The sequence below is a fragment of the Muntiacus reevesi genome, chromosome 1 (genome assembly GCF_963930625.1).
Source record: "Muntiacus reevesi chromosome 1, mMunRee1.1, whole genome shotgun sequence".
In the NCBI taxonomy this organism is placed as follows: domain Eukaryota; kingdom Metazoa; phylum Chordata; class Mammalia; order Artiodactyla; family Cervidae; genus Muntiacus; species Muntiacus reevesi.
The window spans coordinates 273,698,294-273,770,121 of record NC_089249.1 but is presented as its reverse complement, the minus strand read 5'-3'; the positions used below and the strand labels follow the sequence as shown (position 1 = coordinate 273,770,121).

Below are 71,828 nucleotides of genomic sequence, written 5' to 3'. Positions count from 1 at the left end.
TTAATGTAGGTTAAAAGGCAGCTTATGAAAAATGAATTCTGAATTTTGTGCAATTTATTCTGGTAGCCATTTGGGGGTGGGGGAAGAGCCAAAAAAGAAAAACATTCAATAACAAAGGACACATCAACCGCTGCTGAGACTAATCATGAAGAAGAGACAATATTTTCCTGCCCTTTGGCATACGTTGTAAATTCCAGGAAGACATGGTTTCTGGATTATAAGCTTTTACGCAGCCTATAACACTTAACAGTTTCATATAGATAATTTCAATAGATTAACGTCTGCTTGAATTGATGAAGAGCTGAAAGGACATGACACTCATAGATAAGCATTTCGATCTATTATCACTGAAGAGTGTCTGGATTTATTATCTTGCCCTGGATATTAAGCACGTGTTTCTGTGCTACATGGGGGTGTGGGATGTGTGGCGAGTCTGTTAGAGCCACACTAGTACAGTACTAGAGCGACGTTCTTTCCCCAAATGTGGCATTTCCTTCTTTCCCTTAGGAAAGCGCAGACAGGAATGACCTTGCTTGCCAGATAGATGTGATGATTTACTGCATTTGAAAGTTTTAATGCTTGGTTACAGCAATTTGAAACGAAACATTGCTCAAAACAATGACTTTTCTCTCTGTGGCAGATGATCCTTTCCATAACTCTAATCCCACGTTATCTTCTGCAGTGTGGTCGTGATGTCCCTCATCCAGAGACAGTTTATTTCTCTATGTTCCTAAGTCTGGGTAGGTCCTGTGACTGCTTTGACTTATGAAATACGGTGGAAGTAACGCTGTGCTCATAGTTCCTGGTGCAGCCCTTAGTTGTTCTTGATTTATCGTAGCTGCTTTTGCATCATGTTCCCGCTCTCTGTGTTCCCTCTTAGAGCCGCCATCAGTTCAGTTCAGCTCAGTTCAGTTGCTCATTTGCGTCCAACTCTTTGTGATCTCATGGACTGCAGCATGCCAGGCCTCCCTGTCCATCACCAACTCCCAGAGTTTACTCAAACTCATGTCCATTGCGTGGGTGATGCCATCCAGCCATCTCATCCTCTGTCATCCCCTTCTCCTCCTTCCTTCAATCTTTCCCAGCATCAGGGTCTTCTTGAGTGAGTCAGCTCTTTCATGTCCATTGCGTGGGTGATGCCATCCAGCCATCTCATCCTCTGTCATCCCCTTCTCCTCCTTCCTTCAATCTTTCCCAGCATCAGGGTCTTCTTGAGTGAGTCAGCTCTTCGCATCAGGTGGCCAAAGTATTGGAGTTTCAGCTTCAGCAACAGTCCTTCCAATGAGCACTCAGGCTGTGCATGAAAAGCCCAAGTCAAAGCCACGTGCAGGTGTTTTAGTCCCTGGCCCAGCCCACCTCCCACCTCCCACCGCTGACTGTCAGCCAGTTGAGCAGGGCATCTTGGATGTCCAGCCCAACTGAGTTTTTTGATCACTGCCCTCTTATCCTTTTTCCTAATTTGTCTTATCAAAGAGCACTTTTTCTCAGGATAGTTTGTTTTTTTTTTTAAATGTAGCAGAGTACCATCGCTTTCTTAATGGCTCACTGGTAAAAAAAAAAAAACAAAAAACACCCGCCTGCCGTGCAGGAGACACAGGTGTGATCCCCGGGTTGGGCAGATTTCCCCGGAGAAGGAAACGACAACCCACTCCATTATTCTTGCCTGGGAAATCCCATGGACAGAGGAGCCTGGCAGGGCTACAGTCCATGGGATTGCAAAGAGTCAAAGGGTTGGAAATGACTGAGCCACTTCACTTTCACTTTCAAGCAGAGGACACAATTAAGCCATGCCTAGATTCCTGGTCCACAGAAAATGTGAGAAAATAAACATTGGGTTATGCAGGTTTTCTGCTAACAATCTTATTCACATGTAATACAACTCACCCATTTAAAGTGTGCAGTTCAACCATTTTTATTCTTTTCAGAGCAGTGTGAAACTATCACCACAATCGATTTTGTAATATTTTCACTACTCCCAAAAGAAAGCCCATATTTTTTAGCCATGACCCACCATTCTTTTATTTCCCCAGCCGCGGGCTACCATTAACCTACTTTCTGTCTCGATACATTTGTCTCTAGTAGGCATTTCATATAAATGGAATCATACAAAAAAAAAAAAAAACAGTTCAGCACTGAGGGTTGACCATAGATTCTTTTTTGCTAAACTGTAAGTTCCTCTAGGTAAAGAAATATGACTATTTGGACTTGAATCTCTAGCATTCAACAGTATTTAAAATTTTTTTTAATCGGAGGATAATTGCTTTACAATTGCTGAGCTGGCTTCTGCCAAACAACACCGTGGATCAGCTAAGTGTACGCATGTCCCCTCCTTTGAGCCTCCCTCTCGTTTCCGACCCCGTCCCGCGGCTCTAGGCTGTCACAGAGCACCGGGCGGGGCTCCCCGTGTATACGGCGCCTTCCCAGGAGCTGTCTGCTTTACACGTGGTGGTGTATATGCTTCAGTTCTACTCTCTCAACTCGTCCCACCCTCTCCCTCCCCTCTGTGTCCAGAAGTCTGTTCTTCATGCCTGTGTCTCTATTCCTGCCATGCAAATAGGTTCATCAGTACCGTTTCTCTAGATTCTACATATATGTTATTATACGATATTTCTTTCTCTTTTTATTCAGTTCAGTTCAGTGGCTCCGTCGTGTCCAGCTCTTTGTGACTCCGTGGCCTGCAGCACGCCAGGCTTCCCTGTCTGTGGGACTTAATTTCACTCTGTATAACAGGCTCTGGGTTCATCCACCTCTCTGGAACTGACTCAGATTGGTTCTTTTTTATGGTGACTAATATTCCATTATACATATATGCCACAACTTCTTTATCCATTTATCTGTTGATGGACATCTGCGTTGCTTCCATGGCCTAGCTATTAGGTTGGTACAAAAGTAATTGTGATTTTGGACCATGAATTTTAAATCATTTTAACTAGGCTCAAACACATCTTTATTAATCAAAATAGCAACCGTTACGATCAACACATTTTTGCCAAAGAGAAATAAGTTTGTTTATTCCTGAAGCATAAAAATCTGTGCTTCAGGATTTGATGAACTCTTAGAAAGCATTTTCTGCCTCCTGCTGGTGTGGAAGTGTTTCCCTGAAGAAAGTTTTCAAGGTGCTTGAAGAAGTGGTACCAGGTTGGCATGAGGTCAGGTAAATATGGTGGATGAGGACTACAAAGAAAGCTGAGCACCGAAGAATGATGCTTTTGAACTGTGGTGTTGGAGAAGACTCTTGAGAGTCCCTTGGACTGCAAGGAGATCCAATCAGTTCATCCTAAAGGAGATCAGTCCTGGGTGTTCATTGGAAGGACTGGTGTTGAAGCTGAAACTCCAATACATTGGCCACCTGATGCAAAGAACTGATTCATTTGAAAAGATGCTCATGCTGGGAAAGATTGAAGGTGGGAGGAGAAGGGGACGACAGAGGATGAGCTGGTTGGATGGCATCCCCGAGTCAGTTGATGGACATGAGTTTGAGCAAGCTCCGAGAATTGGTGGACAGGGAGGCCTGGCGTGCTGCAGTCTATGCGGTCGCAAAGAGTCGGACACGACTGAGTGACTGAACTGAACTGAATTGAGGTAAAACTTCATAGCCCAATTTCTTCATCTTTTGAAGCATTGGTTGTGCGATGCGTGGTCATGCATCACCATGGAGAAGAATCGGGCCCATTCTGTTGACCAGTACCAGCTGCAGGCATTGCAGTCTTCAGTGCTACTCACTGATTTGCTGAACATGCTTCTCAGATTTAATGGGGTTCAGAAAGCTGTAGTGGATCAGACTGGTAGCAGACCACCAAACAGTAACAATGACCTTTCTTTGGTGTAAGTTTGGCTTTGGGAAGTGCATTGGAGCTTCTTCTTGGCCCAACCATTGAGTTGATGTCATATATGATGACATCACTGGTTGTCATATAAAATCCACTTTTTGTTGCACATCACAATCCAATCAAGAAATGGTTCCTTGTTGCAGTAGAATAAGAGAAGACACTTCAAAAGGACCACTTTGGTTATTTTTTTCTTTTTTGGTCAGCTCATGAGGTACTCACTAACTGAGCTTTTTTCACCTTTCCAATTTGCTTCAAATGCAGAATGACCATAAAATGGATGACATTGAATTCTTTGGCAACTTTCTCATGTAGTTTTAAGAGGGTCAGCTTCAGTGATGGCTCTCAATTGGTTGTTGTCAACTTCTGCTGGCTGGCAGTTATGCTCCTCATTTTCAGGGCTCTTGTCTCTTTCACAAAACTTCTTGAATTGTAGCAGAGTACCATGAATCCCCACTTCTTCAATCACTGCTACATTACATTTGCTAGCAGCTCCTGGGCCAGATGTGTGGATGATGTTGCGAGTTGTCTCTGCAACTTTACAACTCATTCTGAACTCGAATAAAAAAATCACTCGAATTTGCTTTTTGTCTAACATAATTTCTATAGTTTAAAATATAATAGCAAGTCATAATTCATTAGCAAAAAACATAAAGCAAGAAGTGTACATTAAAATGATGTATAAAATAACCACATTTCTTTTTCTTTTTCACATTTCTTTAAGAATGCATTCCAACATCAAACGGCAAATTTCAACAATGCAAAACCACGATTATTTTTGCACCAACCTAATACTTCAACAGCATTTTGCATTTAGTAGATACTCAGTATACATTTGTTACATGAATAGCTCTCCCTTTTCATACTGCATTCAGTCCAATTTGCCTACTCATTAAGATTCCTCTTCAATGACAGTGAGTTATTTTATAAATTGAATTCATAATCCTATCCTAGGACTGCCAAGGAATGTGGTTCTGATGAGATGACAAGTTTTGGCACTTTTTCGTCAGTTGATTAGTAATGTTGAAACTTATATAAGGTTTTATCAATGTTATACACATGCATATGTGTTTATATAGGTATTTACACATAAAACAGGTATTTACACATAAACAGCATTCTTTAATTTTTGACCCCACTGATTCAAATAAGGATGATACACTTCATTTTTGTAATAATTAAGTAAAATGTTTGATAAATAAGATTATAGATGTACTATTTACCTTCTTATGACAATATTATCAAATATTTTAGGTGCCTTATCATTAGCAAACAAATTAAAATAGTAATTTGTAGTAGTTTGTTATTTAGTTGTTCAGTTGTGTCAGATTCTGCGACCCCCTGGACTGTAGCCCACTAGGTTCCTCTGTCCATGGAATTCTCCAGGCAAGAATACCGGAGCAGGTAGCCATCCCCTTCTCCAGGGGATCTTCCTGACCCAGGGATCGAACCCAGGTCTCCTGCATTGCAGGAAGACAAATCATTTGTAGTATTTACTATTCATAAATGACAGTGTTAGTCACTCAGGCGTGTCTGACTCTTTGCAACTCCATGGACTATAGCCCACCAGGTTCCTCTGTCCATAGAATTCTCTAGGCAAGAATACTGGAGTGCATCGCCATCCCCTTCTCCAGGGGATCTTCCGGACCCAGGATGGAACCGTCGTCTCCTGTGTTGCAGCTGGATTCTTTACCGTCTGAGCCACCTTCACTATTCATAAGAGAACGTTTGTTTAACAGACTATTTAACCCGATGTTGTTAGCAGCTCCCTTCAAGCAGGTACTATAACTGAAGGTAAACCATACAGTTTACATACAGAGGGCTTCTCAGTTGGCGCTAGTGGTAAAGAACCCGCCTGCCAATGCAGGGGATGTAAGAGATGCAGGTTCGATCCCTGGGTCGGGAAGAACCCCTGGAAGACGGAATGGCAACCCACTCCAGTATTCTTGCCTGGAGAATCCCATGGACAGAGAAGCCTGGCGGGGTACAGCCCACAGGGTCATGACTGAAGTGACTTGGCGCACACGCACAAACCACACAGTAACAGTGTGAGATCACTGGGCTCGCCTCACTGGCAGCATGGGTTTTCTGGCCCCAGGGAGCCTGGCTGCTAATAAGCTCCACCTCTCATGGCTTGGTGACCACAGTCTAACAGCTCATAGGGTCTGCAAGGTGCCTGCCTTGTGTGGGGTCGTAACAAATGATAACAGCTATTAGACCTCTGAGGGAGGCAGGATTAGTCCAGTTCTGGAATCAGCTCCTCCCCTTTCACACGGGCTCCATCTCAATATTCTTAACAGATGTGTCAGGAAGCGGTTACCACTGGCTCGAGGTCTTGCTGATTGTAATAGCCTTGTCTCACAGCTTGTTCTCACCTCGCCCAGTCTTTGTCTCTTCTAATTCCAGGCCTAGCTCTTATCTTGTGGGATCACTAAGTTGAATTTCAGCTTGTCTTCCCTCCCTCCCTCCCTTCCTTCCACAGGTATTCTATTAATACGTGCTGGGCACCATGGTCTTCTCTAGGGACGAAAGAGTAAATAGGAAAAAACAAAACCTCTGTCCTTGTGGAGTTTACATCCTAGCAGGGGAAGCACGACATACACATAAACATGGAACGCAGTACACTGTAAGATAGTGAAGAAACAAACCATGCAGGGTCTGGGAGTCGAGAATGAGGGGGGGACCATTGTAGACGGGCCAGTCACGTGCCAGAATAAAGCGGGCCACACCGCTAGAGCTCCCCAGGGCCAAAACTGCAGAAGGCTGGGTTGCCGTGAAAGGGGTGTCCGTGGCCATCCTGTTATGCTTGCTTACCTGGCCTAAGCCGGGCCAAAGAGATCCCCCGGGAACATGAACTCTATGCAGGCGGGTAACTCAGCTGTCTCACCAGGAGTTCCTGTGAAGTACAGGATCCAGCCTGCAGAGTGAGAGGGGAGAAAGTGCATTTAGAGACAGAAGCAGAGATGAGACCCCAACAGCTTTGCAGACTCTGTTTTCACCCTCTATGGGCCAGGTGCCGTTCCTGCCCCAGATTCATGTTATGCAAGTTCAGTCGCTCAGTCATGTCCGACTCTTTGTGACCTGATGGACTGCAGCATGCCAGGCCTCCCTGTCTATCACCAACTCCCGCAGCTTTCTCAAACTCATGTCCATCGAGTTGGTGATGCCATCCAACCATCTCATCCTCTGTTTACCCCTTCTCCTCCTGCCCCCAATCCCTCCCAGCATCAGGGTCTTTTCAAATGAGTCAGCTCTTCGCATCAGGTGGCCAAAGTATTGGAGTTTCAGCTTCAGCATCAGTCTTTCCAATGAATATTCAGAACTAATCTCCTTTAAGATGGACTGGTTGGATCTCCTTGCAGTCCAAGGGACTCTCATGAGTCTTTTCCAACACCACAGTTCAACAGCATCAATTCTTTGGCGCTCGACTTGCTTTACGGTGCATAAGATGCACTATAAATTAAAGCAAGGCCCTCCTTTCCGCTTTTGTGCTTGGTGGTTTGAATTCAGTTTTGTTGATGAAATCACTCTTGATTCCATCTTAGTCCCTCTGATGCCCAAGGGATATATAGCAAAATGTATAAGCAAATACATAACAGAAGGATGTGAAGGTTAATTCTATATGCCCGTTTGATTGGGCTAAGGCATGCCCAGACATAATTTCTAGGTGTGTCTGTGAGCGTGTATCTGGAAGAGATTAGCGTTTGATTCAGGAGATTGTGTCAAGGGATCCTCTTTAGCAGTGTGGGCAGGCAACTGGGGGCCTGAAAGGAACAAAATGGTGGAGGTAGGCGGATTCTCTCTTCTTGAGCTGGGACGCCCAGCTTCTCCGGCCCTTGAACGCTGGAGCTCTTGGTTCTCAGGCCTCCAGACTTTGGGACTTCTCTGGGACTTACGCCAGAGGTCCCTGTCAAGCCTTTGGACTCAGGCTGAATTACAGTCAGGCTTTCCTGGTTCTCCAGCTTGTGCATAGCAGATGGTGAGCGTTCTCAGCCTCCACAGCCACATAAGCCAGTTCCTGTAACAAAGCTCTTCACGTGTCTGTTCTACTGGCTCTGCTTCTCTGGAGAACTCTAACTGCGCAGGGATATCCGATTCCTCCATGCCACTGCTTTTCTTCAAAAATCCCTCAAGCAGTTGGGTCTCTCTAGTCTGTGTTTTATTTGCTGTCTACAGGTCTTCTCAATCACTCCCGCCTCACCCTTTGCTTCTTTTGTCACACGTTTCATTTCTCTTTCCTATTTCTGTTGCTTTTGCAGTTGTTTCCCACACCTTTCTCATTAACTTTTTTCTCCCCATGTTGTCTTTTTATTGAATGTCTGTGTGCACTTTCTCACAATTCCTCTCCTCTTACTTCTCAATGTGTGAAAAAAATCCTCACACCAGAAAGACTGGCTCAGTTCACCCCCCGCCACCATGGCCTCCCCTCTTCACTCTCTCCATGTTCCACTACGAGCGATTCTGATAAGATAGCCATGTGTTGTCCACAAGCCAGCCTGGTCTGCACAACTAGAAGAGAGGCATGAGTTAGATCTAAGTTACTGAAGGTCCTGCTGCCCAGCCTTCTACGTGCAGCCGGACCTAGGACAACACTTCCGAATGTCCTTCTCCAAAGGTGGATGCTTTCTCTGTTGGGACTCCTACATGCTAAGGTATATATATATATACAGGACCAGAAATCTCCAGCAGTTATTTACTGGTGGCAGAGTTCTTCCTGTCCCCAGGTCACTCTTAAGCCGTGAGCTTCTGTCCAGGGCAAATGGTCGCTTACAAGTCAGGGCTACTCTGTCAGTAGAGTCCTTCAAGAGCTGGCACTGAGATCTGGGTGGGGGGCGGGGGGTGCAGTGAGGAGGCAGGCAGGAGGCAACCAGTATGCAAGGCTTTTGCGTTTGGTCTCACCCAGTCCCCGAGGGAGAGACTTTATTTTTGGGGCTCCAAAATCACTGCAGTTGGTGACTGCAGCCATGAAATTAAAAGACGCTTGCTCCTTGGAAGGAAAGCTATGACCAACCTAGACAGCATATTAAAAAACAGAGACATTCCTTTGCCAACAAAGGTCTGTCTTAGTCAAAGCTATGGTTTTTCCAGTGGGCATGTATGGATGTGAGGGTTGGACCGTAAAGAAAGCTGAGCGCTGAAGAATTGATGCTTTTGAACTCTGGTGTTGGAGAAGACTCTTGAGAGTCCCTTGGACTGCAAGGAGATCCAACCAGTCCATCCTAAAGGAAATCAGTCCTGGGTATACATTGGAAGGACTGATGTTGAAGCTGAAAGTCCAATACATTGGCCACCTGATGCGAAGAACTCTCATTGGAAAAACCCCTGATGCTGGGAAAGATTGAAGGCAGGAGGAGAAGGGGACGACAGAGGATGAGATGGTTGGATGGCATCACCGACTCAATGGACATGAGTTTGAGCAAGCTCTGGGAGCTGGTGATGGACAGGGAGGCCCGGCGTGCTGCGGTCCATGGGGTCACAGAGTTGGACACGACTGAGCGACAGAACTGAACTGAACTGATTCTCCTAGAGAGTTCATTGCGCTCATGGATGTGTCTATTCTCAGGGACTGGTAGAAACTTGACCCGGCCCTAAATTCCCTAAATTCTGGAATGTTCCCAGGCGTCTATATAAAAATTTACTTCTAGAAACAGCTCAAGAGCTTGTGAGTTCCTAAAAGTAAACATGGGATTCCTAGGTGGCTCAGCGGTAAAGAATCCGCCTGCCAAGCAGGAGAGGTGGGTTCGATCCCTGTGTCGGGAAGATCCCCTGGAGAAGGCTGGCGGGCTACAGTCCATGGAGTCACGAGACAGCCACACATGACTTAGCAACTAAACAACAAGAATGGTAAACACACAATTCTTCATCTCAGGTACATTTTTGTGTACTGTACATTGAGGGTGGGTCTGTACTAGGCGCTGTGCTGAGAACTTTAGATGTGGTAACATATTTACCTCTCACAGTGAATGTTTGAGATGTGAATTCCTATTGGGATCTTCATTTTAAAGATGAGGCTGTGTGTTGGCATGTCTGAGGCTGAACGCCTAGTACAGTGTGTGGATTTGTACTCGGAACGGGGTGACTCCACCATCCCTAATCTTGACCAGCAGGCTATGCTGCCTCCTCTAAGGAAGAGGATATAAAACCCACACCGACACACGAATGAACCCTTAGGAGTGGCTCTTGGCCACAAATGCGGTCAGTATGCCCTCCATGTTCGTCCTTCTGGTTTGTGAGCTCCACCAGTTCTGTGACCACCCTCCCGTCCAGGCCCGCAGATAAAACTTTCACGTCTTACCCAGCCTCTAAATATCACGCAAATGTCCATCTTGACAGGACCCCGAGGATCTTATACTTTTTGCTGCCCCAGGTTATTTCACGACTCTCTTCCTCCCAAGAAGGAAGATGAACATTCGCATGGTGACTCGCTCTGAATCTTGCCCTGAGAGCGAGCCGGTCGATAGCTCTCCACGGACATCTCTGCATTGAGGGCCAACAAGCGTTAATGGCGCCGCTGCTTGGCAGCTCCAATGAGGGTCTTGCAGGAAAATGAATTGGCTGTCCCCCTCATCCTCCCCGTCAGTGACTTCTGTCTTACTGCTTCCTGTTAGAAGCCTCTGGAAGCCCTTTATGCCATTCAGTAGCATCCTTTCCCTTGGCAGGGCTACCTTATTGATTGAGAGAATCCGGGTTTTAAAATGTCATTTAAGGTAGGTGCAATTCATACTTGGCTAATTTGTATATGGTTTGGTCACCACTTCCCCAGTGGCTCAGACGGTAAAGTGTCTGCCTACAATGCAGGAGACCCAGGTTCGATCTCTGGGTCGGGAAGATCCCCTGGAGAAGGAAATGGCAACCCACTCCAGTATCCTTGTCTGGAAAATTCCATAGATGGAGGAGCCTTGTAGGCTACAGTCCATGGGGTCGCAGAGTTGGACACGACTGAGCAATTTCACTTTACTTCTTTAAGTTCAGTTCAGTCACTCAGTCATGTCCGACTCATTGCGACCCCATGAACCGCAGCACACCAGGCCTCCCTGACTATCACCAACTCCCGGAGTTTACTCAAACTCATGTCCATTGAGTTGGTGATGCCATCCAGCCATCTCATCCTCTGTCATCCCCTTCTCCTCCCACCTTCAATCTTTCCCAGCATCAGGGTCTTTTCACATGAGTCAGCTCTTTGCATCAAGTGGCCAACGTATTGGAGTTTCAGCTTCAGCATCACTCCTTCCAATGAACACCCAGGACTGATTTCCTTTAGGATGGATTGGTTGGATCTCCTTGCAGTCCAAGGGATTCTCAAGAGTCTTCTCCAACACCACAGTTCATAAGCATCAATTCTTCAGCGCTCAGCTTTCTTCACAGTCCAACTCTCACATCCATACATGACCACTGGAAAAACCATAGCCTTGACTAGACGGACCTTTGTTGACAAAGTATATCCAATCTGGTAGCAGAATGTTTCCTCTTTTTTTCCCCCTCTTCTTTTGAAGTTGGTGTTTTCATTATTAAAATAAAAATGGTCCTAGAACTGTCACCTATCAAGAACCTTTACCTATAAAGCATTGCCTGGTTGTTTTCTTCTGGCTGGAGTTTTTTTTTTTTTTTTTAATATAATTTTATTTGTTATTTTTGGCTGTGCTGGGTCTTCCCTGCCACCCAGGCTTTCTCTAGTTGCAGAGAGTGGGGTTACTTTCTAGGTGGGGTGCTTGGGCTTCCCATCGCAGTGGCTTCTCTTGCCACGGTGCACAGGCTCCGGGATGTGAGGGCTTCAGTAGTTGCAGTGCTGGCTGCCTGGGGTCGAGCTGCGGTTCCCGGGGTCTAGAAAACAAGGCTAGACCGTTGTGGTGCACCATCTTAGTTGCTATGTGGCATGTGGGATCTTCCTGGACCAGGGATCGAACCCATGTCTCCTGCAGTGGCAGGCAGATTCCTTACTACTGAGCCGCCAGGGAAGCCCTGAGTGATGTTTGATGGACCTACTTTAAAACATTTTAGTTGACAAGGCTGGTTTATTCAAGTGGCTTGAACGTCATTTTAATGAGGCCAGCGGCACATGCTCCACCTCTGTAATCGGTCAGTGTATCCTCCTGGACTCTGGATGCCCAGGGTCTTTATAAACCCACACAACCCTCGCAAGGCAGAGGGGACACAGAGACAGCCCCCCCAAGCACACAGCTCAGACATCACATTTAGGGCTCAAGGGACTGCATGTTCTATTACTGAGTTGTTAAGCATCATGCTTACTGGAGGTACTCTGGGCAAGAAGAACAGTAAGTTCAAAGGAAAATACTTTCAAAATGAAAATGTGAATGTGGCTCATCCAATTAAAAGACATGCTGAAAATGGATGGAGGCAGAAATAATATGGTGAGCTACGGAGTGAAATAAAGAACTGGGAACTGCTCCCTGCTTCTTGGATGTCTGGATTACACTCTCTGTGGGGGAGATGTTTCTTGGTTCACATACAAATAGATCACTGTGGGAACAGAGGGAAAACTGAGGCAAAAGTATCTTGGCCCAGAAAGGACGGCAGCAACAGCAGTGCCTGTGATTTATTCCGGGTGATTATAGGCAACAGGATGCTGCTAAGCGCTGTGGCCACCGAAATAAAGAGAGAAATTGAGATAAAAGGATCCTTAGAATCTGCTAGTCACCATTCAAAACAATAGCGACTTCTTTTTAAGGCTTTGGACAACTGTTCAAATTTCAATCCCTGAAAAGCTGGAGGTCTGGACGTGAATACAGTGAAGAATGTTTTTCCTCTTTTTTAAGTGTAGACTTCATGGTGACATAGATGATTTCTTAGTGTTCGTTCAGTACAGACATAAGCACGAGGTACTCAGTGGTTATAACACTGCGATCTTACTTTGTGTGGGTGGTTCAGTTGACATAATTTTCCTTTTCTATTTGTTCTGAACTACCACACACAAACACCACATGTAAGGATTAACTTTCTCTTTTAAGAAACGACTCCGTATGTTTTCCGCAATCAGAATTTGCCCCATTTAGCATTCTACCTTCTGGCACTAACAGTCCTTTTCTATGCCTTCCGCAGTTTGGGTTTAATTCTCTCTCAAGCTTCTCTACCCTTTGGCATGTTTCTTGAACAAAGACCAAATTGTGATCTTGTGATGTCTCTTTCTGGAACACCCAAGAAGTGAGAATTTACTAAAGTTTACAAAGCCAGGAAATCCTGCCCAATATCCTCCCCACCAGGACTAATGAAGTTGCTGCATCCAAGCTGCCTTCAAAGAACCAAATGCAGGTTCTGTGCTTGCTGGGGACCAAAACCAACCCTAAAGAAAGACCTTTGGGATGATACCAGTGGTCTAATCTCACACATACTGACTTATTTCCAACTGCTTAGAAATTAAAAAAGGAAGAACTATAGTAGTGATATAGTTCAGAAAAGAAGTGAGTGTGTGGACTGGTTGAATGACTCATCGTCAGTAACCATGAAGGGTTTTGCACACACCCCCCCTCACGCCCTTTCTTCTGCTATTTCTCGCTCTTCCAGCAGGTGTCACCACAGTCACAGAACAAACATTCCACAGCAGGGTATGTAACTTTATTTTTCTACCATAATAATTTAAAGTATTTACACACTGCACACTCACTGTTTTACACAGATACTTATTCATATACCTATGAACCACATCTAAAGATTTCTTTGCAAAGACTCGACACAATGTGGGGGTTTCCGAGTGTAACAAAGAGAAGGGAAGGACAAAAAAAAAAAATTTTGAGTCTTCAGACAGCCATGTGGTACATCTGTGAAAACCAGCGTTCCCACAAGGATAAGCTCCCCCAGAAGGCATCCTACCTAACGTGTGAGTATGACCCAAAACGCTTCTGGTTAAGGGCGGGGGGGGGGGGGGGGGGGATTTCAAAAACCAACATGTGCAAGGAGCATTTTTTTTTTTTTTCTCTAGACTTCCTATGAAAGAAACAGAAGAAAATAAGCCAGGCCCTTCTCTAGACAAATACCTGTATTTCTGAAACAGTTATCCATGGGGAAGACTTCAGAGTCACAGAGAGACACGGACTGCAAAGGGAAAACAGCCAAATCCACTGGTACTAAGAGTTGTGATGCAACCTTTCCAGGTAAAGGCTACGGCAAAACCACACGGTTTCCTTTTCCCAGCTATTAGGAGAGGTGGTTGTTTTGCTTTCGCTGAAAAGGACACAGGTATGTTACATCATGTACACACTAAACCCAGACATCGTAGAAAACTTCTACCGTTTTCCACCTTTAGACTATTTGCACAAAAATAGTGGTTAGCGGTACCCTAAATAGTTTTTCTCCTGCATTCTACTCAGTTACATAACAGAAGTACTAGCTAGCTACAGCTTCTGACCTGGGCACGTGACTCCATAAGGGAACAAAAGCAGTCACGGTTCAGAGCTGATGGAAGGCAGGCCCCCGGCCGGCTGTGATACAAGGATAACAGGTTTGGGGCTCAGCTCTCTGGTGCTGCATCTTTGCCCAGTAAGAGGCAGGACGCCTTCGGGATTTTCCCAGACTGGCCAAGATCATTCTCTCGTACATCGGAAGACGGGCTCAAGAGAAGCTTTGCCACTTCTGGTCAATCGACAGCTCCATGCTGTGACCGACAGATCAATTCACAAAGAAACAGAACTTTCACAAAGGGACATCCTCTTTGCTACCAAATCTGGCAGTGCCACTCATCAAAAGGAAGAAATTAACCCGGCCAACTAAACCTACGGACAACCTTGACCCAAATCTCTGTGGCCTTTCAAGTTCACCGTCTGTTTCCATTTACGCAAATGATTCAAGTACAAACTCTACCACTAATTCTTGGAACCAGATATTTACATTTTAGGTATAACAATAGAAACCTACCTATCCTGGAGTTCCTGTTCTCACATACTGCTCTTGCCTTTGGGTGTTGGTGGTTTTAAGAGGTGCCAACATGGAAGGCATGGAAGAGGGAAGGCGTTGCTCGTGTAGCTCGGTGAAATCACTATAAAGTTAAATGAGCAACCAATAGTCACCTACGCCTATTAAGAGGGAAAGGGATTAAATCGAGAGGCCACGTGGGGAGCAGCTCTGGTCAATGAGAATGTCTGACGACCCAGCACCCAGTCAGGCTGCATACAAGGTCAGACCAAGGAAGCATTTCTGTGGTCAGCACCCCCGTCCATCCCATCACACACACACACACGCGCAAAGTCGGAGGATGAAGAAGACCGCGGTGTGGGGGCAAGGAAGAGGAAACCTTTGTGTGATGGGATCTGGGTCTCCACATGAAGGAATCTAATACACCCGAGTGCCTGGGCTCCCCGCTGCTACGCTGAGCCTGGGGCGGGCTCACTGGGTGTAGACACGGGTAAGGACAAGCCCAGCCAGCCAGAGGAGGCGGCTGGGAACGCGGCCTTGTACACATCACAGAGGGAAGATCAAGGCACGATCGCTCCACTGAGGCGTTTGCACTTTCTTTGTTCAATGTAGAATGGAGTGAAAGGCGCGAGAAGCGACAGTTTGAGCAGGGAATGAGGGATGACGAAAGTCCGAGCGGGCTCTAGCAAGATGCCTGCTATCTCCTTACCCGTTGCCATCTCGAGCCCCTCCTGACCTAGGAACACAGCAGCTTCATACGGTTCAGCCTACCACGCTCTAAGAGCTCAGACGTACCAATCCTAGTTAATAAGAACCTTGCTAACGTTCTCCCCACCCGCTGAAGACGAGTGGCAGACGTCCAGGAGGGACAGTGCTTCCTAGAATCAGTGTTCAACGGCCAAGAGCACCTGCAGGGGGGCGGGGCGGGGCGGTTCACAGTCCTTCCACGTGGAGTGCGGGCAGGAGAAGCGGGCAAGGGCCGATTCCCAGGAACGAGGCAGCCGCACCAGGAGGGCAGCGGGTGAACGCTGGGCGCGCGGCGATGGCCACGGCCGGGAGGGCTCCGCCAGCACGAGCTGCAAACGAGCTCGCCGGGCCTCTTCCGAAGGCGCGCCGCACACGGTGTCTGTGCGCGTGTGCTATCTACGTACTGACCAGGTACACACATAAATATTTAATATATAAAAAATAAAGTGCTTTCTAACAGGTCCCCGGGCAGGGACGTTATAAAACATTTCACAAAACTGCAAAAAAAAAAAAAAAAAAAAAAAAAAAACACGAAAAACCAAAACCCCAAATCGGTAACGGTCCAAGAACACTACATCCAACATTACGTGGAAAACAGCCAAACGCGATATGTACAAATCAGGTGGGCATCCCGGGACACACGCACCCTGCATCTTGTCATATACATGGTATATACATATATACTCTTCTTACTCAATATATTATGACAATATATATTTTTTAAAAATTTTGTTATAGACAGGAGGAGAAACGGAACAGGAAAAGAAAAAGACAATCCCCTACAAAAAGAGAAGGATCAAGCATGTGAGTCCCAGACTGACAGACCAGAGGGGGCGCCCACCGGGAGCCCCGCGGCCGCTGCTCGGGAAAATGTGCCAGCGCTCCTTCCTGGGGTGCAGCGCCTCCACGTCCTCCAGGGCGCTGTGCGCGGCGGCCGTGAAGTTGGCGTCGCCGGTGGTGAGCAGGTCAAAGACGCAGGACTGGAAGTAGATGTCCTTCACCGGCATCCGCTCGTGGCAGCGCGCGCTGGCCGTCTCCAGCGTGTAGCCGGGCCAGCCCGGGGCCGCGGGGCTGCGGGCCAGGCCGGGCCCCAGGATGGCGGACACCTGGCCCTGCCCGTCGTCGATGCGCTCGCCCAGGGGGCAGCCGGTCACGCACAGCTGCAGGTCCTGGCTCTCCTCGTAGGCCATGGCCAGCGCTTCGGGCATGCGGATGGCCAGCGTCAGGTAGCGGCCCAGCTGCCGCACGAACACCGTGGTCCCCATGTAGCGCGCGTGCATCTCCACCGAGCGGCCGCTCTCCCGCTCCACGATCCGCAGGCTCTTGGGGTCGCCGTCCCCGCCGCTAGTGCTGCCGTCCACGAAGGCGGCCGGCAGGTCATCGGTCACGGCTTGGTACACTTTCTGATCCGTACACTCCCGGTGCGCTTTGAAGATGATGGTGATCTGCGGGGGAAGGAAGGCGGACAAAGTTTTAACACAGATGGGAGGGAGACGGGGTGGGGGCGGGGACGACAGCATCCTTGGGCTGAGAGAGTTGCCCTTCGTTCTGGACACTGAACGGGCTAGCGACAGAATCTCCCAACTCAGCGTATCTGCTTCTGCCTTGCAAATGAAAGGCGTCACTGTTAGGGACAATTTTAAAGGCCCTATGTATTCACTGGGAGGATGGATGCTGAAGCTGAAACTCCAATACTTTGGCCACCTGATGCGAGGAGCTGACTCTGGAAAAGACCCTGATCCTGGGAAAGACTGAAGGCAGGAGAAGAAGGGGACAACAGAGGATGAGATGGTTGAATGGCATCACCGGCTCGATGGACATGAGTTTGGGTAAACTCCCGGAGTTGGTGATGGACAGGGAGGCCTGGTGTGCTGCAGTCCATGGGGTCGCAAAGAGTCAGACTCGGCTGAGCGACTGAACTGAACTGATGTATTTGTGTTTTTTTCCTTGATGTGGACTTTTTTTTTTAAACTTTTTATTTTATATTGGAGAACAGCTGATTAACAATGTTGGCGATAGTTTCCCCTGGACAGCAAAGGGACTCAACCATACATATACATGTATTCATTCTGATGTGAACCATTTTTTAAAAGTCTTTATTGAATTTGTTACAATATTGCTTCAGTTTTATGTGGGTTTTTTTTTTTTTTTTTTGGCCATGAGTCATGTGGGGTCTTAGCCCCCTCACCAGGGATCGAACCTGCACCCCTCTACACTGGAAGGCGAAGGAATCTTAACCACTAGACAGCCAGGGAAGTCCCAAAGTCCTATGTGTTTAGAATGGAAAACTGACACAGATTTAGAGAGTGTGTATCAGCAAAAAATTTTTATTTTCCTAAGACAGAAAAATGTTGTTGTTGGGATATAGGCAAGTTTTATTGATCATTTGTATCCTGTCTCCTTCCAAAGAAAGATGAGTTGTGGCAGACAGCGCTGAGAAAAAAAGAAAGAAGATTCCTTTCTGAGTGATGCAGATGCTCTAAGTGGCTTCACGAATAATAAACCTACCAGAACTGTGATTTCTAAAAAGTTTCTCCCTTGGACTCTAAAACAATATCCTAGGACTCATCACTACAAGCTGAGCTATACACACACGCTCGGGGAAGAAAGAGAAAGCTGAGGAGGGAGCCAGCCCAGCAACAGCTACCGGCCATGTGCCTCAGGAAAGATTCTCTGAGTCTCTTAATCAAACGTTTCACATGACCGGCTAATCCTTGGGACAGCGGAATCACTTGGCAAGTGCGCTCCCAAGCACTGGCAGAGAATAAATACCCTAAACCTAGTTACAGCAAATGTTTTCCCCAAACAGCACACTGGCCCTTCAGCTTCTCAGAAATCTGTTCCCCAGTCAACTCTCAAGTCTCCAAATTAAGCAGAAAACTCGTGGAGAAAAAAAAAAATCTACTGATAATACAAAAGCTTCCCTTTAGTGATCCTGGACATCTCTGGTACAGGGGATAGAAAGATGCTAAGACAGATAGGGGCTTCTGGGTCACACAAGGTGGGAAAATGGTCCCCAAGGGGGGGGGGGAAAGACAACATTTTGAGATTTGAGTTATTGTCTGTAAGTGAGGTAATGGCTTATTATGCTTTCTTCTTGAAGGAAAGAAAAAAGTATCAGGTGACTTCAGTCAAGGAGGAAGGGAGACAGGCCAAACACTCTACAAATTACTCTGGATGGAGGCAAAGGGCCACCTCCTGCAAGGGGACTAATCAAAACAATAGACCCTTGTTAAAAAGGCCGCGGGGGCCTCCCTCCCCACCCTTCTCCCTACAAGCCTTTGCCGCCACCCTCGGGTTCATGTCTGAAGGCTTTTCCCCCGGCCCGGCCAGCATTTGCTCACGCTATTTAATTCCACATGTTCCCACTGGTGTTACTTGACTGGAATTTTCCAGCCATTTCATTTCACTTCAGCCAGTTGTAAAGCCAGATCCGAACCAGCTGTGGCTGCAGCAACTGGTTAAATTCATATCCGTTGTTTGCAGCTGCAACCAAAAGCCAGACAATGCACTGTGAGAATGCCTGGTGTCTCCCTGCCTAATTACTCTGAGCCACAATTTAATTTCACGACCAGCCTTCTCACGTTTCAACACCTTCCTAACAACCTGAAGGAGGTGTACCAGAGATGGTTTCAGGAAATTTGCTGTGCATCCAACCATACGACCTTCCAGAGCGAGTGGGATTTTTTGAGCTAGATATCTAATGGGACTATAAAATAGATTTATTTGGTGACTCTAAAGACAGTTTGACAAGTGCTTTTTAGAGGCAAGCTGGGATCTCTTGGAGGAGAAAAGACTAATTCAAGTAAATTCTGCACCTGAAAGGATTGCAAGTTAATACAGATGGCTACAATAAGAGTAACAAGACTTTTCATACAGCCGTTATCCTCATTTTCAACCAGAACATCCAAATGACTTCTTCTACAACAGTTAAACCTTTTGTCATTCCAATCTAACAAACCTCAAATTTAAACCAACTTGGCCTTATTTGCAAGAATTAAGTACTTTTCAGTTTGCCTTAGGAAAAACATAGAGGAATTAGTTTTGTTGGGAAAACACAGCAGAGAAATCCAATTCCAACGAAGTTTCCAAAAAAGCAAGCAAGGGTCAATATTAACATGGATGGAAGAGTTCCCTGTCTCACCAAGTCTCTGCGGTTTTCATTAAAAACACCAATTCCAACTCAGGAGTCATTTCAAACACCTCTCACGTTACTGTCCTCTGCTCTACCTGTGACACCAACAGGTAACTCCCACACCTCCAGAAAATCAGGTAAAACTTAAAAGCTCGACCTCTGTACTACTGTCTACACTCACAAAATATTCTAGTTTACCTAATGGATTTTTGTCGATCTGTTGAATTTCCTAGGAGTGATATTCTCTACAAGACAATGAAGTTGATGTCTCTTCCTCTGTTAGGTGAGATAATTTGCTCACAGAGTCTATGTATAGAAGCAGCCCTTGAATCAAGATGTTGAGGGTAATGAATTAACCTCAAAACTTGAGAGAGGTTTCCTGAGTGGTCCTCTGTAGTCTAAGTAGATACTGAAGAGGCACCTAGAGATATAAGCAATGAAAATGTAGCAAACACAAGGTAACAGTACCTGAGAAGCCTATAAGGGATTTTCATCCCTCATACAATTGCAACCTGAGGTCTTAAAAAGCAAGCACTCAGCCAGGAGGGGTCAGAAATTCATTTTCCATTTCTATTCTCCTCTTTAGAAAACTTAAATAAAATTTATTCACTCTCAATAATTCTTACTTTAAAAACATTCAAATTTTAATTGAAATGTTTGGAAATTCCACACATTTTCTATTTACAACTAGCAGCTATCAGAGGGTCAGAATAGGACATTCAAAATCGTACTCTAAAGCTCTTAAACAGATAACTTAAAAACAGCTATGCTCTTTACTTTCCCCGTCTCTATGAACTGATCCATATGCTGTAATAACTCAATTTGGCACATCTGTTCTCTGCCACACCATTTATTATTGATGGATGGCATTTCTGTGCATTTAAAACATCAATGCCTTTTGTTAAACCTTCCCCGCCCAGCTCCTCCCAACCCCCACCTCAGACAAACTACTCCAGTCTCCTCATTCATTTTTAATGCTTCACTCCCTGAGATCTTTACCACCTACTGGGTCTCTTAGGAGAAGCAAGACAGCAGCTACAAATCAACCTTTCCACAGTGAAAGGCAATAAGTATTCAGGGTTTGCTGCGAAATGCCAGCACTGAGAGGCACCTGCCTCTCCTTTCCATCGGGGGGCGGGGGGGGAAGAACTAAATGAAAGGGAGATCGCCCAGAGAACCAGGCACTGCCTCGCCAATGCACAGAGCTTCTCCAAGCTCCACGGCCTTGCGCAGGGCTGTGCAGAGGTTTTCAAACAGCAGAATTCCCCACAGGCTGTGCCCTGAACTATTTGTGCTTATCATTCTTTGGAAGAAACATTTATCAGTGTTTAAATCGGACCATTTTGGCACTGCATGTGTGGGACCTTACTGGAATTCTCTTAATACCAGAACTGGGACTTTTATAGACAAGGGGCTCCAGCTCTTGGGTTAAGGTGGGCCAGCAAACCAAACTGAAAATCACAGGAAATCAGCCTGGAACACAGGGAAACCCAATGTTGATAGGTATCTAGTTAAAATATTGCTTGAAAAAAAAAATTTTTTTTTTTTGGCTTGTGTTAAGAAAGCTAAGATTAATTTTATTTCATGTAATTAGCTGATGTGTCTACTTCCTCAGGTCCTCTGGGTGCAATTATAGGTTGAAAAAAACAGATGACTGTGGGAGAAATCAGAGAACGCTGTGCCCATGGCCTTCGCACTCACCGGGTCAGCAGCATACAGCCTCTACTTAGCTCTCAGAGCTTGAGCACAAAGGAGATCATTCCTACGAGAGCGTGTGTTTCAAAGAAATAAACACATGTGCTCTATTGCCAGCTCTAAAACACATCATCTTAACTTGAGGGGGCCAATGTTTCTCAATGCTGAGAACTCTGAGACTAGGAAGCTCCGAAGCACTAAGGAAGGATCTCGGTTAGGCTGGGGAGGACTCTGGATTTCGCTCCTTTTTATGAGGCAGGAAATAAAAGCATATTTGTCTAGAATAACTTTCTGTTTGAACAATTTCATACAAAGCCTAGGAGAGTACATGGACCATACTTAAGGAGGTCAGTAACTGATGTCATTGATCCTTTTCCTGAAAAACTAAACAAACAAAAAGAAACAAAGAAAAAAAAATCTGCCAGGAAGGTGTGAACTCAATGAAACAAATGTAACTTTACCACTGCAACTCAGCCTAGCACCAGCTATCTACCTACAGGAAGTCTAAACTCAACATCTACAAAAGCACAGTTTAAGTCATTTCACTGGGCCAGGCCAAGATTGCTAACAGAAAGACGGCCGTCCGTGTTTCAGAGGAGGGTGGCAGAAGAAATTTCCCTCTAGACTCCTTTTCGGGCTTGAATGAGACTACAAAAATCTATAAGCTCCTAAAGATACCCAAGTAGGTTTCTCTGTCCTCTTGAGTTTCTTTCCACCCAGCTCTGCTGTAGCAGGACTCACAGGATTCCAGAGACACAGAATGGATCAGACCTATTTGTTCTTCAGGGCTGCCCTAGGTAATACACGCAGGAACAAGGGCTGCCTTGGCTGCTGGAGGGGTTCTTGGCAGCAGCTGGAGAAAAGAAGAAACCCAACCAGAGAAGGACACCCACGGCTGAGGCTGCTAGGGTGGTCCAGGGGGTAAGCATTAAGCTCGGTGGCTGGGGAGAGGGAGAGGGGGAGAGAGAGAGAGAGAGAGAGAGAGAGAGAAAAGCAGGCCCAGGGATGATACATAAAAGCGACAGGCCCAAAAAAAAAAAAAAAAGTCAACATCCAAAGAGCGATTTCTGTACACTTAAAACAAGGAAGGCAGGAGGCATAAATAGGCTCAGAGGCGGGGAAATGGGCCAGCTTCCTTGCGCAGACCAGAGGCACGAGGTGCTGAGTTTACAGGGAGGAGGGGAGGCCTGGGGTGCCTTGGCCGACCCGGCCCCCGGAGAACTCCAGAGGGACCTTCTTGCTTGTGCCTGGTCTCTGCACTGTGACGAGGCCTCGCTAGACTTCTAGATGGAAGTCAGGCGCGTGGGGAGAGTTTTCCAGGCCGAGGCTGCCGCTGCGCTTTGGAAAAGTGAAAGTGAAGTTGCTCAGTCGTGTCCGACTCTCTGTGACCCCATGGACTGTAGCCTACCAGGCTTCTCCAGCCATGGGATTTTCCAGGCAAGAATACTGGAGTGGGTTGCCATTTCCTTCTCCAGAGGATCTTCCCAACCCAGGAATCGAACCCAGGTCTCCCATATTGCAGGCAGACGCTTTACCCTCTGAGCCACCAGGGAAGCCGCTGTGCTTCGGACCAGAGGCTAAAAACACTCCAGTCACTCAGGGGCAGGAACCTGTCCTGGCAGGCCTGGCTTTCTGGGATCCCCCTCCTAAGGGGGTGGAGGGTGCGGGCACACAGACCCCCAGGCTCTCACAGCACCCGGGGAACGCTCTGGGCCGAGGTTCAGCACAGCTGTTTCCCAAACCGACGGGGATTATCAGGAAATCACAGCCCCTTTGATCGTTTTTCAGTTTGGGGAGGTGATTTCAAAAGCAAAAGGGCTTAGAGGTCTCACAATGCACTCACATTCTGTCACTTCCAAGTTCAGTTTCAGGTTCCCAGGGCTATTTAAAAACAAAAAAGGCAAAGCCCACTCAGGAACAAGGTGGTTAGAGGTGGTGACCATATATTCCAAGAAGCCAGTTAACTGGAAAGTTCCAAAACAATATCCTTCTGTCTTCATTTTCCTGAGGCAGGGAGTGGGGAAGGCATGGACCCCACATAAACACACATGTGTGCTTGCGCGTGTACTCACACCTCTAAAAGGAAAGAGCAAACACTGACACCCTTTTCAGGGGCCCGCGCAGAGCAGATGAGAAGTTAGCCTTTAAATGCTGGCACATTAATCCTATCCGCAGTGTGCAGAAGTCAGTTCCAGCAGTGAGACAGCCTCACCAACAGGAGCTAAGGTTCTTTGGGCTCCAGTTCTTAAAATAACCAGCTCATGAGCTCCTCTTTCCACAGACCCAATTTCATCTGAAGTTCTTTCTAGACCCAACAGCAACGGGCTTTCACTGCAAGGCTCCCCCGTGAAATTCTGCATCTTCGATGCATGCTGCCGTTCTTGTTATACTCAGGACAAGCCGAGCAGCTTAAGAAGTCCTGAAGTCACCCCACCCAGGAGAACACCACATCCAAACCAGTGGAAGAGCAAGTTCTACGCGCAGTCAAAACAAATAAAGACGAAACGGGTAAGGTAGCAGCTTCCATTGTTCGCCACTGTAGGTAAGACTCTTCTTACATGCCACATTCCGCAGGGGCAGAAACTGTTTGGTTAGCATTAATTGAAGCCAACAGCAAAAAAAAAAAAAAAAAAAAAAAGAAAAGAAAAAAGTTACCAACCATCCAATGTTTCCTGCTTGCCCCTTCCTCTCAAAATGTTGACTCAAAGAAAATTTAACAGGGCAGAGAGAGACATTTGGAAATGTGACAGAAAAACAAGTTCTAACTCTCAGCTGTGTATCAGACTTGGCTGGATGCCTCTGGTTCAAACTATGGAGGAGGGTGGGTTTGTTTTAAAGCAGCAGAGGCTCAGAGCACTCGCAGGGGATTCTGGCTGGCTCAGGCAGGCGCTGGGCTACTGCCACTTACACCCGGGGCATCCTGAGGGTCCTTTCCATCCCTCCAAACCACGTCTGGGAAGGAGACGCTGGCACAGACAGGGGTTCAAAGTAGAAAACTGACAAGGTACACAGAGACAAATTTCATACATTTTTAGGCAGTTTTCACTGACATCTTCTATGTTTCTTCCTTCCAGGGAACAGAAAGAAGATAGAAGCCTAGTTATGCAGAGTACATGCGACTTGTACAGACAAAATGAAGGCAGATCTTGTTTGGAAAAGTACAGTCTCAAGGATAACCAAGGTAGGCCTGTTTTCATCCCACAAAATGACCTTTCACATTACAGATACATCATGGAGCTAAGGATGTCTCCCCCTTTTCTTCTGCTTCCTCTGCCCAAATCCACTTTCACCTACAGGCAGTCTGCTGAAACTTTATGAAGCGAAGTTGAATAGTTTCTGGGCTAAGACCTTAAAATCCAGTGCAAACCAGGGCTATGCAGGAAACAGGAAAGGCCCAACAGGAATGCTACCACCTGGAACAACTACAGCTGGCTCCTGTTCTTCTAGAAACTGTTCTTTTGATATTGTCTCTACAATAAAGAAATTCAGGGAGGAGAAGGATTATCCAAGACATGAGTCTTAAAGATGAGACAGAACCCTGAAAAATCAACTTAACTGAGAATTGGTGATTCTGATGGCCAACTAGCAAGCTTTTGGGTATTAAAGATCCACTACCTTTCAATAACAGCAACCAGGGTTCCAGACCCTGCTAGGGTATCTCAGAGGAGTGAGGAAATCTAGGTGTAGGTGAGGGCACACCTTGACGGCAGGAGGTGAAAAGGGAGACGGGACCAGGTCCTAGGAGTAAGAACCCTGACCTGAGGCGGTGGCCAGCGGGCAGTGCCATGGCCGAGGTACAGCGGCCCATCTCTCCGGCCCAACCTCCTGGTCCTGACCCCCCGAGCCAACTTGCAGCACTTGGAACCAGCCTGTTCTGCAATATATCTCAACAATATATCTTAATATATCTTGCAGCTTTTTTTTTAAAAAAACATTTCTGCAAAACAAGGAGGGCCAGAATGAGATGCAAAACTTAAAGATGGCAAGAGTTATCTGTATTAACAGATAATCATAACAAATCAGATAATACATAATCAAAAACATAATCAAATCAGATTTTAAGGGTTAGTTACAATCAATCTGCAAGGGAACTTGTGCGCTCCCAGAAGGAATCTATATTCTCAAAGAATAGTGTATTGCCTCTATAACAGTGTTGCATGCAAGGACAGTGTCCATGTATTCAAAACCGAATTCTGTACACAAGAGGATGAGGCATCTTCCTTAGTGGACAAAAATAAGAATGATCACCACTGTGCAGCTCACAGAGTCTCCATAAAGATACTAAAAACATAACTGGTTATAAAAACTTAGCTACAAAAAAAATCCACTAGGCTTAGGGTCAAAAGAGGACAGATTCCCAAAGCCTGATCCAGAGATATGCTGAAAAAAAACCGATCGCTGGAAGGCTCTGCAACAGAGGCACGTCTGGCTCTGACTTTATAACCAACAGAGAAGGACCCAGAACATTGGTTTATGTGCCCACGTTCTCCTGCTGAACAACAGGGCATGCTTAGGGGCATCAAAAGCAGGAGAGGACCCAACTCGTGCTCTAGGACCCTACAAGGGAAGGGCGTTTTATCACCAGGGAACTCTGTGGGCAGCAAGCAAGAACGGAGCCCAGGAACTCAAGCCTTCCTGTATCTCCAGTATCATCAGCCAGCGGCGATTTCCAGGAAAATGTCCCAGCAAGTAGCCAGAGCTCTGGAAGTACAGATATTCATGGACTTTGAAAGACAGGCTCTCTCCTCGTGCTCTGGAAGGCACCGAGCCCTGCTGCCCGTGGGTTACTGCAGCTGGGGGCTCACGGCAGCAGCAAGGACATGCGAAGCACCTGAGTGTCCGCTCACCTGGCCTGGTCAAGCAGAAGGAACACACCTCCTCCCCAAACCAAACTGCCTGAAGGTAAACCACCTTCTCTCACTAAAGGATGAAGTACAGAAAGATCTGAAGATCTATGAGGGATGGGCTGTCATCTCAATCTCCCTTCCTACTTGCAATTTTGTTTCCCTGACTTTGAAGAATAGGAGAAGCAAGCTAGAATGTTGAGAAACGACATGATTACATTGAAACAAAAGGTTTGAAAAACAAAGCAAAAGTACACAAATTGTTTGTACAAAATAATTGTTAGAAGTACTGCCACTGTTTGTTGGTTTAGTCGCTCAGTCCTGTCCGACTCTTGTGACCCCATGGACTGTAGCCCGCCAGGCTCCTCCGTCCATGGGATTTTCCGGGCAGCAGTACTGGAGTGGGGTGCCATTTCCCTCTCCAGGGGATCTTCCCGACCCAGGGATCCAAGCCTGGTCTCCTGCACTGCAGGCAGATTCTTTACCAACTGAACTATGAGAGAAGACCATTGTTTAGATTTGTAATAAATGCATCCTTGAAATTTTTGGGAAAAGGAAATCATTTTAAATGTACCTGAAAGATTGGAGATTTTCATACATGCTACTAGAACTCCATTTGTGAAGTGCACAATCTTTTTATGAAACAATTCACACCAAAAGTGCCTTCTGCAATCATAGGCATCTACAATTCCTTCATAGATCCACATAAACAGGGATACATAGATACACAACATGAAGTTGAGACTGAGGGGCAGGCAAAGAGAACGTGGAAGAGAACGTACACTGCGCAGCATCCTCTACAGATGATCTCGTTATTTATCTGTGAAGCCCAGGAGAGAAAACAGCTCTGTATCCCCTGGAGCCCCAAACACAAGCAGTGTTCCTTCCCATAGAGCCAACCCTGCCCGTTCTCAGCCCGTCCCCCCTCCTATCTTCTGCAGAGCATCTGCAGGCCTGAAGCCGCCCGCCTCTCTCAGCCAAAGGTGTGGAAGGCGGCCCAGAGCGGACATGGATCTCAGCAGAGGTGCGTGCAGGTGTGCCAAGGAGCCCTGGCCGCCCCCGGGGTGGGGAGGGGGCAGAAACAGCCCCAGTGTCCCCTGTAGGAACACATCGAGCTAGCCAGGTGGCCGAGCCCACAGACGCCAGGGAAGGCAGGGAACCAGACAGGCTGGTGCTGGGCATGGCCCGGAGCCTCAGCCCTGAGAAGGCATACCTGTGCACACAGGAACGGGGAGAGGACGTGGACCAGGGGGGTGAGGCCACACCCCCAAGCACTGCAGGCCTGGCCAAGGAAGGCTTAGCCAGCAGGAGGAGAAGGGACGACAGAGGATGAGATGGCTGGATGGCATCACCGACTCAATGATGAGTTTAAGTAAACTCCGGGAGTTGGTGATGGACAGGGAGGCCTGGCGTGCTGCAGTCCACAGGGTCACAAAGAGTCGGACACGACTGAGTGACTGAACTGAGCAGAGATGACTTCGTTTTCCTTCCCTCTGTTGTTTAGATTTCTTTCCCCTCTAAGCTTTGTCTTTCCATGATGAAGGAAACCTGAGTGTTCAGGGGGCAGACAGAGCTCACAAAGACAGCCTTGAAGATGATGGCCTGCTCAAGAAGCCCACGGCCCCAGGACTGAGTTGCCTGAGCAGAATACCTGAGTCCAGTGCTTTACTTTAGCGCTGAGGGTGGTGGGATGAATGGCTGCTTAGATAACGACAGTTTTAGCATCACATTTTTTTCATGGCTTGTGTGTGTGTGCGTGTGTGTTTCATGGCTTGTGTGTGCTTGTGTCTTGTGTGTGTGTGTTAGCCAGTCACTCGTGTCTGACTCTATGGGACCCCAGGGACAGAAACCCACCAGGATTCTCCAGGCGTGAATACTGGAGTGGATTGTTTTCATTGCTTAGAAATTTTTAAAAAGTTTTATTTTGGTCCTGGGTACAGCAAAAGGAATTGCAGTGCACGATTTTAGGTCTTTGTTTGGTTTTACCAGCAAAGGTCATATGAACATGGAGTGAGGCCCTCAAACAGTAACCTTCACATGCTTTTGGGGGGTGTTGGAGAGAGTTACAAAAAGAAAAAAGAAAAAAGCAAGAAAGCACTGGAGGTCAGGAAGTCATAGAGTAATTTGTTGCTGAACATCATGGTCACCAGATGTGGGGAATATTTCCCCCTAGGGCAATTAAAGACCAAACATTCTAGTTGTCTGCTTGAATTTATGTTAAAAGATAGATAACTTTTTCCTTTCTCTTTTCTGGAAAGGGTAAAACCTTTTGATCCTCACCAAAGTGAGGGAGAAAGCAAATTGTACTTATGTATTTACTAAAAGCTATGATAGGTTCAACCACAACTAAAATAGAATGATCTAAAGTACTTCAGTGTCAACTGTCACATTCATATACTATGAATACTCATAAGGCAACCAGCTATCCCCAGATATTTTCAACATGACCAGTAAAAAGTACAGAATTTTGAAAGGCCGAACACCAAATCAGAGTGACATGTGACTGGATAGAAGGCTTGGAAAATAAACCTCTGGGCTTGTGAAAAGAAACGATACAGCTGAACCCTGTGCAACAGGGGAGTTAGGGGCAATGAGCCCTGTGCAGCTGAAAATCCACACAGAACATTACAGCTAGCCTTCTATATCCAGGGTTCTGCACCCAAGGATTCACCCAACCAGGGATCATGTGGTACTGTAGTATTTACTACTGAAAAAAATCCACATATGTGGACTGGCTGGGTTCAAACCCATGTTGTCCAAGGGTCAACTATATTTTCCCATGCACATAGCACTTATTAATCTCAAAAGTATCATGTGAAGGCTATCCTTCACATGATATCTGCACAATTGATGATTTTGTGCATTTTCAATGGAATTGCCTTCTTGAATTTTCAGTGTCATGTCTTTTCAAAAACTATTCCCAGGTTTTATTCCCTTTGAGTCTGCAATGATGAAATGTTGCTCACTGCCTGTCTTATGACTTTGCAACTATTAACTTCATAACATATAGCAAATACATAGTGTAGTATGCAGACAGGAAAAATTATCTGTGTACTTACAAAAGCCAGAGGAAGAAAAGTTTATTTGAGATATAAGATTTGGAAAGGCAAGCTTGGGTTTCATTGGGAATTGAAGTGTAAATAGTTTTAAGTTCCTCTAAGATGTCTAGACCAATGTATAGTCTCCTTTGTTCAGGGCGATGACTTCTAATCTTAGATTTGTGACACCCTGGGGTGTCTCCATACATCCTCTGGAAACGTGCTAAAATTCCCTCCACAAAAATGCTAAGTAAAATAATTTAAATTCACTTAAAAACTATGCTACACATGTTTGGAGGCAAGGCCGGATGTCCTGGAATCAAGAGAACAGTCGTTAAGTATTATAAAAGCGTGCTAGCTGCTCAATTACATTTTAGTCTAAACCAACTGATGAAGAGGTACAATAAACAAATGAAATCACACAAGATAAGGAAACCTGTATGTGTGATTTTATAGTTGGAGGAGACAGCAAAGGAGCTGGTTCTTGTTGTTACACTTTTTTAAAAAGTAGAAAGATTTTTTAAAATTTGTTTTGTTTATGGGTCTGCCTTGCTACCTGCAGGTCTTCTCCAGCTGCCCGGGGTTGGGGGGCTACTCTCCAGTTGTGGGGTGCAGGCTTCTCATTGTGGTGGCTTCTCGTGTTGCGGGACACAGGCTCGAGAGCTCTGACTCAGGAGCTGTGGTGCGTGGGCTCAGCAGTCTGGAGGCATGTGGGATCTTCCTGGACCAGGGATTGAACCCGTGTCCCCCACACTGGCAGGCGGATGCTTCTTCACCACTGCGCCACCAGGGAAGCCCCTGGGACACCATGTTTCTGGAAAACCCTTCTGGACCTCTTTTTTTACTAACGCCTGAATCAGCTTGGCCTGACAACTGGAACCCAGTCACAGCCCCTCGCCACCTGTTTGCACTAAGGTTCTGGGGCCTTAACGTTGGCTTCGAGGATCTCTCTTCCGTATCAGTTTCTTTAAAACGAACAAACAAATAAACACCAACCACAGGCAGCGGCACCTAGACACGGTAAGCTTAATTTTGACAGCTTTCCCCTCTGGTTGACTTAGATTTTATCCTGAGGTTACACGGAATTAGGTATTACTGCTCTGCAAAATCCACTTCTTAACTTCCCTGGTCAGCACGTTTTTACTATAGCTTCCAAGTTGCCCATAAGATTTCCTGATGAGTTGCTCTCTTAGGCCTCACAGCGTTCTTTATTCAGAACACCCACTGCAGTTGTCTGACAAATCTGAACATGGATTTCTTCAAGAGCCACACACATCTGCACTCAAAAATGACATCACTGGAAAAAAAAGAACCTTTTTTTTTTCATTAAACAGGCCTGCCTTTTCCCTAGAGAACCCAACTTCACTGTTTCCTTTTCATTTTTCATATCATTGCCTATTTAAACTTAGACCCACAAGAATTCCAGTGAGAATTTTTTTTTTTTTTTTACCAAGTAATTTTCATTTAATCCTTCATCCACCTTGTGTGCTGAGCTGACCAACAGAAGTTCCTTTTAAACGAGGTCTGTTGAATCATGCTTCAACAGTCGTCTGAAGAGTCAAACATCTGAAAGTTACAGAAGAAAAGAAGAAGAAGAAGAAAAAAAAGTACACTTGCCTTATTTGTCGCAGTAGCACTGGATCCAGGGACCACGGGCACGTTCGTCACTTGAACCGAAAGATAATTATTGTCTATGAGCGGCCAAGCCCCTTCCACTTTGCACGTCTGGAAGTGATCCTTGAAAGTTCTAAGGTGAGGGTCTCCGAACAAGCCACAGAAAAGGTAATTGGGGGGGCTCTGGTCCCCGCCCCTGTGTTCCCTGGCTCCCGCGTGGCTGTGATAGTTACAAGGGTCATGCGTCACTTCCGGGTTGGTAGACGACGTGGGTCCATCCTTGGAACAGTTCCTCTGGCTCATGAGGTCGCTGATACCCAACACAGCAGAATGGTACACCAGGTTACCACGGCAGGCTTTGGAAGTCCGCTGGGTGCAGCCAGCATAGGCCCGCAGAGCTTTGCAGAACTCTGAGTCGAAGCCATCGACGGCGGAGTTCAGGTGCGAAGTCAGGGACACAAAGTCCGTGGTGCATTTCTGGATTCGACACTGCGCCGGCTGCTGGCAGTCACCTAGGAGAAAGAAGGGTGAGACCGACTGCTTTTAAAAGGCTTCACAACTTTCTGAGCTGCATGAGAAAACGACATTCTCCTCTGGGAACTGTTGGTTCTATTTCCTCTACTCCTATTTTAAGAAGGCCTTCAGAAATAGGGTTGCATTGTGGCTTCTTGGCCTCTCACAAAGTAAGCCCTGGGAGAAGCACTGCATGCAGATGGTTAACTTAGCAACTAAAGCAGGGGCCATGGCGAGTGAACAGGAGTTTAGCCAGGTGTTCTTAGGCTAAACTACAAGGGAACGATAAAGGAAATATTTTATCAACTTTGCTCTTATTTATAGATTTTGAGAAAGATCCCTTTGCTCTAAGGCCAAGTCAAAGATGGAAACTTTGTTTTGATTTTGAAAATTGCGTAAGTAATTTGCTTTGAAAAGCATGGTCTGTACACAAAACCATGAGTAAAGCCTGTACACTTCAGGAAGGGGAAACTTAAATTATAGCATGATTAGTTAAAACACCCTTACCCGATCCTACTCCGGCTACAGGGAAAGAATACCAGGAAAAAATCCAGGTATTAAGTTATTCTGTCTTTCTTGAGAAATGTTTACCAACAAATTGCATATAAACTAACACACATAATCCCCTGGATTCTACAAAGTGTAAATGATCCTTTGAAAAAGTTAAGTGACTGATTTGACCAAGTTAGGTATTCACTATCCCATAACATCTATCACCCCAGGATTGTAGCTCCTCAACAGTTCACAGTAAAAGTATACTAACTCAAAATGTACACAATGCTGACAGCTGATCCCACCAACTATGTTTTTTTCTAGAGACAGAACCAGAGACAGAATTCTTTGAGTATATATAAAACTACTTTTCCCCCTTAAATCAACGATTCACATAAACTTAATGATTTAAGCAAAGCTAACATAAAGGAATGAAAAATCATACGATTACTGCCCTACTATTTAAACAGTAAGTTTTCAAATTATGGTTTACCCCTAACTTCTTGTACAAAAGTTTGCAAAATCTCTCAAAGCACAAGACCCACAGTGAACTGCCAATATACTAGGTCAGTGTGTGTACTCATCAGTTTAATGCTGTATTCCTTAAAATGAGAACACCAGAATCACGGAAAAGAAAAACAATGTTCTTTATTGTCCACCTCAAGTTTTATAGAAATGAACTGTAACATGTATTTGTGCTATGTGCACATTCTTTATAGGTATCTCAACTATGGAGGAGCCTCAATCTCAAGTCTTAGGTTCCTCATCTGAGAATTAAGTAGGTTGTTCTAAAGTAAATTCTGTGATCTTTTCTAGGCATGAAAATATCCGAGGGGGTCCATCAGTCAGTAAAGTATTATTAGATGTGTAATTATTCAAGATTTAGGCATAACAAAACTTCAGGATGATATCAAGATTTAGGACATTATCTGATAAAGACTTAAAACTAACACTAATAATCATCGTAGAAAGATATTTTAGTCTTTTCCATAGTAAACTGCCTTTCAACGAGTGAAATAGCCTGTAATCTTTGTTCAAGGCATCAGCTGGGAAAACAAGGAGTAGAAGATGACGGCCTCATAAGGCACTTCCCCAGACATTCCTAAGTTTCCAAAACCAAAAAGAGAAAATGTAGTCAAGACTGGATATCTGACTTAACACAAGTAAAAGAGAAGATTAAAATATTTTACTATTTTGGAGCTGTGAATTTACAGCTATTACTTAAAGGCACTAAATAAAAATCACAGATACATCTTTATGCGTGTGGCCTCTTTTTTGTTTTCTCACTCCAAAGTTGACAAAAGCAGTTCTAGTATTTATAGAATTCCTCTCTACAAAGTAGATCAAATCATCTTTCAACTGTTTTTACTCAAAAAGGCAAAAGTGGAAACAAAAAAATAAGACCAGCCAACAACCCCCAATGTGGCATTAAAGCCATTTTACAGATGGGAAAATCAAGACAAAGGGACATTTCCAAAGGCCTTGTCCTGGCTGGACTGTAAACTGCCAGCATGAAGCCCAGGACATGGTGCCTTTCCTCAAATCTCGTTTTCATTCCCCCAACAAAATTTCTGATTCTCAAGACAGTACTTTATAGCTTTAGGGAAAAAAAAAAAGATGTCAGGAACAGCAACATCTTTTCTCCCTTTCTTTTAAAATCAGATTCACAGCAAGCAGTAAGCAAGAAAATAAATATATGAGCCAAGGCTCATTCAGTAACGAAGAGCTTTTGGACAATGCATAAATGACAGCACAAGAACTTTCCGCTAAACTTGCAGTGCCTATTCTGTTCTTTTTATGGTCTATAAAATCTAGCCGAGCGTACACTTACTTATAATTATTTCAAATAGTCATAAAAATATCAAAAGTAAGACCAGCAGATGCAACTGTTTAGAATGGAAAACCAGAATCTAGACTCCCAGATCCTTTTTTGTTCCCTTCCTCCCTTCCCCATGCCCTTTTTCATAGCAGGTAGGGGCTGATTCCTTTGAGAAATCTCAGACAAAACACAGTTCCTTGGATTCCTATGTTTTGGATGAGGTTTCTAACAGACTTTTTGAATAGAGATGGTGGGATGGAGGAGGGCTAACCAGAGAGAAAAGTGCATGTGGGTCAGCAGTTTCAGCCCTATCACAGGCTCCTCTATATAATGACTAATTTGCAGCATACACCCAGAAATACCCAGGCTTCATGAATTTATAATGACAATGCTCACTTTGCCTGTAAGGTAAGCCTCCTGTCAAAATGCCAAGACAATGCAGAGCAGAAACAATTTCAAGGATGCAGCCAAGAAAACCATGAAGTGTATGAGTAAGCAAGGAACTCCCATACTGGATCTCCATTCAGGAAGTGCAGAGGTTTGCTTCAGAAAAAAAAAAAAAAGAAAGAAAGACTAAAAGTATTCTTTTCATTTCCCAAGGGCAGAATTCAACCTCTGCAGCTACAGATCTATTTTTTTCAAATCATACCATCTATGATGTGATCGTATTTTCATCCCAGTAAATGAAGTTTACTAAAGGATTTGTTAGTCTAGAGCTCTCATGAATGATCCACATAAGACCACCTCACCATTCAAGGCGGTTTCTGCAATGTCAGGCCTGCATGGGTGAATCTGCAGCCCAATCATCAGATTATAATAAAAGAAATGAGATATGCTGAAATGAATTAAGTGAAACGGAGAGCCATCTGGGGTGTGGAGGCAAATTATAAGGATCCAGGCATAAAACATATGGGGGCCCATCTGTAAAGAGCATGAGGTGAAGCTGGTTGCTCTGAGGAGACACAACCCCTGCATTTCAATAGCACCATTCTTCAAAGAAATCTCTCAAAAGGAGCCCTCTTTCCTAAAACCAGATTAATTGCTTCATTCCAACAAGCTATGCACAGATATCACTCACCACAGCAACTCTGGGTAGAATCTAATGGGGACTTCAGTGTGAGCACATTAGGATACAGACAGGAGTTTCACATTCCAAGTTCTTGAACTAAGGCACCTTAATTTTCTACACCTTTAAACCAACTTCTTAGGCCTTTCAGAGGCCATAGAAGAAAGCTTCAAGGACCACATTCCAATCCTGTTACAGGACCCTGTGGCAACTAAAGGAAACAATATCCAAGCAGTCAAGAGGGTCACAGTCCTGCCCACCAGCTCAATTTCCATTTCAAGAAATCTACACTTTGACATTATGGGCACTTTTTTTTTGTTTTTATTTTTTTTCACACAAAACACTCCTGAATATATTTTTTGACACGTCATAAAGTTTTCCATGCAACCGTGAGCAGACTGACTTTTTTCTAAGGTTCCAAAATCACGAAAAAAAAACCTTCATCATTGTAAAACTTGCTATTTACACTCTCTATTAAAGACTTCAGTCTGTTTCCACAAGTGACTGTGTTAAAATGCAGCTGTTACATCACAATGCAAAGTTACGCAAAACTAAATTTAGTCGTCTGCTCAAATGTCACATTTTTTCCCCATTACTTAAAAGACCTCCCGGATTTTTAACACCGCTGGTATGACTTAATAAATAAATAAAAATTAACTCTGGCACAGTTGGGTGGCATTACAGTTCAGTATTCTCCAGATCAGAGCGTTGTGATTGCTGCCCCACAAATACAGGACAAAAAGATCTCAAAGGATAACGTATCTAATGCTCTAGGTGCTCTCAAACTAAAAGATAAATTGTCTTTTTCAATTTGGCATTGAAAAAACTTTTTGTCTAGATATGCTCCTAGGGATGGTACTTATTTGTAAAGGGCGTTCTAGATGTTTCCCCCCCAGATTTCTTGAGCTATAACTGACATATATCTTTGTGTTAATTAAAAGACCTTAAAAAGAAAAACAGGCAATACACGCTGGAAGGCTCATCATCGCAAAGACGAAGGTTTTACTTCGCTAAGAACAGATTCCTCACTGCTGCCTCCACCAAGGAAGTTCCCAAAGAGATCGGTCACTCTCCTGGGAACTCCTCAAAACACGCGGCTAGCCACAAAGCACGAAGTTTTTCCAAAGAGGGGGTGAAAGCTGAAATTAAAAGAGGCTTTCGCAAATATGAAAGCGATCTCAGTTTAAAGAAGTCCTTAAGTGACTTCGAGATGAACCCCCAGGTTTTCAAACGGGTAGAATTATCTTCCCATCGGGTGCCATTTCTTCGCCTCGACGCCACCCCCAACTCCAGGGCAGCAGCAGCAGCCAGGCTCCTCGTCTCCCCAGCCTAGGAGGCGAAGGCGGCGGCGGCGGCGGAAACCTGATCCCAGCCTGACTTTCAGTAAAACACCCTTGCAGAGAGCAATAAGGCATCCGGAACGTTTGTCTCGGGAGCGCAGCCCCCCGCCCGCGCGCTACATCTTTGATAAGTGGCTGCGGGAGGAGAGATCCATCCACGGTCCGAGCAGAAGGCGGGGACGGCGGGGACGGCGGGCGGGAGGCCGCTCCCGTGTGCCCCGGGCGCGCCGCTCGGTCGGCGGGTGTGTTCTGCGCCGCGCCGCCAGCCCGGCCACGGTGCGGGTCAGGAGCTGCGGAGGCCTTTCCCGCCCCGGCCAGCGCCTTCTGCCCCCCGGGGGTGGGGGGATCGGGGAACCCAGCCACCCCCCCACCCTAGAGGCGGCTCCCACCCGCCCAGCGCGCGCGTGCCCCCCGTACCTGCATGAAGCAGCCCGAGGCTGAGCAGCAACAGCAGCAGCAGCGCCAGGGGCGGCGGGCCGAGCCCCGGGCGGCGGCGGGGGCGGCGGCGCGGCTCAGCCCCGGCTGCAGCGGCTGCGGAGGCTGGGGCGGCGGCGGCGCAGGAGGGCGATGCTGCTCTCAAGCCCATGCCCGTCCATGCAGCTCTCGTGGGCTCCGGCGAGGGCGGCGGCGAGGGCGCCGTGGCGGGTCCCGGGCCGGGGCGGCGGCATGGGCCGGAGGGCGCGCCCCGCTTCCTCTTCTTCCTCCTTCAGCCCCGCGTCGGACGCGGGCCGCCGCCGCCGCCGCCGCAGGAGCAGCAGAAGCGAGCCGGGTGCCGCGGGCGGAGCGCGTCGGCGGCGTCGGCCGCGGGGAGCGGAGGCATCGTGGCGGCCGGAGTCGGCGGGCGGGCGGAGGACGGGCGGGGAGGGCGGAGGGCGGGGAAGGAAAAGACACAAAGACAGTGAGCGAGTGCGAAGCCCGGCCGGCAGCGCGCGCGCGGGGCGTCCCCGGGCCAGCGTGGGCTCGGCGGGCGCGGAAACGCACCGGACGGAGCCTCCAGCGGCGGCCCGCAGCCGCCGGCGGCCCCGATCGCTCTGTGCCGCCGGGCCCCCCGCGCTCGATCAATCTCAGCCCCGCACTGCCGCCCCGCCCCTCCCGAAGCCCCACCAATCCGCGCCGGCCCCGCCCCCGCACCGCACCGCCCACCCTAACCCCATTGGCCGAGAGGCGGGCGCTCTGCACTCAGACGGTCACTCATAGGGCCCCAAGCGCCGGCCCCGCCCCTCCAGGGCCCCGCCCCCTGCTCCCAGCCTCCCCGGGGTGATTCGAGTTCCGCGTCCAGCTTGCCGCCTGTCGGGTCGGCGGCGCTGCGGCCCAGCCTCCCTGCTGCTGGTTGCGGCCTCCGCGCTCCCCTCCACCCTCTCCTGCAATGTACTGTCGCCCCGCGCCCAGTGGAGACGGGCGACTGCAGCTCCGTCGTTACAAAGGAGCCGGCCTTTGGCCTCTCCGAGAAGGAAAGTGATCGGGTTCGACGTCCCTCTCCGTAACGCATTTATTTAGATCACCGCTCCCCGACCCTGTCCCTGCCCTATGGCCCTGGCTCCTCGGAGGAAACGGGCGCGTTTATGCCTAGCGCCCGGCGGCAGGTCCCTTCGAGGCCAATCGCATCTGCTGAGCCGCCTTCTGAGCCCGCTGCGGACTTTTCTAAGTAAGTTCCGTTCAGTTCAGTCGCTCAGTCGTGACCGACTCTTTGCCACTCCATGGACCGCAGCATGCCAGGCCTCCCTGTCCATCACTAGCTCCCGGAGTTTACTCAAACCCATGTCCATCGAGTCGGTGATGCTATCCAACCATCTCATCCTCTGTCGGCCCTTCTCCTCCCGCCTTCAATCTTTCCCAGCATCAGGGTCTTTCCAAATGACTCTTTTTTTTTTTTTTTTAGTAAACTCAACGCCTTCAGAACTCATTCGGGACTTTCGGTAAAGCCAGTCGCTTTGGAAATGCGAATGTGACCCGCGGTCCGGAACGAATCGGATGGCCTGGGAAGGTAGCCGCCAGCTCCCTGGTGGGGTTCGCGGGCAGCTGTGAGAGGCTCTGGTGTTCCTGTCACTCTGACATTTTTCCCTTCCTGAAAGCAGTTGGGGAGGGGGGTCTGAGAGTAGGGGGAACGTCTACGTGTTCTGTTACACTGTAGTTAGATTCATGAGGATAGTGAGTTTTTAATGCAGTGTAATTTTATACCATGATTTGTTGTTGCTCCGTGGCTTTTCCACAAATGTTCATCGTCTATTAGCAAATTAATTCAATAGCAGTTCCGTTTCTACTTTTGCGATGGGATGGTTCCAAAAATGAGAGGGAAACCAATTGCTGGCGGGAAAAGAGGCTTCCAGAGATACAGGAAGCATGTTTTATGAGGTCGATGATAGGTTCCAATTTGTTATCAGCAGGTGTGAAGTGGTATCTAATCTCAAGAATGGCCTCAAAGGCCAGGAACCACTTCATACTGTCCTCGTCTTTGCCTTTCTCCAACAGTTCAGTGTTCTTGCCTGGAGAATCCCCTGCACAGAGGAGCCTGGTGGGGCTACAGTCCGTAGGGTCGCAAAGAGCCCGACACGACTGAGCGACTTGGCGCAGCAGCCCCGCAAACAGCAATGGGCTGCCGTTTTAAATTCACTTATATCCAAGTCGCAGTCTGCAACTCTACCTGCTACATTACTCAGAATCCCTAATTTAGGAATTTTCGTATCAACCACGGACATGTTAGTATTCCACATGTTAAAAAGTGCCAATCAATGAACCAGGATAATTGAGGGCAAACTTTCCATCGCTCCAGCTTACTCATTACACACGTTCTGAATTATACAAACCACTAGCTCCCTAATGAAGGATGCCTATCTATTTTTACTGCAACTTTTCATTACTTACTTATTACATACTGTGATGACTCAAGTGGTAAACACACCTTTCACTGCCCACGATATAACCCAAGTCTTGTGTGTATCCATAATATGCTTAATAGTAGCTTCAGAGTTGCCTGGAGAAATGACTTTTGGGGGGGGGAGAGTTATGTGATATGATTTTTAGGTGATACTCTGAAGTAAACACTGTTAAGCCCCAAATTGATTTTCTTGCAATTACTACATATTACTAATGAAATCAAGTCAATGAAACCCTGGTAAACCTCTTTTTCAAAGTAATCAATGTAAACAGCGTCTTTCAAAGCATTTTGCTAACAAAGACTAATAGTAAGATGGTTCCTCTTCCTTAACCCAAGATTTAGTTCGACTCCTATGAAAGAAGAATCCCACTTTATTGGCCATACTTTAAAACATGTAACCAAGAGTTAAGGGTCAAATTCAGTTTAGTATGAGTTCAGGAGTTTTTTCACTCCTGATTTTCTATAATTTTCCTCCCTTTCCTCTTCTCCCTCCTATATCCTGTTCCTCAAGTACATGGTTGCTCTAGATTTTACCAACAGAGGGCACCCCCGAGTCACTGCACGTCCTAGCGTCCTGAAATGGAGCTATTGTTTCTTAGAGGAAAAACTTCTTTTGAGGCACTTTATTGCTCCTCTGTTGTAAACGTTTGACAAGCCCAAGATTTATACGCCTAAGAATTCACTTTTTATTGCTGCATAAGTGTTCAGCATGCTAGAGGAAAATGTTAATTTTCACAATTAAACCGCAAGGTGGTTCCTATTTTCACGACATTAGGGTTAGTTGACATTCGCCGGGTACATTCGGACTGTTAACAAGATCCCAAGTCAGCTTGGGAAGCAAGAGCGTGGTGAATGGTCAATTATAGCGAACCCACTTCCCCAGCTAGTATGCCACAAGTTAAGGAGTCTTAAGACTCTACAAAGAAAAATCTGGAGAGGGAGCTAGAACACAAACATAAAATCGATGACTTATAAAAGTTTTATATTTTAATAAAAAAGAAAACCGTGACGTGACAGCTTGCACAACTCAAACAAATCCACCCTGTTTCTTGCCCCTTGTATTCTTTCTTCCTTCCTCTTTGTTTTCAGGAAGAAAAGAGGAAACCAGAACAGTACAATTAGGGGACACAGGAAAGCATCCCACAGTATGAAGGTGCCAAATGGGTAGAAATAAAACACATGCCAGCAACATTAATGGATTCTAAACAGACGTGGTTTCTTTTCGTGAACCTTTACATGATGTCTAACCCCTGTTAATACCCAGAATCTCCATTTGCAGAGATCTACCAGGACCCTCTTCTAACAGACCACCCCGGGGCTACGATGTGTGCCACCCATTTTCGAGGAAAGGTTCCCCGATGTTCCCCGGCAAAGCCGGGGAAAAGCAGCCCGGAGCCCTAGGGCCCGGCGGCTAGCGGCTTGTGTATGGTACTTACATCATTCTTAACCCTTCCGCTCCTGGAGGGGGCTTGGCGGGATCGGGGGACCCCTGAGCTCCGGAACACGCAGCACCTGGGTGTGACAGAGGAGTTCCAGGGCCGGGGGTGAGCGCTGCGCCCCCGGAAGGAGAGGGCCCGGGGCGTGCGTGGGGCTCATCACCCGCTCGTACCCGACTGGCCCCCGCGATCCCTGCGGGCTCAGCCGCGGCTCGCGCTGCTCAGAGCGGCAGGTGCAAAAAGCATTTGGGAGTCGCTTGCCAGCGCGCGGAGGTAATGCGCTTCCTGTCCATTTATCTCAGGAAACCAGCGCAGCCTTCCCTTCCAAACAGAATTAACCTCTCATTAGCCAGCCACTCATTCCCGAGAAGGCCTTAAAAGCTTTACCAGCTCGCTAATGTATTTAGGCTTTTCTTCCAGGCAAACCCAGCCGCTACCGCGACTGCCATCAGCCCCTGGGGGGTGGGGGTGGGGCGTTCCTCTGGGCTCCCCTGGGAGCCAACCGCTTACCTTCTTCGCCCCCATCCCCCACCCCACCCAGCTTCAAGTCAGGGAAACTCTGGCCAACCCAGATCCCCAGGCTGTAATCACGGGCAGACCCGACTTGCTGCGGGAAACAGCCCCAACAAGTCCCCACTGATTTCGCGAGCGCCCCTCGCATCAAAGCCTCCAGCTCTGCGAGCCTCATAGCCGCGGCGAGGGTACCCGGGAAGGAACTTCGACGGCCAGCTGGCCCCGGGTGGTGGGCGCTGACTACCCCCTTTGGGGCGCTAGCCCCGTCCTCAGCACTGAGCAGGGTCGGGCGTGGGGGTTGGGGGGGGCAGTGTTCGCGGGGATCCGGCCGATCCAGCCGACGCCGGGAGTGGGGAATCCAGTGCGGTTCTAGGTCTGCACGTGGCAAGAAGGGGCCTTTTGCAGGGCTGGGCTTTTCTCACCCTGGCGCCCCGCCGCCCCGAGGCGGGCAGATTTATACCACACAGGTGGACGGAGACCTAAACAGAACAGTCCCGGTCGCTGCCTGCCGCTCGCCATCCCCCCCACCCCGGCCCTCCGGCCCACCGCAAACTTCAACAAAATAAACAACTCACCACAGGCATTCCCTTGTCTGCAGCACGACGCTTGCCAGCTGGGAAAATAAGCCGCAAGCCACGCGGCCGGGGCGCTGAGCGAGGCAGCGCGGCGCCCGCTTCTCTTTCCCCGGTGGGGGCGGCGGGAACCTGGGGGGGGCCGGGGAGGGGGGGCTCGCCCTCCCGGTTCCCCGACTGTGAGGGAGCGCCCGGGAAGGCGCTGCGCCCTTGCAGCCGCCGCGATCTCTCCGGCTCCCTAGGGGAGGGGGGCGGGAGGCAAAAAGCCCTTGGCTGCGTCCTTGCTTTCTCCAAGCTGCTGTCTCTTCCCTCCAGTTCGGTTCAGTTCCCTCCCGTTATCAAAGACCAGATCTAGAGGGTCTCCACCCCACCCCTCCACGTCTCCCCCTGCCGGCGCGCGCCGGATCTGGGCAGCTCGGCGGCGGAGGGGCGCGCAGCGGCGGGCCAGGACGCCCAGCCTCCGGGCCCGCTCGCCCGCGTTGCCCCCACCCCGAGGGCCGGCACAAAGAGCCTTTCACGCGGCCAAAGCCACCCTCCTCGCCGGCTGCATTGCCTTTTGCTCCCCCCGCCCCGCACCAAGTATTCCCGGTCGCTGGCTGTGCCAGCTGTCGCCAGGGCAGGGCCGTAGGGAACGTGGGCACGTGGTTCCTACTCTGCGCTTTTCCGCACAAACGCTGATGCCCCCCTTTCCACCCCTTTCCGCTGCCCACCAGCGGCGTCGAAATGCCTTCCTCGCTTTCCATACACGATCTCTGAGTGTCTTCCGAGTAGGTCTAAACTGGGGGAGGGGGGCAGTATTGGTCCTCTGGAGTTTCGCTGAAATAAGGAATCCAGCGATCTGTCCTGTCCCTCTAAAAGGGGCTTGAGTTTATAGCTTAGGACAAGCCCAGGACAACGATTTGGGAATCACGAGGGGAGAGAGGGGCTTTCCTGGTAGCACAGTTGGTAAAGAATCAGCCTGCAATGCCGGAGGCCTGGGTTCGATCCCTGGGTTGGGAAGATTCCGCTGGAGAAGGAAATGGCAACCCACTCCAGTATTCTTGGCCTGGCGGGCTACAGCCCATGGGGTCGCAAAGAGTCGGACACGACTTAGCGACTAAACCATCCCCCCGCCCCCGCCCCACCACCACCAGGGGAGAGACATCTAAGACACAGGTGAGGAAGCGTGTTATAAAGAACAAGGCCAGCCCACGCAGTGTTCAAGGGAAGACAGTCCCTTGGGTAAGAGCAGAAGGTGGGATGGCAGCGGGGGGCTAGAGGGAAGGGGCTAGCTGACCTTCCAGAGTTGAAAATAAGCATCACGGTTACTCAGCAGGAGCTATGATTATTCTATGCAATCAACGCCTGAGACGAGTAGGCTGCTTCTCCTCGTTTGGGCAAATAGCCCAGCGTCTTGACCTAGGCATTTCACCTTCTGCCTCCTTAGAAGTTTCTCCGACCCTCTCTAGCTTTTCTTCGCCTTCTACAGTCCCGCCTCTGGGGCCGCTCGGTCTGTCGCTAGAGGCAGCGAAGAGCAGGGCAAAGAGGGCGCAGTGGGAATCCAGGGAGCCCGGTCCTTCAGGGACTTTTTGAAGAGGAGTCAGACAACTGGGTCACTATCGCGAAAGGTGGGGTTAGGGGCAGTGGCCGGGTTCCTTCTGGTTCTGAAATCCTATGATGAGACACGCCCACTGGCATCCTCTCTGTAGGTTCCTTTTTCCTTTTTATTTTTTCCATTTATCCACTTGGCTTTATCTTCTCCAAGTGCCAATCAAATTGGGAAAAAGAAAAAAAACCAAACCCAAAACTGGGGATGTTTCATGATAAACGTAAGATACATTGAAAAATGCTCTTTTTGCTACTGAGAATTAAAAAAAAAATAATCACCCTCAGCTCCTGGTCCACAGAAACAAGGAATTTTAATGTCCTCACTTTGAAAATCCGCTTCAACAATCAGTAGCGCAGAGCTTTGATTTAAAACCTAAAGGCAAAAAAAATAAAATTTAAAAAAAAAAAAAAAAACCTAAAGGCAAGCCTCCTGTGTTTTTCTTTTCCCTTCCACCAACACAAAGACAAGCTGCCACATAAAATAATGATGAACAAGAGTTCAAAGCAAGCCCAGGGAGCCAGCCCAGAGGACGTTTGCTAATGCAGCCCCAGTCCTTCACCACAACCCCTGCTAAAGCTGGCTTTGGACAGCACATAAATAGTAGGCAGGAGCTGCCAGACCCCTTTCCCTTCACCCCTTCCCATAAATATTGGTCAGTGGAACCTGTGTGCTAACTTGTCAGTCATCATGTAAATGCATTAATCAAATCAATACACATAACTTTCCCTTAGCCTCATGGGAAAGCAGGATAGCTTCCCTGGTGGCTCAGAGGGTAAAGCGTCTGCCTGCAGTGCAGGAGACCTGGGTTTGATCCCTGGGTCAGGAAGATGCCCTGGAGAAGGAAATGGCACCCCACTCCAGTACTCTTGCCTGGAAAATCCCATGGACAGAGGAGTCTGGCAGGCTACAGTCCATGGGGTCATAAAGAGTCAGACTGAGCGACTTCACTTTCACTTTCTTTCATGATTCTTTCCAAAATTTTTGATTCACTACTCACTTTGGAATCTTTAGCCTTACTTCTCCCTCTGGACAAACTTGACTATTTTCTGTGAATCCTTTGTGAAAGCAAAACAAAAAAAGGTGAAATTTCATAATGAAGTATTAATTTTTAAACTATAAATCTCTTCTTCAGTTTCAACAAAAGAATTTTACAACTGCTTAGCTTTCATACCAATGCACACTTAAAAATTATAATATTGAAGATAATTCTTAGGTACACTTTCTTTGGGAAATATAAGTTATTGTTTAAACAATAGTGATGGAGGAACATTTTGACCTTGTCTAATTCTGTTCCGTTCATTTCTATCCATCACACTACCCTCATGACCATCCCATTCATATATGCTAACAATGGTTATATTTCTAATTAAATACCACAGTGTATGTTTCATTAGTAAAAGAACATGGTTTATTTCCCATCCACTGCCCTCCCCCATTCTTTATCTTATTTAGTGCTCCATAACTTTTTTCTCTTATTTCATTTTTATCTCTTTTTTCTCATACCAGCCAGAATAAACCAAAGATGGGAATAGAAAAAAGACAGAAAAATAGCTTTCAGTGTTTGACTTAGCGTTTCTCTATTGACTGCAAAGAAACCTTCTAATGATTCAATGTGCATTTGTACCATCCTCTGAATTTCCACTTACACCTGCTAGAATTTTAGCATTTAAAATGTTCAGCTAATGTACACATTCAGCTCTCCAGCTGTCAAGTTTATAGTTTGTTTACTTTTGATATTTCTAAGTTTGTCCTTTTCAAATTGAAAGAGTAACCTCAATGATCAAGCACCATATGAATCCAGTTTTCAGATTCTCTTGTTTTCCTTTCCTTTTTTTTTTCCATGTATTTTTGGCTGTCCTGGGTCTTTGTTGCCGCACACCAGTTTACCAGCTTCCTCCAGTTGCAGTGAGGGGGGCTGCTCTTTGTCTTGTCCCTTGTGGACTTCTTACTGAAGTGGCTGCTTCTGTCCTGGGGCATGGGCTCCAGGTCCAGCAGGCTCAGTAGTTGTGGCCCTAGGGCTTTGTTGCCCTGAGGCATGCGGGATCTTCCCGGACCAGGGATCGAACACATGTCCCCTGCATTGGCAAGTGGATTCTTAGCCACGGGGCCACCAGAGAAGTCCTGTTTCCCTTTGCTTGCATGTACTGTTGTAATTCTCTAGTTTTGGGTTAATGCTCAGATCTATTTACTCATAAAGTTTGAGAATTATTGTCATTGCTAATAAATCACACTGTTTTAAATATTAGTAATACCAGTAATGTGACTGGTAAGGAATAGAATACTTTTATAGTAATGCTGGGAGAAAATGCTACTTTTTTCAAGTGATTAATAAAAATATTTTAATTAGTTAAATGTTACTGAAATTTCTCAAAATCTTTTTTACTTTGCAGGATCAGTGTTTAAATTGATTGACATCATAAAGGATCTAAGACCTACTTCTACTCGTAAAAGGGTGAGAATTTGCTTTGCTTTTATCCCCTCCATACAAAGATGTAAGAGAACTGTTCTGAGCCATCAGTTCACATGAAGGTTGAGGTAAAGAATTCTGGTAAATTATAAATTTTAAAATAAAACCCCTGAACACACAGCTAATGAGCAAAGAAAAAAAAATCCTTCAGAAGATGAAAACTATTACATTCTATCAGCAATGCAAGCCTGATTTTCTGGAGAAACCCTGCAATTCTAAAGTATTCCTACAGGATTTCCCTAGAGGGTCAGTGACTAAGGCCCTGAACTTTCATAACAGGGAGTGTGGGTTCAATCCCTGGTTGAGGAACTAACACCCTACATACTGTGAGGAATGAGCAAAAAAACACCAAATAAACAGTTTGAAGAGCAATCTAATTAAAAAAATAGAAGTATTCTTATATATGTACACAATAAAGTAGATATATAAATGCATTAATAAAGTTAATATTCTTGAACACATATGTGATAAGAAAGCATACAATGATCTCCTTTAAGTGCTAGGAAAAGATACTACAATTTTTTGTGGACTTGCTATTAGAAAAGCTCTTGTCATGAATCTTTCAGCTCTTGAGCCTAGTGTGAGATAGTAGAACAAGGAACAGCAGGGACTGACCTTCTCTTTATTGTATTTATAAGTGTTTTTCAATTGTACTCATTATAAATGCATGTACATTACATTTTCTAGATTTCCTAATCTGTCTTTTAAATTCTTTTTAAAATTTCACACCATTTTAAAGGTTATTTTCCACTTACAATTACTATAAAATCTTGGCTGTATTCCTCATATTGTACCTACAGCCTGTCTTACACCCTGTATAAGTTTGTGCCTGCTACTGCCTTACCTCTGTGTTACCCTTCTCCCTCCTCCCCACTGGTAACCACTCGTTTGTTCTCTGTATCTGTGAGTCTGCTTCTTATTTGTTCTATGCTTGCTTTCATCTTTCTTTGTCTGACTTGATTTCACGTAGCATAATGCCCTCCAAGTTCATCCCATTTCAGTTCAGTTCAGTTCAGTCCAGTCGCTCAGTCGTGTCTGACGTTTTGCGACCCCATGAACCGCAGCACGCCAGACCTCCCTGTCCATCACCAACTCCCAGAGTTTACCCAAACCCATGTCCATCGAGTCAGTGATGCCATCCAACCATCTCATCCTCTGTCGTCACCTTCTCCTCCTGTCTTCAATCTTTCCCAGCATCAGGGTCTTTTCAGATGAGTCAGCTCTTCGCATCAGGAGGCCAAAGTACTAGAGTTTCAGCTTCAACGTCAGTCCTTCCAATGAACACCCAGGACTGATCTCCTTTAGGATGGACTGGCTGGATATCTCAGTCCAAGGGACTCTCAAGAGTCTTCTGTGTTGCTGCAAATGGCAATATTGTGTTCTTGTTTATGGTTTTGAGTAGTATTTTGCTGTATGTATATATATATCTTCTTTATCCATTCATCTATTGAGGGACACATGTTGTTTCTTTATCTTAGGGGCTTCCTTTGTGGCTCAGCAGGTAAAGAATCTGCCTGCAATGCGGGAGATCTGGGTTTGATCCCTGGGTTGGGAAGATCCCCTGGAGAAGGGAAAGGCAACCCACTTCAGTATTCTGGCCTGGAGAATTTCATGGACCGTATAGTCCATGGGGTAGCAAAGAGTCAGACTTTATCTTAGCTATTGCAAATAATGCTTCTGTGAACTTGGGATATATATATATATATATATATTTTTTTTTTTTTTTTTTAATTTGTGTGTGTATGTTTCTGGATACAGAAACAGTGGAATTATATTCAGCAGTGGAGTTAATGGGTCAGATGGTTGTTCTGTTTTTAGTTTTTTGAGAAACCTCCCTCAGTGGCTGTGCCAGTTTACAGTCCTACCAACAGTGTATGAAGATTTTCTTTTCTCTATACCCTTGTCAATATTCATTATTTGTGTTCTTTTTGATGACAGCCTTTCTGACTGGTGTGAAGTGATATCTCATTGTGGTTTTGATTTGCATTTCTCTGATGATTAGTGATGCTGAACACCTTTTCATGTGTTTATTGTCCATCTGCGTTTCCTCTGTCAAAAAATATCTGTTCGGTTCTTCTGCCTATTTTAATTGTTTTTTTTTTTTTAATGTTGAGTTGTATGAGCTGTTTATATATTTTGGATATTACCCCCTATCAGTCATATCACTGGTAAATATTTCTCCCAAGTAGTAGGTTTTCTTTTTGTTTTGTTGACAAATTTCCTTTGCTGTGCAAAAGCTTTTAGGCTTAATGAGGTCCCACTTATTTTATTGTTGTTGTTTAGTCTCTAAGTCATGTCTGACTCTTTGTGACCCCCATGAACTCTAGCTTGCCGCTCCTCTGTCCATGGGATTTCCCAGGCAAGAATACTGGAGTGGGTTGCCATTTCCTGGACCCACTTGTTTATTGTAGCTAAATCTTAAGAGGCAACATATACATCCCCGAAATACTCACTTTCTTTTACATTGCATTTGCTCTGTAAAAGGTAAAGTTCAAGAAATTGTAAAAGAACCTTTTTAGAGAGGTAAAAAATTGTGGAGTTACTCTTCTGTAAACCAATTTAGACGTACCATGGTAATTCATAACTTCTTACAGAGGTGTAATCTCTTTTCCCACACTCACCTGTATACACAGTGGTAGGAACATTATAAAAATATGATGTAACAGAAGATATGAAAATCCTTAAAATACCATGAAACCTAAGACATTTGAGAAATTGGATAACCTCAATTCTAATAGCCAACATTACCAATTAAGAGTTTAAATAATAATAAAAAAAAAGTGTGCTCTAATATACAAATGATATATGCTTATACCTATAGATAGGAGAGAAAATTCCAAGGAGAAATATTTTAATCCAACTTAAAAAATTGAAAAAAATAATGGGGCCAAAGGAATCAATGTTCAAATAATCACAAATGCAAAAAACCATATTTTCTTTTTTTTCCTCATGTTTCATCATGCCATCATTTCAAGTGGTCTAACCACACAAATAGACTCAGGCAGTGTTATTCCATGCCAGAAGAAAGGTTAGATTCAAGCCTGAGAATGAACTTATGGATGGATGAAAACAGTGCATCTTCATCAGAAGTTTGAATGAAATAGATCTGCCTGAATTCAAGAGTGGGGCTCATTTCAAACGAAGAGTGGGAGAGGATTCTCAGAGGTCAGGCTCTTGCTGCTGAGTTGTTAACGTGCTCTTCAGCTGTCCCAGCTGGGGCTGTCCATCAAATAAGAATGTGAGGAATGCATGCCTGGTGCAGGGGTCTATGTGAAATAGATGACGTTTCCCTTGCCCCTGCCCCCTGGAGGGGGTGCTGCAAGGGAGGTGGGGGACACACACCCCCAGGCCCCCTGAAGCAGACAGCATCCAGGACACTTGGTCTTTGTTGAAGAAAGGATCATACACAAATGTAATTCCTTTCTCTTAATCCTTCCATTAAGCAAATTCTTTTTGAGCACCCACCAATGAGCCTGGCAAGCTTCAAAATTTGCGGATATTGCTGCAAATAATTCAGACAGGGCTCTGAATGTACATTCTGATGGTGGGAACACAAACAGGTAAACAAGCCAATAAGCACAATCATTTTAATAATGCTATCGAGTTTAAGGAATAGGCTTTTGTTAGTCACGAGGGTGAGAAGGTGTCACCATTAGCAGAACGGGCTCTCTGAGATATCATGGAAAGGCCTGGAATAACGTGGGGGGAAAGGGTTCCAGACAGAGGGCAGTGCCCCAAGGTATGAACAATCTTGTAGAGTTCAAGGAAGACAAAGCTATGTCAAAAAAGTACCTTACCTGGGAGAATCTCTAGCACTCTAAGGCAGAGTTCTTCAATTCCCAGTTGGAATTTGAATGAGGGAGACGTCCTGGTTGTTCCCAAGCCCTAGGAAGGTGAGAAGCAGAAGGAACATTTATTTAATTACTATTAGGAGTGACAGCTTGTGTCTGACTCGGAGGTTGGGGGTGGATGAGCTCTAACTGCCTGGGAACCTCTCTCTACACACAGGTTGTTGTTCTCCTTTTGTAGATGAGAAAATTTAGATCAAAAGATTGTAAAACCTGTCCAAAGGTACGTGACACATGGTTGGTGCAGGATTTGAACCAAGTCTTTCTGATTCTAAAGTCCAGTTTTGTTTCTGCCAGACTTCACTGCTCTATGTTAGTTAGGGACAGGCCTGGCGTTAGCGTGCATGGAGATCATCATGAAGACTTGGTGTCACCGACCTGTAACTTGAGTGTCATTAATAGGAGAATTAAAAAGTGAGCTTATTGGAAAAAAACATTAAGAACTATTTTTAGAAACTTAAAATTAAACCCATAGTCCTTGTCTAGCCCACGCAAGAATCTCTCCTCAACTATGCGAAGACCTGAAGGTTTTCTCCACTCACATCTGTCACTCTGTACAGCTCTCGTCAAGACTTGAACAGTCTTCACTTGATTAAATGGCCAGTAAGTAGCCTATGGCTTGATCATGGGACTGCGTGGTCGGATGCACACAGCTTCAGTGGGATGCCGGTATGTTTCTGCTGAATTCACAAACAGGGCTATCTTAAGGACATAATCTTGCCCATTTCACAGCACAGCTTGTGTCCTTTCTCTAGTAAGGGCCGTGTGACTATGGCGAAGCTTGTGTGGTGTCCATGATGCCAGATTCACAGTAATATTAGTGGTTTTCCTACCACATTCAGAGCCTGGAAGGAGCGCTAGAGGTAACTTTGTGGAAAAAGTCTGATGGAATCACAATGGAAAGTCATCTGAGTTATTGGTGCACAGCTCATTACTGTACTCATTATTACATTTAAAAGAGTTAGTGCTGTTTTATCCCTACTTCACTCATTCAATCAGTTAGCTATTCGGCCCATCTGTCTTTCCACAAACATTTACTGAACTACCTACTATGTGCCGTTATTCTTCTAGGCATGTATGCTCAAACACTCAGTCGTGTCCGACTCTTTGTGACCCCATGGGCTTTGGCCCACCAGGCTCCTCTGTCCATCGAATTTTCCAGGCAAGGATACTGGAGTGGGTTACCATTTTCTACTCCAAGGGATCTGCCCGACCCAAGGATTGAACCTGCATCTCCTGCTTGGTAGGTGGATGGATTCTTTACCTCTGAGCTACCTGGGAAGCCCTTTTCTAGGCACTAGGGATATATCAATGAAAGAAAAAGAAAGTTAGGAACTGAGACATATATTAATGCATGAATCATAAAAGTCCTCCCTGCTAGAGGGAGAGAGAGAAAATAAACATAAACTTGCAGACAGTGTAGAGTATATAAAAAGGAATAACATGCTCTGGGAAAAATAGAACATGATAGTGAGATGTGGAATATTTATTTGTAGGTACGGTTCTTAAAAGAGTGGTGAAGGTGAGCTTAACTGAGAAAGTGACAACTGAGCAGAGACTTGGAGGATTTGATTGCGTGACCCAGGCAGCTATCTGAAGCAAGGCTGTTCAAGGCAATAGCCAGTGCAATGACTCTGAGGTGGGAGCTTGCCTGGCATTTTTGAGAAAGAGAAAAGAGGCCAGTTTGCTCAGAATAGAGTGAGCAAGGGAGATGTATTATAGGGCCCCCAGATCCTTTAAGGCCTTTGTAAGAAGTCTGGAGTCTAACTGAATTTGGGAAGCTTAGGAGAAATTTGAGCAGAGGAATGATTTGATTTAAATTTTAGGAATTCATTCATGTTATTTGGTTGAGAATTCATGATGACCAGGCCAACATGGAAGCTGAGAGTCCAGTGAGATGATTATTTCAATGAACTGTGTAAGAGATGATAGTGGCTCAGATCAATAGTGGTAGCAAAGGAATTGTTTAGAAGTGTTTTGATTCTGGATATATTTTGATGTTTGAATCAGGAGAATTTCTTGATAGATAAAATGGAGGTGTTAGAAAGACAGGAGTCAAGGAATGCTTTCAGGATTTTGGCCTGAAGCACCATCAAGGTATACTGCTATCAGCTGAGCTGAGTTGGAACAGATTTTGGGTATGAAAGACAAAATGCACCAGTTAAGGAGATGATTTTATTCAGTTTGTTACAATAAGAAGAAAATTCATTAATGGTGGCCATCTCAAAGAAAAGGAAAGTACCTTGAGAGAGAGGCAGATACGAAATGGATTCATCAGTTCATCTCATGGGAGTCATGAGGAAGGATGGGGAGGACTCTTTTCCATCTGGGTCATTTGAGGAAGAGTGGAAGTGAGTTATCTTCAAATATTTGAGGGAAGGGTAGTGATTTTTGGTTAGCCAGTTCTTCAAACACAAAAGAGTGGGAGCAGAGGACGTAGGTAAAGTTAAATATTTTCTGTGAGGAAAGCAAAACTTTAGTTTTGGACTTATCAGCTCTAAGATTTCTGTTAGATTTCATAGTGAAAAATCCCTTTAACACCTCCTTGCCTGACATCAAGATGTGTGTTGTATCCAGCCCTGAATTCTCATGCTGCATGTAAAAATGTGCAATTTGAATAATCAATTTTATTTCACTTCATTAAGCAGATGAAGTCTCGGAATTATTTTTCTCTTGTATAAATATTTTTGTTTTTAACAGCCTTCATATTACTAAAATTACTTTAATGAAATTGTAACCAAATTTTCCTTCATCTGACTCTTCAGATGTTTCACTTTTCAGTGATAGGATTCATGGATCATGAAAGATTGCAGGGTACTTGTATGACTGATTTCGTATTCATACTTAACTATGTGTATCTTATGTTCTTTTCCTTGTAGTTACCCAGATGACCAGTAACTTTAAAAAAAATACCAATCTTTAGTAAATTTTTGTAAAGATACACAAAGACCTTTTTGATAACGATATATGATAAAATACATAAAATGATGCATTTGGTTATAGTGTTAGAGGTTAATGATCTAGGTTTTTCTCACATGTCCTGCCAACACCTAGAGTGCCTCATATTTCATATAAAAGTCAGGACAGCCAGTTTGATCAAAGCAACCTGAGAAGTGATAGGAAATGTAGGCCTTTTGGGAAAAAGACTGAAAAAAAGTAGATTGGAAATCATATGAATGTGGAATGAGTAAAGATGAGTACAGAGAGGTTTTAGGCAAGAAAGAACATGTTGAGTTTAGAAATCTTATCTTAGAAGTTAAAATTTAAGGAACAAAAGATAATAAGGGTGAGAACAAAGTATAGTTTTGTCTAAAGACAAAAGGCACTCTTGAAATATAATAAAATATCATAAACAAGTGTTGTTTGCACATTTGGGAATATGTTTTAGACTATCCCCTTTATTTTGGGGAAAAAATAACTTGATTTTAAAATAATCCATAGTTGAGATCTGTATTGTGTTACTTGTTTTTGGCTTTAGAAAGGCATAATCATAACTAAATTCCCTTAATTAATGCAGGAAATTAGCTCAGAAACCAAGGTAAGCTACACTATTATTTCATTAAATTCTCATGACCACCCTCCAATCTGTTACCATTATTTTCTGCATTGTACAGATAAGGAAATTAAAAGGTGAAGTCATGCTTAGTAGTTGAGGAGGTAGGATTCAAACACATGTCTATAAGAGACTTCAGAGTCTGAAGAGCTAGTTGAACAGTATAGCTAAAATCTATGAGAAGGAAATAATTAAAAATCACTGTCTGACATGTGTCTTATAGAGTTGCCACGTGATCCAACAACCCCACTCCTGGGAATATACCCAGGCAAAACTATAATTCAAAAAGAAACCTGGGCCCCAGTGTTCACAGCAACAGTATTTACAATAGCCAAGATATGGAACCAATTTAAACCTCCATCTGCAGGATGAAGGGACGCGAAGATGTGGTACATATATACAGTGGAATACTCCTCAGGAGTTAAAAAATGAAATAAAATGCCATTTGCCGCAACATGGATTGACTTAGAGATGATTGTACTAAGTGAAGTAAGTCAGAAAGAGAAAGACTAATAACACATCACTTATATGTGGAATCTAAAATATGCAACAAATGAACCCATCTACAAAACAGACAGACCCACAGACACAGGGAACACACTTGTGGTTGCCAATGGGAACTGGGTGGAAGAGGGATGGGTTGGGAGTTTGGGGTTAGCAGACACAAGCTCTCATATATAGAATGATTAAAAAACAAGGTCCTACTCTATAGTACAGGGAACTATATTCAACATCCTGTGCTAAACTATGATGGGAAAGAACACAAGAAAGAATGTATCCACAGACATAGCTGAATCACTTTGCTGAACAGTGGAAAAGAACAATGTTGTAGATCAACTCTACCTCAATTAAAAAAAAATAAAGTCTCCTAAACACTACACCTTAGCAGTATTTTCCATTTATATATTATACAAGAGTTCTATCATTTTTGCTTTGTCTTCTTTTTGTTTCTGGACTAAAACATTTCTATCACTTTTGCATTGAAGTAATTTCCTTATGGACCTTTTAGTAATTCTTCTGTTCTCTTCTGAATGATAGAATTTGTATCTCTTTTATTATGTAATACTACCCTAGTGAATTCCACTTGGTACTAAAACAAAGCATCCCAAGTGAAACTCACTCAATTGTATTAAATGCTATATTTAATGAAGAATAAAATGCATTACAGGATTTTTGTGTTAGTGACACATTATTGATATTTTTCATTTTTTTTAATGCTCTTTGGTGTTCTGTTCTCATTGCTGTTTTATACTACTCACTGCTTTCTATGTGAACAGCTTCACATTTTTCTTTACCAAATGAACTATTTTTGTTTTTAACCCATTTTACAAACTTTCAGGTTCATATTCTATTTTAATTCTAATTTTTCAAAAATATCATCATATATATATTCTCCTAGTCATTTATGAATTTTATTAGTATTAAAATCTCCACTCCAAGTGTTAAATCAAAATGTTGAAGATGCTGGCTTCTAAAGGACTACTATAGAACTCTAAGTAGCATTTTCTCCCGATCAGTTCAGTTGGAATATCTTACATTTGCATATAATTACTTTCTGGGCTTGTTTTTTTGTCAAATGGCATTTGATTTTTTTTTTTTTTTTTGTTCTTTGTTTAGCAATGCTTTCTAACCAATAATTTGATTTTAGTTTCTCCCATCTCTGGTCATGGGAGAAATACACACATTTATTTATTTATTTTTTTCATCTTTATTTTTTATTTATTTTTATTAGTTGGAGGCTAATTATTTTACAGTATTGTAGTGGTTTTTGCCATACATTGACATGAATCAGCCATGGATTTACATGTGTTCCCGAAGAAATTACACACATTTAGTATTGGCTTGAATAATAATTCCTAGAAAAGGAGTACGTATGACAAGACTGTATATTGTCACCTTGTTTATCTAACTTGTATGCATAGAACATCATGCGAAATGCCAGACTGGATGAATCACAAGCTGGAATCAACATTGCTGGGAGAAAGAGCAACAACCTCAGATATGCAGATGATACCACTCTAATGGCAGAATGTGAAGAGGAACTAAGAGCCTCTTGATGAGGGTGAAAGAGGAGAGTGAAAAAGCTAGCTTGAAGCTCAACATTAAGAAAAACTGAGATCATGGGGTCTGATCCCATCATTTCATGGCAAATAGAAGGGGAAAAAGTCAAAGCAGTGACAGATTTTATTTTCTTGGGCTCCAAAATCACTGTGGAATAACTACAGCCATGAAATTAAAAGACACTTGTTCCTTGGAAGAAAAGCTAAGACAAACCTAAACAGCATATTGAAAAGCAAAGATATCAATTTGCCAACAAAAGTCCGTCTAGTCAAAGCTATGGTCTTTCCAGTAGTCATATACGGATGTGACAGTTGGACTGTAAAGAAGGCTGAGTGCTGAAGAACTGATGCTTTTGAATTGTGGTGTTGTAGAAGACTCTCAAGGGAGATCAAGCCAGTCAATCCTAAAAGAAATTAACTCTGAATATTCACTGGACTGATGCTAAGCTGAAACTTCAATACTTTGGCCACCTGATGCAAAGCACTGACTCACTGGAGAAGACCCTGATTCTGGGAAAGATTGAAGGTAAAAGGAGAAGGGGGCGGCAGAGGATGAGATTGTTAGATAGCATCGCCAACTCAATGGACACGAGTCTGAGCAAACTCCAGGAGATAGTGAAGGACAGGGGAGCCTGGCGTGCTTCAACCCGTGGGGTTGCAAAGTCTGAAATTACTTAGCAACTGAACAACAACGACGTCGACAGGTACAGCTATTTTGGCTACCAGTGCTTTTAGTCATCTTTCCCTCCCAGCTGCCAAAATGCTAATGTTCAAGGGTTGCTTACAAGGGCTAACTCTCTTAAAAAGCACACCTCAGGCCATGCGCATTTGCGATACTCATAGCCTAGTGACTTCAGGAATGCAGTTTCACCCATGGATCCTGGAGCTAGTCAGTACTGGGTAATCCAGTAAGCGAGTTGTTAAAGAAATTACAAAGCTGGTTGAGGGGTGTAACTAAACTCTATGAGAAAGAGGTAGATAAATATTTTACTTATCATTGAATCCACTGTCTGACATCTACCTAACACTTATCCCAAGGAATCTGAGTCCCGGTATATCGTTTAGTTTTCCTATACTTCTTTGCAAGGCCTTCCATGTTAAACTCACTGATTTCTTAAACTGTCAAGACTGATGTTAAACAAGATGCCCATCAAATCCCCCCTTTTTTTTTTTCCCGATGTGAAGCTTCTGGTTTCTGTTTGGGTTTCTGCCAGAATAGCTTTACTATTATATAAGTCCTCAGGTTGATCTTTCTCTTTTATTTTCTTAAAAATAACTCAATAAAATGTACCTTGATAGGATTTTTTTTTTTTCTTTTCCTTTCTGTTATCCTTCAGAGGATGTTTCTAATGGGTTAAGAAAAAGTAAAGTAATTTGACATTTTAAATTGAATAGGAGACCATACTCACCCTCTGGGACAGCCCACACTCTGTGAAGTGTGTTTCTCTGAATAGATTGACATCTTACCACTTTATCTCTCACCAAATTCTTTCTGTGATGAGACATCAAGAACCTGAGCTTCACTAGGTCCTAAAACGAGGTCTATGGTCTCTGTTGGAAGATTGTGGGGTTCCAGGCCCAGCCATGTAGGTTTGGGTCCCAAACTTGGTGTTGGCTGGGATCCAGTCCTGACATGTGGATTCAAGTCCCAATCTGAGGTGAACGGTTTCAGCTGGACATGGGAAACATGTGGTCTCTGGCAAGGTGAAAGAAGACGTGGATTCGGTGGAAGTGCTGCAGTCCAAGAAAGGCAAGACTAGCAGAAGACCACACTTGCTGACTGTGGACAAATCTAATAAATCTGACTTGTGGTTTATCTTAACCAAGAGACCATCCCCTCTGTAGCTCAGGAGAGCACCCCGTCACCCCCATAAATCAATAAACAAACTGAATAGGAGACAGAATTCTGTTGTGTACTTTTTATTACTGTCCTTTGTTCTGAGAATAAGAGTCAAAACTGATACAACACATGAAGCTTTCCAATCATCTACCTTCCCATGTCCGGTTTGACAAGTATGCAGTTTGCATGTTCATACTATAACGGACAGCTGTAAGAATTCATGGTATATTGAGGAGAACTGTGCTATAATTGTTTTTGGGCTTTTACAAAAAGACTGCATCACAACTGTGTGAATTCTTCACTGATTCACAGAAGAGTGCTAAGCTTGGTAGATTTTTTTGTATATATGTTATAGACCAGGGATCTCCAACTCCCAGGCCGCCGACTGGTCCGTGGCCTGTCAGGAACCAGGCTACCCAGCAGGAGCTGAATGGCCGGACTGCTAGAGACGCTTCAGCTATATTTACAGCTGCTCGCCACTGCTTGCATCACCACTGGGCTCCACCTTCTGTCAGGTCAGTGGTGGCCTTAGATTCCCACAGGGGTGTGAAAACTAACTTTAAAGTCAAGGCGGAATAGCCTGAGATTGCCACAAATGGAAATAAAGTGTACAGTGAATGTAGTGTGCTTAAGTCATCTCGAAACCACCCTTCCCACCCTGGTCCTTGGAAAAATTGTTGTCCACAAAACCAGTCCTTGGTGCCAAAAATGTTGGGGCCAGCTGTTATAGCCAGTGGATCATGTATTATTTTGTAGTCCCTGGACATTAAAAAAAAATATGTTGATTAAATATTTTGATAGGGAAAGTAGACTTTCTAGTTTATTATGTTAAATACACTTTATTAATAAAACAAAATAGTCACAGAATGATAGAAAAAGGAAATGAATGATGTCACATCAGAAATATATATAGCAGATGGAATATAATATTTCTGTCAAATGTTTGGTATGCAGAGCAGTCTGAAGGAAAGATGTTATTCTGAAAAATATGTGCTGAAAACACTTGGTGCTGGAAGAGCAATTCACTTTATTTTCTATTTGTGTTTCTCAACTGTTTACACTTCAGTAGTATGTATTTTTATTAGTTTACATTATGCAGCATGTTCACAAGACACAAAGATGCATTGAAACAAAGCGAGGAAGGAAGTGAATAGTTAGACACACAACAGAAATAAAAGGATTCAGAATATTTGAGGTTTTACTAATTAGGGAAACTGGTTGCAGACTGTAGCTAAAAATCTATGAGAGAGATAATTCAAAATTTAGCGTGAGCCTCTCTTAGTGATAGAACATATCAAGATTAGTTTCAGTGTTCCGAAGTAACTTCCCTCTCACAAAAGCATATTTGCTAGCCTGCCATGGCCACATTTCTCCTTCTCGAAATAAAATTCCTTTTAGTTAGCATTTTTCTGTGGAAAATATACATTAACAGTGTGCCTAGATGGAATTCAGGGGAGAACAAAAGGACCTGAAACATTTTGCAGGTCATGAAAGTCAAACATAAAGTGTGTGCTCCAGACTTCAAAGACTTCAAACACATAATTCGTGTGTTTCTTCCTCCTTGGGTAGCTCAGTGGACCTCAAAGAGTGGTCCCTGTACAGGCTATCACCTGCGGAGTTCCCCAGTACCACCTGGGCAGGTGTTAGAGATGCAGATTCTTGGGTCTCACCGCACCCTGAATCTGCTGAATCAGAATATCTGAGACTGGGGTCCAGTAACCTGTGTTTTAACAAACCCTACAAATGATTCTGGTGTCTGTTGTGAGAATTTCTGGGCTGGCCCCTTGCTGATTCAATAGTGTGGCTTTTAAGCCACCAGCAACAGTATCACTTGGAAATTACTGAGAGATCCAGATTCTTGGACTCTGCCCCAGACCCAGGGAATCAGAATATGTATTTTAACTGGATCCTCAGATGATATCTCTGCACGTTAAGCTTCCCTCTCACAAAAGCATATTTGCTAGCCTGTCTTTATCACATTTGTCCTTCTCAAAATAAAATTTGGAAACCACCGAGCTAGCCATTCTCTCATGGTTTTCAGCTCTGGGTGCATAATGAGACCACTTGTAGTCTCTGGAGACTACCTCCAGAGATTCTGATTTAACTGGCCTGGGGTGTTGTCTAGACACCATCGTTTTTTCAAAACTTCCCAGTTGATTCTATTGTGCAGGCAAGGTTGAGAACCACTGTTTTGAGCCCTCAAATAGCATTCATTTACTTTTGTTCTTGACAAACATCTTTATATGACTATTTTCAACCTTGGTGGACGTCTTAATCTTCAGCTACGTGGTAGAAGAACATCCCGGGTAAGAGAGGTGACTTTCCTGCAGATGATCAGATTGCACAAAGCACCACCTTTAGCTCTGGGCTCCCTCCTGGAGAAGAATGTAGAAAAACTCGAGCATGTTTAGAGGGGTGGCCCCAAGAGAAGTAATGCAAATCATTCCTGTGAGAAATGGTTGCAGGAATTTGTAATGTTTGGGCAGCCGGAATGATCTCTTCAAGCATAAATCAGATTTTATCACATTCATGCCTGTCACTTGCCTTTGGATTTGGAAGGAAATCTAAGCCTCGTACCAAGTCCCTACACGACCTGGTGCTGTGTACCTCTTCCACCTCATCTCACGCTCCCCGCTGCTCCCATGCCTCAGCCGCTCCAGTCACTGCTGTTTGCCTCGCTCACTTTGCGAGTTTCCTTACCTAGGAGTGAATTCATGCTCTGTTCCTTCTGCCTTTCAGGTCTCTACTCAGATATGGTGCTTCCTTAGGTACTCAGTCTCTTCTAGTGCCTTTCTGGAACAAAAGCCCATTTAGGTTCTGCCCGATAACTCCTGCGATCTATAATTATCTTGTTTCACTCATTCATTTTCTTGATATTATCTCCCTTGCTAGAATGTGAGTTGGATGAGGACAGGGACCTAATTGGATATATTCATTGCTACATTCTCAGTGTCTAGAGCAATGCCCCTCACCAGAGAAAGAAAGAAAGAGAGAGAGAGAGAGAGAGAGGAAGCAAAGAAAGGGAGGGAGGGAGGGAGGGAGGAAGGAAGGAAAGAAAGAAAGAAAGAGAAAGAGAGAGAAGTCGCTCAGTCCTGTCCGACTCTGCAACCTCGTGGACTGTAGCCCACCAGGCTCCTCTGTCCATGGGATTTCCCAGGCAAGAATACTGGAGTGGGTTGCCATTTCCTTTCCAGAGGATCTTCCCAACCCAGAGATTGAACCTGGGTCTCCCACACTGCAGGCAGACACTTTACCCTCTGAGCCACCAGGGAAGCCCTCAGATCAGTTCAGTTCAGTCTCTCAGTCGTGTCCGACTCTTTGTGACCCCATGAATCGCAGCACACCAGGCCTCCCTGTCCATCACCAACTCCCGGAGTCCACCCAAACCCATGTTCATTGAGTCAGTGATGCCATCCAGCCATCTCATCCTCTCATCCCCTTCTCCTCCTGCCCCCAATCCCTCCCAGCATCAGGGTCTTTTCCAATGAGTCAACTCTTTGCATCAGGTAGCCAAAGTACTGGAGTTTCAGCTTCAGCATCAGTCCTTCCAATGAACACCCAGGTCTTATCTCCTTCAGGATGGACTGGTTGGATCTCCTTGCAGTCCAAGGGACTCTCAAGAGTCTTCTCCAACATCACAGTTCAAAAGCATCATTTTTTCAGCACTCAGCTTTCTTCACCGTCCAACTCTCACATCCATACATGACCACTGGAAAAACCATAGCCTTGACCAGACGGAACTTTGTTGGCAAAGTAATGTCTCTGCTTTTTAATATGCTGTCTAGGTTGGTCATAACTTTCCTTCCAAGGAGTAAGTGTCTTTTAATTTCATGGCTGCAATCACCATCTGCAGTGATTTTGGAGCCCCCCAAAATAAAGTCTGACACTGTTTCCATTGTTTCCCCATCTATTTGCCATGAAGTGATGGGACCAGATGCCTTGATCTTAGTTTTCTGAATGTTGAGCTTTAAGCCAACTTTTTCACTCTCCTCTTTCACTTTCATCAAGAGGCTTTTTAGTTCCTCTTCACTTTCTGCCATAAGGGTGGTGTCATCTGCATATCTGAGGTTGTTGATGTTTTTCCTGGCAATCTTGATTCCAGCTTGTGCTTCTTCCAGCCCAGCGTTTCTCATGATGTACTCTGCATATAAGTTAAATAAGTAAGGTGACGATATACAGCCTTCATGTACTCCTTTTCCTAGGGTGTAAGTAATGATTCATTGAATGAAAAATGAAGAAAGAGAGAAAACTTTGATAGTTATTTTCAAATATTAAAAAAAGTTGTAACTAGAAAGGAGTTCAGATTTGAATGGCTATCATTAAAAGCAAAAGATTAATATTGTAAGGGGGCTAATAGATTAAAAAAAAAATTCACAAGGTTGAAAGGAGCTATATGCAGCCAGACGATGAAGTCAGCTGTCCAGGTAGATGGGTGCAGGTTTCAGCTGGATGGCATTTGACAGAGTTGTCAATGAGGTGACATAAACATCTGGAAGGTGATTGGTCTCAGTGATCACTGATGTCCTATTCAACCTCATGATGCTAAGAGAATGAAAACAAAGGCGGGCTGCTAGGGACAAGTAACTGTCAGTGCTGAGAAGATGGAGCAGACAGTCTTACAACCATGAAGAAAGGCAGAAACATTTCAGAAGTCAGGTCAAGACCTGAAAAGGACTAAACTAGAACCTGATTGTTGTATGTGTGTTAGAGCAAATAGCTCTATACTCATTAGTAGCTCCAAAGTTCATTACATCACGGCACAATAACTTTGACAGTACCGTTAATACTTTTCTTTTTAAAAAGTGTGACATATTCGCTGTCATTTTTCACTTTGTAAACATATTGTAACTGTTGCATATTCTATTCATATTCTATACTATTTCCATGACTTTTGAGTATACATCAAATAATCATTTCTGAAACTGATCTTATATGAGTATCTTTGAAGTAAAATACTTGTATACCTTTATGATTATACTCTAAAGGTAAATTCCTAGTAATGAAAATAATAGTTGGAAGGGCATTCAAGTATTTGAGGCTTTAACAATTGTCATTTATAGTGATCAATTTGAGTCATTAATATTCTTTGTTTAAAGAGTCAGGCAAAATTAGTGGTTTATTTTGGAAAGAATTCTACTCAACACAATTAAAAGAGTTTGGATGCATAAATTATGAAATCAACTTTCCAAAAAAGTCAACTATCCAGATATATCTATTCACCAAGGGTCCCATAGCCTAGATGCCACACTCCTTGTCTAATTTTTTTTTTCCTTTTGGCCACACCACATGGCCTGTGGGATCTTAGTTCCCAGACCAGGGATTAAACCTGGGCCACTGCACTTAAACCACAGAGTCCCAACCACTGGGCCACCAGGGAATTCTCTTGTGTAAATTTGTTACAGAGATTTATATTGCTTGAATAGAAATGAGCTTAATACTACAGATAATATACACATAATCTCTTTGACCTTACTGGCACTGTCCACTCAGTGGAAATGCATTGTCAAAATTAAGTTGAACTCTTTTCTAAGTAAGGAAAAAGAGATTATTGGGCTAAATTATTTCATTCACTGATCTGTACCCTATCCATAGACTGAATAGATGTTTCAGCCTTCACTTCATTTTATTATTTAGACATTCCTCATGTTTCCAGTTGGCAAATTTCATCAGATGGATTCAATGGACATTCCATAAGAAGGCCTAGGACCAACCAAATTTAAGATTATCTCTAAGGGTAGCTTTACCTCACTTTGGGTATTCAACTATTTCTTTTTTGCTGTTGCCATATGCTATGTGTTATCATGAAACTGTTTATCAATGAGCTCAATGCTTACAACTTAATTTGGGCAATTAGTTACTGGAATGGCTGATGGAGGCCCTAACAGAGAATTAGAGTCTGACTAATAAACATGTTCACAGCGGTTAAATTATAGTTTACCGCTGCAACTGCCAATTACATTGTTGGAACTTTGGAGGAGGATTTGTTAATCAGCAATAACATGGTCTGTGGTTTTTTTCTCCCTGCATCATGATGAGATCATCAGTGGTCTCTCAGTCCTCACATCTTCTAGATTCCATTCAATTACGTGTTTTGTTTTTTTTTAATTTAGTCCTTCACTAAAATTTGTTGTTTTACTTTATATTAGCTCCTAAACTTGATCTTCTTTTTTCCTATAACTATAGTTCTCTATCACATTCTCATTACCACTTGCTTGAATTATCAATTAATATAATGTTTACTGGGAATGGAGTTGGAAAAAATCAATAATTACTGAGGACTTTCTGTAAGTTAGGGATCATAGAGACGTGTCAAACATTATCCAATTTTTACTACAAATTGTGAAAGCTATTATTCCCATTTTACAGATGGGGAAACTGAGGTACCAAATTGCTCTGTGTCTGTGCGTGGGTGTTAGTCACTCAGCTGTATCTGACTCTTTGTGACCCCTTGGACTGTAGCCTGCTAGGCTCCCCTTCATGGAATCTCCAGGCAAGAATACTGGAGGGGGTTGCCATGCCCTCCTCCTCTTCCTGACCCAGGGGTCCAACTCAGGTCTCCTGCCCTGCAGGCAGACGCTTCACTCTGAGCCCCAGGGAAGCCCTAAGATGCTCTAGACTGTAGACCGTGTCTAGTTTGAACCTAGCTGTGCTTGCTGTCCAAGTCTCTCCACAGTGCCACACACACGATATCTACAATTAGTTTGAGTGCCTACTATATTCCAGAAGTTAAATCGTGTAGGATCTGTGAAAAGAATAAGATTATAATCCTTTTCCTGGGTGAACTCATATTTTGGAAGGTAAACAGTCCTACACACCCATAAGACCATTCTGAAACACAGGTACATTTGGGGAGGGGCAGAATGAGCAGGCTCACAGAAATCATTTATGGAAGACTGAAGAAAAGAGAAAGAGGTCCTTTTTCTTTGATGAAGCCTGGGTTTCAAAGTAGCAGCTGACTGGCAGACGTATGGTCCAGCTGGATATAGGTGCCAACTGGGACTAGGACTTCTCTTTCTATCTCTCATCTCTACATTGTCCTAGCTGACTTTGACCTCAGGAGGGTCCTCCCTCATGATCGGCAGCAGTTATCAAACTTTTGTGGTCTGGTCGTCAAAGGCCATGCAAAAAAGAGTGCAAATCTTTGTGCTCGGATTCCAAGAAGTGTCTCTAACTGGCTCAGTGGCCCACCACTGAGTCGGTCAGCCTGGCCCGGGTAATGTGCCATGCTGGTTGGTTTAGGTCTGTGTCCCACACCATCCCCAAGCTATCTGGGCTAGCTCACCTGGAACCTACGTGTTGAGAGGGAGGGAGAACTAGCATCAGGGCACAGTGCCAAGAGAAACATGCGCAGGTCCTGAGTGGTGAAAACAGCCGTTCACTGTCGTTGTCCTCCACACCTGTTGGCTTTTCTAGTAGCCCTTCTTCATCTCAGATCCAGTTAAATGCACGCAAAAGACACAGGTCCTACTTTCAGGAAGATCATACGTAAGAAAACATCTACTCTCGCCTATCTCTCAACAGTTGACATGTATTTTCTTATATTTTATTGACATAGTTAACTAGGGCTCAGATCATGAACTACTTATTGCCAAATTCACACTTATATTAAAGAAAGTAGGGAAAACCATGAGACCACTCAGGTATGACCTAAATCAAATCCTTTATGATTATACAGTGGAAGTGACAAATAGATTCAAGGGATTAGATTTGATAGAGTGTCTGAAGAACTATGGACAGTTTGTAACATTGTACAGATGACAGTGATCAAAACCATCCCCAAGAAAAAGAAATGCAAAATGGCTGTCTGAGACCTTCCAAATAGCTGAGAAAAGAAGAGAAGCAAGTAGACTCCTATAGAAGCAAAGGCAAAGGAGAAAAGGAAAGATATATCCATCTGAATGCAGGGTTCCGGAGAATAGCAAGGAGCAATAAGAAGGCCTTCCTCAGTGATCAATGCAAAGAAATAGAGGAAAGCAACAGAATGGGAAAGACTAGAGATCTCTTCAAGAAAATTAGAGATACCAAGGGAACATTTCATGCAAAGATGGGGACAATAAAGACAGAAATGGTATGGACCTAACAGAAGCAGAAGATATTAAGAAGGGGTGGCAAGAATACACAGAAGAACTATACAAAAAAGATGTTCATGACCCAGATAACCACGATGGTGTGATCACTCACCTAGAGCCAGGCATCCTGGAATGTGAAGTCAAGGGGGTCTTAGGAAGCATCAGTATGAACAAAGCTAGTGGAGATGATGGAATTCCAGTTGAGTTGTTTCAAATCCTGAAAGATGATGCTGTGAAAGTGCTTCACTCAATAAGCCAGGAAATTTGGAAAACTCAGCAGTGGCCACAGGACTGGAAAAATCCAGTTTTCATTTCAATCCCACAGAAAGGCAATGCCAAAGAATGCTCAAACCACCGCACAATTGCACTCCTCTCACACGCTAGCAAAGTACACTCAGAATTCTCCAAGTCAGACTTCAACAAGTATGTGAACTGAGAACTTCCAGGTGTTCAAGATGGATTTAGTAAAGACAGAGGAGTCAGAGATCAAATTGCAATCATCCCTTGGATCATTGAAAAAGCAAGAAAGTTCCAGAAAAACATCTACATCTGCTTTTTTGATTACGCCAAAGCCTTTGGCTGTATGGATCACAACAAACTGTGGAAATTCTTCAAGAGTTGGGAATACCAGCCCACCTGAACTGCCTCCTGAGAAATCTGTATCCAGGTCAAGAAGCAACAGTTAGAACCAGACATGGAACAATGGACTAGTTCCAAATTGGGAAAGGAGTACATCAAGGCTGCATATTGTCACCCTGCTTATTTAACTTATATGCAGAGTACATCATGTGAAATGCTGGATAAAGCTCAAGCTGGAATCAAGATTATCCAGAGAAACATCAATAACCTCAGATATGCAGATGACACCACCCTTAAGGCAGAAAGCAAAGAGGAACTAAAGAGCCTCTTGATGACAGAGAAAGAGGAGAGTGAAAAAGCTGGCTTAAAACTCAGCATTCAAAAAATGAAGATGATGGCATCTGGTCCCATCACTTTATGGCAAATAGGTGGGGACACAGTGGAAACAGTGAGACTGTATTTTCTCAGGCTCCAAAGTCACTGCAGATGGTGACTGCAGGCTTCAAATTAAAAGATGCTTGCTCCTTGGAAGAAAAGCTATGACAATCCTAGACAGTATATTGAAAAGCAGAGATATTACTTTGCCAACAAAGGTCCATCTAGTCAAAGCTATGGTTTCTCCAGTGGTCATGTATGGATGTGAGAGTTGGACTGTAAAGGAAGCTGAGGGCTAAATTGATGCTTTTGAACTGTGGTGTTGGAGAAGACTCTTGAGAGTCCCTTGGACTTCAAGGAGATCCAACCAGTCCATCATAAAGGAGATCAGTCCTGAGTGTTCATTGGAAGCACTGATGTTGAAGCTGAAAGTCCAGTACTTTGGCCACCTGATGCGAAGAACTGAATATGCTTTTTATTTTAAGTGCATGCTACTAGATGCATACAAGTTCAAGAATATGAATAATGCTATGATTCTACTTACACATAAACATATATGTGCCGTTTCTTATTGTCCAACAGGTCCCTAAAGTTCTAATCTCTTAAAAATTTTTTAAAAGGATTTTTCTGTTCTTCAGAGTACATTATTTCTATTGAATAGACTTCAAGTTCATTGGCTAACTACTATCACCTTCATTCTATTAAACTATCCAAATATATATTTTTAAAAATTTCAGACAGAAACATAAGTTTTAGTTCTGGAATTTCCATCTTTTACATTTGTTTATTGTGTACATTTTTCCTTTATGTATTTGAGCATAGTTAGAATAGCTGCTTTAAAAAACCTTGTTTGCTTTTTTCAATTTATGATCATCAAGGATTTGTCTCTGTTTATAAAATTTTTCTCTTGAAAATGGATCACATTTTCCATTGAGTAATTTTGGATTTTATCCTAGATATTGTGAAATGTTCTGTGTGCAAAGTCTGTTATATTCCTCCAAAGAGTGTTGATTTCTGCATTTTAGCAGACATCAACTTGGTTGCACTCAAATTGCAAACTCTGACTCCTGGGAAACAGTTCAAATCTTAGACTGGGTTCGTTTTTCTTTAGTGGAGTCTGTCCAACACATGCATGGTTCAGGGATTAACCAGAGATTTGTGCAGAGTCTAAACACAGACTTTCCTTCTCTGTTTTCTTTCTTTTTTTTTTTTTTTCTAGAATTCCCCTCTTTCCCACTTTGCAGTGTTTGTGGTTACTCTGAATTCTGTCCTCTGATTCTTGAGGCAAGAAAGACTGTGGTTTTTCTACTGGAGTTTTAGCCACCTTGTGCAATGTTAACTTCCAGTTGCCCTTAAGCCAAAAGCTGTAAAAAAATGAGAACCTCAACCCTTGCTTTGGTTTACTCTCTGATGCCTTCACTTTGCTGCTTTTGGTATTTTGTTGAGAGTTTCACTTCATGGCAAATAGATGGGGAAACAGTGGAAACAGTGGCTGGCTTTATTTTTCTGGGCTCCGAAATCACTGCAGATGGTGACTGCAGCCATGAAATTAAAAGACGCTTACTCCTTGGAAAGAAAGTTATGACCAACCTAGACAACATATTAAAAAGCAGAGACATCCCTTTGTCAACAAAGGTCCTTCTAGTCAAGGCTATGGTTTTTCCAGTGGTCACATATGGATGTGAGAGTTGGATTATAAAGAAAGTTGAGCGCCGAAGAATTGATGCTTTTGAACTGTGGTGTTGGAGAAGACACTAGAGAGTCCCTTCGACTGCAAGGAGATCCAACCAGTCCATCCTAGAGGAGATCAGCCCTGGGTGTTCATTGGAAGGACTGATGCTGAAGCTGAAACTCCGATACTTTGGCCACCTGATGCGAAGGGCTGACTCACTGGAAAAGACCCTGATGCTGGGAGGGATTGGGGGCAGGAGGAGAAGGGGATGACAGATGATGAGATGGCTGGATGGCATCACTGACTTGATGGACGTGGGTTTGGGTGGACTCCGGGGGTTGGTGATGGACAGGGAGGCCTGGCGTGCTGCAGTTCATGGGGTCGGAAAGAGTCGGACACGACTGAGCGATTGAACTGAATTGAACTGAGAGTTTATGGTTGTTATATACAGGAGAGTCAGATGTGGTAAGAGGGTATATACCCACATCATAAGGGGAACCCTGATTAACTCCTCTTAATATGAACTTAATGTTATATCCTTTGTGCCTCATTTGGTGTCACGGTGTCTTGTTATTTCTGGGTGGATGTTGTACCCTTATTTCTCTTTGAAATTCTCCAAATGTTATTTCAAACTCATTTTTACATTGTATGAAATAAATTCCACTTCAAGTATAATTTATGTTCTCCATTGCTTCTTTTCCTCTTCTCATTTTTAAAAAAAAATTTGTTTTAAAATTTGGAGGCTTATTTTGAGTGCATTTGTTTTTGGTTTCTCTACCCCCTGTACTACTGCTTCGTTATGTTTTTGTTTGTGCTTTGGCCGCATCAGAAGGCTTGTGGGATCTTAGTTCCCTGACCAGGGATTGAACCCACGCCATGGCAGTGAAAGCTCTGATGCCTAACCACAGGACTGCTCGGGAACTCCCTGTTTTATGGTCGACTCCACTTAGTTCTCTGGCCCACAGTCAAAAACTAGGATTTATAATCATACTTCAATAATATATGGGAGTGTGGAAGACCTAGTAAGCAGTTTAGCTGAGCTTCTAGTAGCAAGTTTATGCTTTTCCTTGGGCTCAGAGCTACTGATAAGTTACAGCCCCTGCCAACAGATCTGCTATACTCCTTTCACACGTGAGAGAACTCACGTTAGGCCCTGATTTCAAGTACTATCCCCTTCTCGCACAAAGTACTTTCCTCTTCCTCCACAAGTGTCAAATTCCCAATGACTGTTGCTCTCTTTTCACTTCGGTGGGAACCCCCATCTACCCTTTGGATAGCCTGGATATTATCTTTTGTATAAATTTGAGTACGTCTTTTTGGGTCTATCTTAATAGTTCACCTATTATTGCTATGGTTTGGAGCAGATGGTTTATAAAGCACGACCTCATTGCAATGTTTGACTCTGAAGTCAAGAAAAGTGTTTCTATCTTGTCTACTACATACAGCAATGCTTCTATGTCTTCTTTTGCTTCTCCATTTTGTGTTTACCAGAAAATACATTTAGTTTTCCTTTCCATTTTCTCCTAAAGCAGGTAGATGCAATCATATTTGAGTGAAGCAGGACTCCGGATTTTTAGAATTAAGGTCGGGAAGATGGAGTTACTGAGTATTTACATGTGAGGTGGGATATCAAAGGCAGGAAGGAATGGTATTTTTGAAAAGGAGACATCATAACTTGGGGGTTAAGATACTAGGATATGGCCAAGATGCAGTAGGAAGACCCTGTCCTCACTTCTTTCCATGGGCATACCAAAATAATTATTTACAGAGTAACTGTTGATGAGACTGACCTGGAGATGAACAGAAAGGATTTTCTACAACAAAAAGTTTAAAGAAGGAACCATAATGAGATGGCTAGGAGGGGCCCAGGTATGAGTATGGCCCAGGTAAAGTGTTCGTCGCTCAGTCGTGTCTGACTCTTCTGTGACCCCACAGACTGTAGCCCACCAGGCTCCTCTGTTCATAGAATTCTCCAGGCGAGAATACTGCAGTGGGCAGCCATTCCCTTCTCCAGGGGATCTTCTAGATCCAGGGATTGAACTCAGGTCTCCTGTATTGAAGGCAGATTCTTTACCATCTGAACCACGAGGGAAGATCCAGGCAGGCAATCCACAAATAGGAGGTTAATCACCATGGCAGAGATCCTTCCCAAGGAGTGAGGAGTCCACTGGGCTGCCTGGGCCTGGTGCTTCTGCCTCAGGAAGATGAGCCCGAGAATGTCCGGTGGTACTCGCACACAGGAGAGCTGGGCATTATGGGAAACAGAGGCTCTGCTCTTAAAGGCACATGCAAAATCTCACATATTCCAAGACCTAGGGCAGAAGCAGTCATTTCAAATTAGATCGAATCTGCCTGCTGATGTTGGTTGTGGTGTTGTTGTTTAGTCGCTGAGTCACATCCAACTCTTTGTGACCCCCGTGGGCTGTTGCCCACTAGCCTCCCCTGTCCGTGGGATTTTCAAGGCAAGAATACTGGAGTGGGTTGCACTTCCTCCTTCAGGGAATCTTCCAGACCCAGGGATCGAAGCAGCATCTCCTGCATTGGCAGGCGGATTCTTTACTGCTGAGTCACCAGGGAAGCCCCCCAAAAGGCAGGAGGCAACGGGGAACTCCTCTAGGGACATAGACCCTTTGGGGCGCTCATCCTACCATGAAGACACTGGTGCTGCTAAGCACCGTTTGGCATCCTCCTTCTAGTCCGTTTGCACTGGAGGCTTATCTATGTACCAGCCACTCAGCAGCAGTCCTGAGGCCCCTTCCCCCAGCCCTGGTCCTGCAGTAGTAGCTGCCCCGGGGCTTGCTCCCCACCAGCAGGGGATACTCTGGGCCCCAGTGCCAGCTGTGCCAGGACCTAGACTCACCCACCAGAGGCCTGGAAGCCTCCACACAATGCAGGACTGGCCACCAGCTGGACTGGACCTAGAGATGCATACAGTGCACCCACAGTAGCTGACTCTGCCATAACAGAGGGGTGATCTCAGGTCAAGAAGGCTCTATTGCAAAATTCAGACTTGAATCAAAGAAAGTAGGGGAAACCACTAGACCATTCAGGTATGACTTAAATCAAATCCCTTACGATTATACAGTGGAAGTGACAAATAGATTCAAGGGATTAGATCTGATAGACAGAGTGCCTGATGAACTATGGATGGAGGTCCGTGACATTGTACAGGAGGCAGGGATCAAGACCATCCCCAAGAAAAAGAAATGCAAAAGGGCAAAATGGTTATTGGAGGAGGCCTTACAAATAGTTGAGAAAAGAAGAGAAGCTAAAGGCAAAAGAGAAAAGGAAAGATATACCCATCAGAATGCAGAATTCCAAAGAATAGCAAGGAGAGATGAGAAAACCTTCCTCAGTGATCAGTGCAAAGAAATAGGGGAAAACAACAGAATGGGAAAGACTAGAGATCTCTTCAAGAAAATTGGAGATACCAAGGGAACATTTCATGCAAAGATGGGCTCAATAAAGGACAGAAATAGTATGGACCTAACAGGAGCAGAAGATATTAAGAAGAGGTGGCAAGAATACACAGAAGAACTATACAAAAAAGATGTTCATGACCCAGATAACCATGGTGTGATCACTCATCTAGAGCCAGACATCCTGGAATGTGAAGTCAAGTGGGCCTTAGGAAGTATCAGTATGAACAACGCTAATGGAGGTAATGGAATTCCAGTTGAGCTATTTGAAATCCTAAAAGATGATGCTTCACTCAATAAGCCAGGAAATTAGGAAAACTCAGCAGTGGCCACAGGGCTGGTAAAGGCCAGTTTTCATTTCAATCCCAAAGAAAGGCAATACCAAAGAATGCTCAAAGTACCTCACAATTGCACTCATCTCACACGCTAGTAAAGTAATGCTCAAAATTCTCCAAGCCAGACTTTAACAGTACGTGAACTGAGAACTTCCAGATGTTCAAGCTGGTTTTAGAAAAGGCAGAGGAGCCAGAGATCAAACTGTCAGCATCTGTTGGATCAGCGAAAAAGCAAGAGGGTTCCAGAAAAACATTTACTTTTGCTTTATTAACTATGCCAAAGCCTTGACTGTGTAGACCACAACAAACTGTGGGAAATTCTTCAAGAGTGGGAATACCAGACCACCTGACCTGCCTCCTGAGAAATCTATATGCATGTCAAAAAGCAACAGTTAGAACTGGACATGAAAAAAGAAACTGGTTCCAAATCGCAAAAAGTGTACGTCAAGGCTGCATATTGTTACCCTGCTTATTTAACGTACATGCAGAGTACATCATGCGAAATGCCAGGCTGAATGAAACACAAGATGGAATCAAGATTGTCGGGAGAAATATCAATAACCTCAGATATGCAGATGATACCACCCTTATGGCAGAAAACAAATAAAAACTAAAGATCCTCTTGATGAAAGTG

General features: G+C 44.6%; 1 protein-coding gene across 1 annotated transcript; it reads right to left on the bottom strand.

Moving 5' to 3' along the window:
* Nucleotides 1-13,381: 13,381 nt before the first annotated feature.
* On the bottom strand, nt 13,382-41,483 carry RGMB (repulsive guidance molecule BMP co-receptor b). Its single transcript, XM_065919420.1, has 5 exons — nt 41,393-41,483; nt 40,305-40,380; nt 36,411-36,697; nt 30,767-31,275; nt 13,382-16,882 (listed from the first exon to the last, which is right to left on the bottom strand). Exons 2-5 carry the CDS (start codon nt 40,307-40,309, stop codon nt 16,217-16,219), a joined length of 1,467 nt encoding a protein of 488 aa, XP_065775492.1. The 5' UTR covers nt 40,310-40,380; nt 41,393-41,483; the 3' UTR covers nt 13,382-16,216.
* Nucleotides 41,484-71,828: the final 30,345 nt, after the last annotated feature.

Bases quoted from the DNA above. Each gene is read 5' to 3' on its own strand.
- RGMB (XM_065919420.1), bottom strand. The intron at 31,276-36,410 runs GTACGGGGGGCA...TCTTTCTCCTAG, and splicing joins CCTCGGGCTGCTTCATGCAG to GTGACTGCCAGCAGCCGGCG. The intron at 16,883-30,766 runs GCAAGTGTACTT...CTTCCCCCGCAG, and splicing joins GTGCTACTGCGACAAATAAG to ATCACCATCATCTTCAAAGC.